The sequence below is a fragment of the Bufo gargarizans genome, chromosome 2 (assembly GCF_014858855.1).
Source record: "Bufo gargarizans isolate SCDJY-AF-19 chromosome 2, ASM1485885v1, whole genome shotgun sequence".
Lineage (NCBI taxonomy): Eukaryota > Metazoa > Chordata > Amphibia > Anura > Bufonidae > Bufo > Bufo gargarizans.
In genome coordinates this window covers 212,303,775-212,375,863 of record NC_058081.1, presented here as the reverse complement: position 1 = coordinate 212,375,863, position 72,089 = coordinate 212,303,775, and the positions used below count along the sequence as shown (strand labels likewise).

Genomic DNA, 72,089 nt, shown 5'->3' with positions numbered 1-72,089 from the left:
TCACTATTGTAGGGTGTTCAGGTGGTATATAGTCAAGGTACGTGGATATGCGATCATCCACCATTGGGATTTTCGCATAGGCTGAGCAGACAGGGAGAGAGCCAGGTCTGATGCAGGGGTCTCCCTTTTGTTCCTTAGTTTTGGATCCAGTGAGTCATATATTTATTTTATATTGTCTTGTTTCCTGTACACCTTCCGTGACACAAGGATATTGTGGCTACTAAGATTGCACCTCAATCAACAATTTATAGGATCATAAAGAACTTCAAGGAAAGAGGTTCATTTCTTGTTAAGAAGGCTTCAGGGCGTCCAAAAAAGTCCAGCAAGCGCCAGAATCGTCTCCTAAAGAGGATTTAGCTGCGGGATCGGAGTGCCACCAGTGCAGAGCTTGCTCAGGAATAGCAGCAGGCAAGTGTGAGTGCATCTGCACGCACAGTGAGGCGAAGACTTTTGGAAGATAGCCTGGTGTCAAGAAGGGCAGCAAAGAAGCCACTTCTCTCCAAAAAAAAAAACATCAGAGACAGATTAATCTTCTGCAGAAAATATGGTGAATGGACTGGAGCAAAGTCATATTCTCCAATGAAACCTCTTTCCGATTGTTTGGGACAACAAGAAAAAGGCTTGTCCGGAGAAGAAAAGGTGAGCGCTACCATCAGTCCTGTGTCATGCCAACAGTAAAGCATCCTGAGACCATTCATGTGTGAGGTTGTTTCTCATCCAAGGGAGTGGGCTCACTTACAATTTTGCCCAAAAACACAGCCATGAATAAAGAATGGTACCAAAACACCCTCCAATAGCAACTTCTCCCAACATCCCAACAACAGTTTGGTGAAGAACAATGCATTTTCCAGCACGATGGAGCACCGTGCCATAAGGCAAAAGTGATAACTAAGTGGCTCGGGGACCAAAACGTTGAAATTTTGGGTCCATGGCCTGGAAACTCCCCAGATCTTAATCCCATTGAGAACTTGTGGTCAATCCTCAAGAGGCGGGTGGACAAACAAAAACCCACTAATTCTGACAAACTCCAAGAAGTGATTATGAAAGAATGGATTGCTATCAGTCAGGAATTGGCCCAGAAGTTGATTGAGAGCATACCCAGTCGAATTGCAGAGGTCCTGAAAAAGAAGGGCCAACACTGCAAATACTGACTCTTTGCATAAATGTCATGTAATTGTCGATAAAAGCCTTTGAAACGTATGCAGTGCGTGTAATTATATTTCACTACATCACAGAAACAACTGAAACAAAGATCTAAAAGCAGTTTAGCAGCAAACTTTATGAAAACTAATATTTGTATCATTCTCAAAACTTTTGGCCACGACTGTACATTATTTCAAATACTGTGCCAATGTAACAGCAGCTGCTGTGCGCCGCTGTTCCCCTGCTTACTGCCGCGGTACTTTTGTTCTGGGATCCGCTCCACAGTTTCCTCTCAGCCCTGGCCACAGCATGCTTGCTGCTTGTTTCTTGCAGTACTTCCATAAAGGGCTTCTGTCACCCCACTAAACCTTTTTTTTTTTTAGGGCGGCTACTTGCTGGTAGCAGCTGCATGCTCCGATCCTAAAGACACCCCCTCCGCATTGGCCGCTCCATCCTTAATGCGCCTGCGCCGGGTGTAGATGTGACGTCATCGGCGCAGGCGCATTGAGGATGGAGTGGCCGAGCGAGATGCCGCCTCTCAGTGCACCTGTGCCGATTGAAGACAGGTACGGCCGCGGCGCAGGCGCCAGATTTTGAATGCAAACAGGCAGGGCCAGCAGAGAACGATTCCGTTCCCTGGCCCTGTCAATCACAATGCGGAGGGGGTGTCTTTAGGATCGGAGGATGCGGCTGCTACCAGCAAGTAGCCGCCCTACTTGCTGGTAGCAAGGTAATTTGCATATTTTAAAAGCATGTTTTTAAAAGGACCAAAATGATTAATTAGATCATGTAGGCATGTAGGCATAAATAGCAGGGTAGGGATTATAATTAAGCAAAAAAAAAAGGTTTAGTGGGGTGACAGAAGCCCTTTAAGGGCCGGCGCGCTTTACTTCCTGGGCTTTATGAGTTAGGTCATGTGACATGGCTGACCAATCCTAGTCCTCCTACACATATATAAGTGGCTCAGCCCCCTTCCCATATGCCTCAGTGTCAAGGTCCTTGTGTCCTGCTAAGATTCCTGATATCCGCTTGTGTGCCTGGATTCTGCTACCCATTTGATCCCTGCCTGCTTGCCTTGACTCTCCTGTTGCCGATCTGGATTGCCTGACCTGCACCTCTGCCGCCTGCCCTGACCTACTGCCTTTTTGAATTTGCCTCTGCCTCATCCTTTGGCCCTGCACTGTTGCCCCTGCTAGCAACTCAGCCTGCTGACAACGCCTGTACCTCTGGTACCTTTCTCAGGTACCTCCTAGTCCACCTGGACCAGCTGCCTCGTGTGCCTATCCTCCTCAAGAGTTAGCAAACTGGTGTTCCCTTCGGGAAAGTCTATCCCCACCATCAGGGGTACTGTGAAGATCGAGGGGTTCACTTGGACAATGCACTTAGAGGAGGTAGGACACGTGGCACAGTGGGTTCCCACCCACTGGTTCGTATCAGATCCCTGAGGCCATCACACCAAGCCTGTCGTTCAGGAATTGTTACATGAAGTTAGGTGTCAGAGCGAATGTAAGGATGTCATGATGCAGTTTATGCAAATTGTTGCTGCTCGTCTGGATGCCATCTCTTCTCCAGCTATTGCAGGGTCGCCAGCCGCTGCTACTCCTGCAATTCCCACACCTGTAAATCTGGATTTGTGTGCCGCTGGTGTGCAACTCCCTATGCCATCACGCTATGGTAGAGATCCAAAAACCCGTTGTGGATTCCTAAACCAGTGTCTGATCCACTTTGAATTGCATGGGCAGAAGTTTCCCACTGAACGGTCCAAGGTTGCCTTCATTGTGTCCCTGCTGTCTGATAAGGCCCTTGCTTAGGCAAATCCTATTTGGGAACATGGATTTCCAGAGACCACTAATCTGCAGTCTTTCCTGGCTACCTTCTGGCTGGTCTTTGAAGAGCCCGGCCGCACGTCCTCCGCTGCATCAGCTCTGCTGCATCTACGACAGGGTTTCTTGTCTGTGGGTCAGTACGCCATCCAGTTTTGTACCCTGGCTGCCAAACTTGCATGGAACAATGAGGCTCAATTGGCAGTGTTCTGGGAGGGCCTTTCTGACCGAATTAAGGATGAATTAGCTGGTCGCGACGTTCGTCTACTCTGAATGACATGATCACATTGGCCACAAGGATAGATATGCGTTTCAGGGAACGTTCTAGGGAAGTCGCAGGCACCAGAAGACCACCCCGTTTGGCTCCATCCTTCCAGAGGCTGGTTATTCCTCTAGTATCCATCCCATCTGAAGAGCCCATGCAAATAGAGCGCCTTAGATTGCCTGACCAGGAACAGTTACTCCGCAAAGCAGAGAACCTGTTTCTGTATTGTAGAGGAAAGGTCCACTTTGTGCGTAATTGTCCACAGAAGCCGGGAAATGCCAATGTCTAGGGTCAGTTGGAGAGGTGGTCCTCTCCGAAACTTTCAGATCCAGTGACTCTCTCATAAGGGAGACACACTGTCTGTGCCTGTATTCTTGGACTCTGGGTCAGCCGGTAACTTCATTCAGCAAGCTCTTTCCGATCAGTACCGGCTTCCTACCATCCATCTAGAAAGGCCTCTGTCAGTGGCTTCCGTAAATGGACTGCCACTTCCCGAACCTGTGCTTTCTGTTACAATGCCCCTTAAGTTGCAAATAGGGGTTCTGTATTCAGAGATGATCTCCTTCTATGTGCTGCCAGAGTCTGTGAATCCAGTTATCCTTGGTCTTCCCTGGCTGCGTCAGCACACTCCAGTTCTGGACTGGCACTATGGTCAGATTCTGTGTTGGGGATCATCCTGGGAGGTCCGACCTGCTTCCTCGCCTACTGTACCTGTAGAACTGCCTGGACTTCCGCAGCAGTATGCTAGTTTTAAGGATGTCTTCAGTAAGAAAGAGGCCGAGACCCTGCCTCCTTATTGTCCTTATGATTGTCCAAATGACCTTCTGCCTGGTGCCACTACTCCTCGTGGTGGAGTCTACCCACTCTGACTTCCTGAGACCCAAACGATGTCTGATTACATCAAGGAGAATCTCGAGAGGGGGGTTATCCGGAAATCTACTTCACCAGCCGCTGCCGGGTTCTTCTTTTTGCAGAAAAAAGATGGATCCTTGCGGCCCTTTATCAACTATCGAGGTCAGTCAAGAATGGATACCCTCTTCTGCTAATCTCCGAACTCTTTGACAGGATCCGGGGAGCTAAGGTCTTTACAAAATTCGACCTGCGCGGCGCATACAACCATATCCCCATTCGAAAGGGCAATGAGTGGAAGACTGCTTTCAAAACACTCGTGATGGACACTACAAGTATCTTGTCATGCCCTTCGGTCTGTGCAATGCTCCCGCAGTATTCCAGGAGTTGGTAAATAATATCTTCCAGGACCTGCTCTATGTCCACGTGATTGTGTACCTGGACGATATACTGATCTATTCTCCAGATTTTACCTCTACTGGAAGCATGTATATTTGGTTTTACAGTGGTTGAGAGAGAATTGACTTTATGTCAAACTCGAGAAATGTATCTTTGAAAAATCTACTGGTACCATTACTCGGATACATAATCTTGGATGCCGGGTTGCAGATCGATCCTGAAAAATTAAATGCAGTAATGGACTGGCCCGCCCACAGTGTCTTTGGGCTATACAGCGCTTCCTTGGATTTGCTAATTTTCTTTCGTCAGTTAACCCCGAATTTTTCATCTCTTTCATCTCCGCTCTTACTAAGAAAGGGGTGAATGCCAGAGTCTGTACTCCTGAAGCAGAGGACTCCTTCGTCCAATTAAAAAGGTACTTTGCTTCTGCACCTGTTCTGCGTCATCCCGATGTATCCTGCCTATTCTTTTCAGAAGTGGACGCCTCCTCCATAGGAGCCGGTGCCGTTTTACTACAGAAAGGTTCCAAGGGCAAGATGTTTACATGTGGATTTTTCTCCAAGCTCTTTTCCCCTGCTGAGAGGAATTACTGTATGGTAGACAGGGAGCTTCTGGCCATAAAACTTGCCTTGGAGGAGTGTCGTTATCTATTGGAGCGGGCACAGCATCCAGTGATAATCTTCACCGACCACAAGAACCTTACATATCTGCAGACAGCCCGGCGTCTGAACTCTCGCCAAGCCAGGTGGGCACTCTTCTTCTCCCGTTTTGATTTTGAACTTCACTTTCACCCGGCCAAGAAGTACATGAAGGTGGATGCTCTGCCTCGGTCATTTGACTTTTCCGAACAGCAGGAGGAGCCCCAGTACATTGTAGATCCTGCTCGCTTGATCACAGTGGCTCCTGTCCTGGTAAAAGACATCCCTCCCGGGAAGACATTCGTGTCATTTGCCAAGAGAAAATGTATTCTAGCTTGCGGGCGCAACTCCAAACTGGCTGGTCACCTAGGAATCTGCAAGACCACAGAACTTTTGTCTCGGCACTATTGGTGGCCCACACTCTCTAAGGATGTGCGTGACTATGTGTCTGCCTGCACCATCTGTGCTCAGAATAAAGTCTCCAGAACCAAACCACCCTGGCTGTTGCTACCTCTTCCTGTTCCTGATGCCCCATGGCAACACATTGCCATGGACTTTGTTACAGATCTGGCCTCCTCTGCCAGATGTACAGCTATCTGGGTGGTCGTTGCCCGGTTCTCCAAGATGGCGCACTTCGTTCCTGTGGCTGGACTGCCCTCGGCTGCTGAACTTGCTAAACTGTTTGCGAGACACATATTCTGCTTGCTTGGTCTACCTTCGCAAATAGTTTCCGTTCGCGGAGTCCAGTTTACCTCTAAGCTTTAGAGAGCTCTTTGCCGGCTGCTCGAAATTGAGCTGGACTTCTCTTTCGGTTATCATCCCCAGACCAACAGGCAAGTAGAGCGGGTCAATCAAATATTAGAGAACTATCTCCAGCATTTTGTTTCAGCCCAACACAACAACTTGAGGACCAAGAAGGAGGAGAAGAAATAACTTGCCGTTCCGAGGTATTCCGGAGACAGACACAACACCGGAGGTACCTGAAATAGTTAAGGCTATGCGGATCTCATGGGTCCATAACCTTAGAAAGAGCCCACCGGGCGCTCAGTCCGAAACCAAGTGCCTCTGATTCCCCCCCCCCCCAGAGATATTATTTGCTGCTTCCTTAATTACCAAGACAAGGAAGCCATCTTGATTAAGTCCCGTAACTCACAAGTGGTGATTCTGAAATACAAAGGGACAGAGGTCAGCATCTTCCAAGATTTGGCTCCGATCAAAGAGCCCTAAAGAGAAGAGCCCTAAAATCACTAACACACTGGCTCAGGAATCACAAGATATTGTACCGATTGCCTTTCCCATTTGGCCTTTTCCTTTTTCTTTCGAGGGTAGATGTGTTTACATCCGGAACCACACAGACCTGGGTCCAATGTTTGATATGCTGGATATCTCCCATCTGGAAATTGAGGATTGGGACCTTATTCAAGACTTAACCCTTCTTCCAGAAGTTCCCAGGAATACTCCCTTTGAAACCCGCTCCACTCCAAAAGCTCTATGCCAGAAGAAAAAGAACTGACTTTTGATCCCAAGTAGCATCGCCTCAGAGGTCTTCTGAAGCAACCACTGGATGTCTTTCCTCTCTGTCTTCTTTCAAACATTATATTGACCACTTAATAGTAGCGAGCCCCTGTTGATCTTGATAGAGGACATTTTGCATAGTATTTCCAAGTATCTCCTCCTTTGATTCATACCACATATCTGTTTTTCTTATTCTCGATCTTATCCTATCCCCCCCCCCCACTTTCATACTACAACCCCCTCCATTTCCCGTTCTCCCTCTCCTCTCTTGTACTACACCCCTCCCTCCCCAGAATTCAAGCTTAAAAGGCTCATTTATGCCCAACTAGGCCCCTGAGATAATGGCATACCTGTGCCCTCTCACCCCGGGCCCTTCCATAGTTGTCGTCAACTGTAGAGTCGTTGTCAATTGACGGTTTCACACCATTTCCCCCTTCTCATGTTGGCGCCCTTTTGTCGCGTCTATATCCATATTTCTTATGTTTGTTTTATCTTCTTGTTATTTAACAGGTCATTGGAATATCTTCTGAAGCGGGTCAGACTATTCAAACATCAGTTCAAATTGATCCAACAAGATCCTCTGAAGGATGAATACCTCTTTTGGATAATGCACATATCACAACACTTTCAGTCCATGTCAGTGCTGATGGTCTCTCTTGATAAACCCAATGATGGCTCTTAGAATTGCCTCATATAATGTACGGGGCTGCATTTCACCTTCCAAAAGAAGCCAAATATTTGGGGTTCTGAAGAGAGATAAGGCCACTGTCGTTTTTCTACAAGAGACACACTTCAAGCTCAACCATTACCCCAACCTCACAGATTCTTGTTTCTCCAAGTGGTTTCACTGCGGTTCACCCTCTTCCAACTCTAGAGTTGGGTGAGAGCACAAAATAGCTGCATTTGCAGATGACATGTTAATAATGGTTAGTAATCCAGATACAGCACTTCCCAAGATTTCTAAACATTTATAAAATGATAGCCTCCATTCTAACTTCAAAGTTAACCACAATAAATCCCTGATAATATGCACTGGCATCTCAAAAACCCACAAACAACATCTGGAACAAGACTCACCTTTTAACTGGTCCTCTCCCCACCTGACTTGTTTAGGGGTGAAGATCAGCACAGATCCTAACCAACTTTTCACTCTAAATTATTCACCTCTCCTAAAGAAGATCGCGGATGAACTTACCAACCTTGATATACCCATACTATTATGGTTCGGTAGAAAAAACATCCTCATGTCACTGGTACTACCTAAACTAACATATCTGCAACCAGCACTACTAATCCCGATCCCATCTTCATTTTATGCAACATTGAGATCCCTTTTTAGGACCTTCATCTGGAATAAGAAAAATGTCTGTATATCTTATAAAGCCCTAGAGAGAAAGGGGGATTTGCCATCCCAGACCCTGAGTTATACGGTAGAGTAGTCCTTCTCTCAAGAGTGGTCGATTGGCTGAGAGCCCCTCCTCATAAATCGTGGGTCCCCATAAAACAAGATATGTTAGGATCCTCGTTTAGAGCCTTCTTATTGGGACAATAAACTCCCTCCTCTCCCAACCTAATACCTCTTCTATCATGAAAACTACCTGTCAAGCTTCAGATAGATTACAGGGTTCACAATACGGGATTCCTCACCCCTCCCCAACATTATTAGTTAGACATGTACTTCATCTAGCCCCTAAGGCCCTTCGCGACAGTCTTCCATCTTTTATCAAGAACTCTGACATCCGGATTATTGACCTATACCGGGACAATCACCTCCTTTCCATAGAAGACATGAGCAATCTACTGGGCACTTCTCCACCTAATATGAATTCACTATATTTTCTCCGGGTGTACATAAACCAACAAGATTAGATCTAATATTACAACAATAATGTAGTATAGTTCCCACTATACATTTTGTGATTTTATGTTATGTTTTGATATGTTTTTTTGTATAGAACTTTTTAAAATACAAGAGATTACCGGCATGTTTTTTGGTCACATGACAGCCTAATTGCAAGCGCAGCTGTGTGGCCGGCTTATATGCTGGAATCAGATGTATCCTCAGTATGTCATGAGTAAGGGCAGACATCACAATAGCCCGAAATTTGGATTGTCAAACTGGATGTTTAATTTTTAACCGCTGAAATAAAGTACTGCTGCACCATCTACGTATTCAGCTGGTATTCTTCCCTTTTTTATTGGATTTCCACATACCTGCATCCAAGTACAGTTGTTCCGTGCTTAAAGTAGATGAAGAGCAGGTGAGAGCTGTTTCATTCTTCTTGCTGTACATTAAACAACAGGTTCATTTGACTAATCTGCTTCGGCCCCTTACTTGGTTTGAAAGCCTGATTAGTCAAGCACAATCTCCTACCAAAACTACAGTGGGATGCGAAAGTTTGGGCAACCTTGTTAATCGTCATGATTTTCCTGTATAAATCGTTGCTTGATACGATAAAAAATGTCAGTTAAATATATCATATAGGAGACACACACAGTGATATTTGAGAAGTGAAATGAAGTTTATTGGATTTACAGAAAGTGTGCTATAATTGTTTAACCCTTTCATGACCAAGGGTCATTGATGCCCCAATGTCCAGGTCAAAATTTACAAATCTGACATGCGTCACTTTATGTGGTAATATCTTTGGAACACTTTTACTTATCCAAGCCATTCTGAGATTGTTTTCTCGTGACACATTGTACTTCATGATAGTCATATATTTGAGTCAATATATTTCACCTTTATTTATGAAAAAATCCCAAATTTACCAAAAATGTGGAAAAATTCACAATTTTCCAAATTTCAATTTCTCTGCTTCTAAAACAGAAAGTCATACCTAATAAAATATTTATTACTTAACATTCCCCATATGTCTACTTTATGTTGGCATCATTTTGGAAATGTCATTTTATTTTTTAGGACGTTAGAAGGCTTAGAAGTTTAGAAGCAATTCTTACAATTTTTACGAAAATTTCCAAAACCCACTTTTTAAGGACCAGTTCAGGTCTGAAGTCACTTTGTGGGGCTTACATAGTGGAAACCCCCATAAATGACCCCATTGTAGAAACTACACCCCTCAAGTTACTCAAAACTGATTTTACAAACTTTGTTAACCCTTTAGGCGTTCCGCAAGAATTAAAGAAACATGTAGATGAAATTTCAAAATTTCACATTTTTGGCCGATTTTCCATTTTATAAAAAAAATGTCTTTAACACATTGAGGGTTAACAGCCAAACAAAACTCAATATTTATTACCCTGATTCCGCGGTTTACAGAAACACCCCACATGTGGTCGCAAACTGCTGTACAGGCACACGGCAGGGCGCAAAAGGAAAGGAATGCCATACGGTTTTTGGAAGGCAGATTGTGCTGGATTGGTTTTCTGAACGCCATATGTTTTTTATTTTTCTGCCGATCGTCTTGTGCAGGGGCTCGTTTTTTGCAGAAAGTGTTGAGGTTTATATTGGTACCATTTTTGGGTACATAGGATTTTTTGATCATTCATTATTACACTTTATGGGGCAAGGTGACGCAAAAATTGGCTGTTTTGGAACAGTTTTCATTTATTTATTTTTACAGCGTTCATCTGAGGAGTTAGGTCATGTGATAGTTTTATAGAGAAGATCGTTACGGTCGTGGCAATACCTAATATGTATACTTTTTCTTATTTATTTTAGTTTTACACAATAATAGCATTTCTGAAACCAAAAAAATGATGTTTTAGTGTCTCTATAGTCTGAGAACCATAGCTTTTTTATTTTTTGGGCGATTGTCTTAAATAGGGTATAATTTTTTGCGGGACGAGGTGGCGGTTTGATTGGTACTATTTTGGGGGTCATACGCCTTTTTGATCGCTTGCTGTTGCACTTTTTGTGATGTAAGGTGACAAAAATGGCTTTTTTTTACACAGTTTTTATTTTATTTTTTTTATGGTGTTTATCGGACGGGGTCTATCATGTGATATCTCTATAGAGACGGTCGTTACGGACGCGGTGATACCTAATATGTGTTGTTTTTTTTTATTTTTATTTTTTTTTTGGAAAAAAAGGCATTTTTTTAATTTTACATTTTTATTTATTTTTTACTTTTATTTTTTTTTCACATTAAATTTTTTTATCAAGTCCCTCTTGGATCATGAAGATCCAGTGGGGCTGATGGCTGTACTATACTTTGCAATGCTCTTGCATTGCAAAGTGTAATACATTCAGATGCCCTGTAGGTGGCAACAGCGGACGCTTTTGCAAAGCGTCCGGTTGCCAGGGCAACCATCGGGGCTGCCATCGCAGCGCAGCAGCCCCGATGGTGGAGAGAGGGAGCCCCCTCCCTCCATTAACCCCATAGATGCCGCTGCCGCGGCATCTCTGGGGTTACAGCAGAGTGTCAGCATAGAGCTGACACTCTGATGATGGCGGCGGTTCAGGAATGGAGCCGCCGCCATCAAGCACAGCATGGGGGCAGACCGAGGGGGGGGGGGGGGTCTGGCAGCGCTGGAAGGGGGGGGGGGCCTTGAAATTGTCACGGCCAGCAGGAGGGGGCACTGGAGGACACACGATGGGGCACTGTGGACATGGAGATGCGGCAAAGATCAGGTGGCGTCTGCACAGATTGGGGGGGGGGGCTGCACGGATGGGGGGGGGGCACGAGGACACTGATTTCAGGCTCTGATCTGCAGAGCGCAGATCAGAGCCTGAAACCGGCATTTTTTCACTGCCGCGATCCGATTGGTTAGTCTGCACAGACTAACCAATCGGATCGATTGCCGGCAAGGGGCCACTCTGATTGGTCCCTTGCCGGCATTACTGCACTGTATGCTGTCCGTGACAGCAGCAGGGCAGGGGCAGAAGCTTTAATCCAAGCGCTTTGCAGCGCTTGGATTAAAGAACTGCCAGAACGTTTATTTACGTGGTAGCTGCACGGGGTATGTGCAGCTATCACGTATATATACAGATTGCGGTCGTGAAGGGGTTAAACAAAATTAGGCAGGTGCATAAATTTGGGCACCACAAAAAAGAAATGAAATCAATATTTAGTAGATCCTCCTTTTGCAGAAATTACAGCCTCTAAACGCTTCCTGTAGGTTCCAATGAGAGTCTGGATTCTGGTTGAAGGTATTTTGGACCATTCCTCTTTACAAAACATCTTTAGTTCATTCAGGTTTGATGGCTTCCGAGCATGGACAGCTCTCTTTAAGTCACACCACAGATTTTCAATTATATTCACGTCTGGGGACTGAGATGGCCATTCCAGAACGTTGTACTTGTTCCTCTGCATAAATGCCTTAGTGGATTTTGAGCAGTGTTTAGGGTCGTTGTCTTGTTGAAAGATCCAGCCCCGGCACAGCTTCAGCTTTGTCACTGATTCCTGGACATTGGTCTCCAGAATCTGCTGATACTGAGTGGAATTCATGTGTCCCTCAACTTTGACAAGATTCCCAGTCCCTGCACTGGCCACACAGCCCCACAGCATGATGGAACCACCACCATATTTTACTGTAGGTAGCAGGTGTTTTTCTTGAAATGCTGGTTTCTTTTTCCTCCATGCATAACACCCCTTGTTATGGCCAAATAACTCAATTTTAGTTTCATCAGTCCACAGCACCTTATTCCAAAATTAAGCTGGCTTGTCCAAATGTGCTGTAGCCCACCTCAATCGGCACTTTTTGTGCTGTGGGCGGAGAAAAGGCTTCCTCTGCATCACTCTCGCATACAGCATCTCCTTGTGTAAAGTGCGCCGAATGGTTGAATGATGTACAGTGACTCCATCTGCAGCAAGATGATGTTGTAGGTCTTTGGTGCTGGTCTGTGGGTTGACTATGACTGTTCTCACCATTCGTCGCTTCTGTCTATCTGAGATTTTTCTTGGTCTGCCACTTCGAGCCTTAACTTGAACTGAGCCTGTGGTCTTCCATTTCCTCAATATGTTCCTAACTGTGGAAACAGACAACTGAAATCTCTGAGACAGCTTTCTGTATCCTTCCCCTAAACCATGATGGTGAACAATCTTTGTCTTCAGGTCATTTGAGAGTTGTTTTGAGACCCCCATGTTGCTACTCTTTAGAGAAAATTAAAAGGAGGGGGGGAACTTACAATTGACCCCCCTTAAATACTGTTTCTCATAATTGGATTCACCTGTGTATGTAGGTCAGGGGTCACTGAGCTTACCAAGCCAATTTGAGTTCCAATAATTAGTTCTAAAGGTTTTGGTATCAATCAAATGACAACAGTGCCCAAATTTATGCACCTGCCTAATTTTGTTTAAACGATTATAGCACACTTTCTGTAAATCCAATAAACTTCATTTCACTTCTCAAATATCACTGTGTGTGTCTGCTATATGATATATTTAACTGACTTTTTTTATTGTAACAACCACCGATTTATACAGGAAAATCATGACGAGTAACAAGGTTGCCCAAACTTTCGCATCCCACTGTATCTCACAGCTTTATAGCAGATTGAGAACCCCAGCTAACTCTACCACTCCAGCTTTTATTAGGCTACCTAAATAAAACTTTCAACAGCCGGGAAGTAGACAATATCTTTATCTCGCCACACAAAACATCCAGATGCGTAAAAATACAGGAGAATGGATATAAAACCATCACAAGATGGTATAAGACCCCAGACAAAACATGCCTATACTCCATGTCGGACTCGGATACATGCTGGAGATGCTCAAGAGCTAGGGGCACTTATTTCCACATCTGGTGGACCTAAAATGGTGGGATGGAATTTTTCCAAATTAGCAACCAAATATGTGGAACAATGTTCCAACCCTCCTGGGAAATAGCCCTTCTAAACTTATACACACGGGGCCAACAAGTATCCAATTTAGGCCTGTTCAGGCATTTAATCAGCACAGCCGGACTTCTCATCCCGAAGCACTGGCTCTCCCCCAACATCCCATCTAGCGAACCTTGGTTACTTAAAGTAGATCAGATATACAGATTGGAAGAAATTTCTTCCTGGGAAAAGAGAGCGATTCACAAAAATCTGGCACAACTGGAAAACTAACAGAGGTATTAGAGTACAGTAAACCTAAAATACGATATTATATCTTTGCTCAACCCCGCATATAAGAGTGATCGCTGGATAACTAATGTCCAACCCACTCCAGAACAGTGATAATTTTTGAATTGCCATATGACCTGCAACTTGCCATTGACTTACTGACATGTTATGTTTTAGTAATAATAATTCCTATTGGAGGTTCGTGATCCTCCACCTGTTGTTAATATCTCTATTCAATTTTTGGGGAGGATTTTGGTTTACACCTCCGATGTATGTATTCTTAAAGCATAAAATTTTTTTTATTTTTTTTTAAATAGGAATCTGTTAATTAAAGCTATTGTACAATAGAATTTCTTCTTTATGGAGTTTAGTTAATGTATAACTTTTTTTTCTGAAATGTGTATGTGATTTGAAATCAGCATGACATGACAGATGCAGAGCGCACTGGTTTATTTAGTAACCCTAGTAAATCAGTAGCAAAATATAGTTGTATGCAATTGGGCTCTCAGGGCAACCTATAGTAACAGTATTTATTTAGACCCTTTCAGAATTTGTTTATATATACAGTATATATACATCTGTGTTACAACTGATGTTAATAAATGTAAAAAATATAAAATAATGGTATAAAGATCAAAAATTCTGGTATATTGTTCACCATTCATAATATGTATTTTTATTTTGACTATGATTTCATTAAATTATGTCATTTATGATTATTATATTTATTCATAATATCTGCAGCAAAAATGAAAATGAATTTTTATAGAGTCTAAGTAAAAACTGTTTTTAATATATAGATTGCCTTGGGAGCTTGATTACATACTACCAGGGGCGTAGCTAAAGGCTCATGGGCCCTGGTGCAAGAATTCAGCTTGGGGCCCCCTTCCCTCAGTGCTTTGTGGCCAGGGGCAGGGAAGCACATAGCCTTCGTTGTGCCTGAGGCAAAAATTTTAATGGAACCCTCCTCATGCCAAATTCTTACCCTAACCCCTTCCCTTCAGCCAGAGTTGAGACCTGCATGCACTTTCTATAATACCAGTGTCTTATTATGTGGCACAAGGGTCTTCTGGCCCCTCAGGCTCCTGGGCCCGGTTGCGACTGCTACCTCTGCACGCCCTATAGCTACGCTCCTGCATACTACTGAAATCTGTATGTCACTATCACTGAGAAAACTGGCCCAAATGTGGCCTTACTGTGTACCGTATGTCAATTACAAAAGCTAACCTATTCGCTGCTAAGAGAAATAATAAGAAAAATGACAAAAAGTGTCCAGTGACAAAGGCAATAATGAATGTATTGCTTTAAAAAAAAGTTAATATGAGTTAATATGGGTGATTTTTTACATGTTCCATAACTGTCATGAGTGCCAGCCAAGTCTCTTCTGCTGTGGGTATGATCTGCTCTGCTGGAAGGATGAAACCATATCTTCCAGTGTCTCTCAACTCAAAGGTGTAGGAATACTTTATGCCATTATTATAAGCCCAGTCAGTTGCTGTACCATCCGCTCGATCTGAAGAAAATGCAATAAAGAAAATGAACATTATTTGCAAAGATATAAGACTCCAACAATGTAATAATATATTCCAATTAAACATTATATAACTGCTTGGTTGTTGCTATGTCAGATGCACACACACATAATAAAAAGTTCTGCAATATATACAGTGATCCCACAAGATACAATGGGCTCAGGATACAATATTTTCATCTTACAATGGTTTCTCTTGAGGCATTGTAAGACTCAACATACAAATCTTTGGACTCAGATCCAACTAATCAACAGTGATTTCTCTGGTAAAACACTTATATTGGGTATATAGAAGCATATCTTTACAGTACAGTGTGGTACTACATGTCCTGTACTGCCCTCTATCTGCACCTTTGGATGTCAGATGAGGGTGGCTCCATTTTACTTTCTGGGTCACTGTGTGCTATACAAGACCCAGAAGAAGCTCCTTAGAGATGAGCGAACTTGTGGAAAATTCGGCTGCTTCGACGAATTTTACAACAAAAATTAGCTTTGTGACAATTACTGTACATCGTCACGAAGCGCTTTTTTTTTTTTAAGTAGCAGTTGCAATGACAGGGAGCTGCAATAGTAACCCTCAGATGCCGCGCTCATACACGATTGCGGCATCTGAGAGTAATAATACAGTTTAAAATTAACAAAAAACTAATTAAATCATACTTGCGCCTCCATTTGCTCGCGACGGGCTGGCCGCTGCCATCTTGCTTGAAGATCTTGCGCAAAATATCACAAGGCCTGAGATGACATTGTCATGCCGGCCAGCGTGGTGACGTCATATGTATTTCGGCTGAGATCTTCAATCAAGATGGAGGCGGCCGGCATGTCGCAAGCAAATGGAGGAAATTTGGCTCCGCAGTGAATCGAATTTATCCTGAAATTCCGAACAAATTAGTTGGATTTGATTCGCTCATCTCTAGTCGTCATCATAGAAAGTGATTACAGCTTCCAGCATCTATTCCTGACTGTTATATGTAAGGACTTGCTTTATGTGGTTTAGTTATCTGCTTATTTTTCATAAATCTTCACAGGATGACATTTATGTCTTTGGATCCACTTACTAGTTTTCCATAGAGTCATGGACTCAAGTTACAATGGTTTCAACTTACAATGGTTGTGCCGGAACCGATTTTATTGTATCTTGAGGGACCATTGTATTGAGTTTCAATTCTTTGTAATTTTCAACAATACATTCAAAGACAACAATCTATCTAATCCTCTGTGAATGAAACAGCTGGGACTATTGGCTGATATGTTTTGTCATCAGTGACTGTAGGACAGAAGAGATATTTAGTGCTTAGAGGATACAATTGTCACATTTTTATCCTAGACCCTACACAATACAATTATTCTTGCATTCAGGTACTTACAAATGGTGGCAATAGTGGTTCCATAGGTATATTGAGTTCCATGTAAAGACGCCAGAGCATTAGCTGTTTGCTTGGCCAATTCCGTCTAAGAACATAATGAAGTTTGTTGAGTAAAGAATCTGTGCTTAGTCAGGTACTGATTAGTGTAGACCAACCTAAAATCCCCATTATGTTCTATATATTTTTTCTGTGACCATTTCCGTACACAGAATGTACAGAAACATAAAAAATGAGATTTGAAGCACATCTTCCATTAAATTATAGTCAAATAAATCTGACTCCATTTTCAGTTATTACAGTTCACAAAGCAGGCACACTAATATAGAATGCAAAATCATAATTTAAAGGGATTCTGTCACCTCCCCTAAGCCAAAAAACGATTTTAAAGCAGCCATGAAGCACAGCTTACCTGGATTAAGCTGTGCTCTTTTATCTTGCAATCCGTCCAGCAGTTACTGCAAAAAACGACTTTGATTGATATGTAAATGTGTCCTGAAGGTGCCCAGAGGGGCGTTTTGTTCATCTTAGAGAGCCCAGTACCGCCCCTCTTACAGTGCCCAGCCCGCCTTCCTTGTACTGTCTAACCGCCGCCCCCAGCCTGCCACAGCCTCTCCTCCCTCTCCCTCACGCCGAACGAACTCTCGCACAGGCGCAGTACCTACTGAGGGCTGCGCCTGTGCGATCAGCAGGAGACTGAGGGCAGCAGCTTCATCCTCGTCACTGGGCATGCGCTGAGCCCAGTGACGTCCGATGCTCGCTCTTCCCTGCTGACTGAGGGAAGAGCGAGCATCGGACGTCACTGGGCTCGGCGCATGCCCAGTGACGAAGATGAAGCTGCTGCCCTCAGTCTCCTGCTGATCGCACTGGCGCAGCCCTCAGTGGGTACTGCGCCTGTGCGAGAGTTCGTTCGGCGTGAGGGAGGGGGAGGAGAGGGAGGAGAGGCTGTGGCAGGCTGGGGGCGGCGGTTAGACAGTACAAGGAAGGCGGGCTGGGCACTGAAAGAGGGGCGGTACTGGGCTCTCTAAGAAGAAAAAAAAACGCCCCTCTGGGCACCTTCAGGACACATTTACATATGTGGGGATGTGCTCGTGGTAGGCTACGGTAGCGGCGGCAGTATTGAGGCAATCATAGACAGTCTTTGTGATACACTGTGACTTTATTCACACCAACGGCATAACAGGCAATGTGCAGACCACACAGGTGCATATCCACATAGTGCATAGAACAAAAGTCCTTCCATAGAAAATAAACAGCAGGTTTGAGTCACCTTATTTTGGACAGACCACAGCAGTTCTGCAGGCTTCTAGGCTATCTGCCTTTGTCTCCCTCAGGCCAGAGCCCCTTTGGCTTGTAGCACCACAGGTCCCAGGGCTATCCTTCAATGTGTGCTGCGCCCAGACTCTCCTTTATCAGCACTCACTCTGTCTGTGGAAATCTCCAGCTCAGCAAGACACACCCCACCCCCATCATCAGCAGGCTGGGTTCTTAAAGGCCCAGCTCCACCAAAAACCTGGGCTGGCCGTGGGGAACAGGCACCCCCCCACTCTTTACCTGTTCCCAGTAAGAACCGGCCCAGACACGCTGCGCCAGCAGCATTCGCCGCTGTAACCGCAATGATCCGGTTCTTACTCCACCGAGGCCAGGACCTCTGGTGGCACGTATCGTCCGTCCATTATTATTCTGGGGACTCTCCTACATATCCCCCCCCTTTGTTCACCCCTGAGGGCTTGAACATACTGTTCAAGCCTGAGGGGGTGAACACATGCACAGCAGTGTACCCGGGACAGGGCATCTGCGTTCCCCTGTAAGCGGCCGGCCCTGTGCTCAACAGTGAACTTAAAGTTCTGGAGGGACAAGAACCACCTGGTAACCCGAGCGCTCCCCTCCTTAGCCCGACTCATCCACTGGAGAGGGGAGTGGTCGGTCACCAGACGGAACCTTCTCCCCAGAAGGTAATATCTGAGAGACTCGAGTGCCCACTTGATGGCGAGGCACTCTCTCTCCACAATGCTATACCGGGTTTCTGCTGGGGTAAGCTTGCGGCTTAGAAAAACCACGGGGTGCTCTTCCCCGTTGAGCTCCTGGGAAAGCACAGCCCCTAGTCCTACTCCCGAGGCATCTGTTTGAACTACAAACTCCCGCTTGAAGTCGGGCGTCACCAGAACTGGGGACTCACATAGGGCCGACTTCAAACGGGAGAACGCCTCCTCCTCCTTCTCCCCCCAGCGAACCATCACCGACTTTCTACCCTTCAAGAGGCCGGTTAACGGGGCTGCCAAGGTGGCAAAATGGGGAATGAACCTCATGTAGTACCCAATCAGGCCCAAAAATGACCGTACTTGCTTGGACGTACGAGGCCTGGGCCAATTCCGGATTGCTTCAACTTTATTTACTTGGGGCCTAATGACTCTGCGTCCAATCACATACCCCAAATAGCGAGCTTCCTCTAGTCCCACCGAGCATTTTTTTGGGTTGGCAGTTAACCCCGCCTTCCTTAGAGAATCTATCACTGCCTGAAGTTTTGACAAATGACCCTCCCAGTCTGGGCTAAACACGACTATATCATCCAGATACGCGGAGGTATACTGGTGATGGGGCTTGAGGACGACATCCATCAGACGCTGGAACGTAGCCGGAGCGCCATGCAACCCAAAAGGCAACACCCTATACTGAAAAAGCCCCTCCGGGGTGACAAAGGCCGTCTTCTCCTTTGCCGCCTCCGTCAGAGGTACCTGCCAGTAGCCCTTCGTGAGATCTAGGATCGAAAAATACCGGGCTTTTCCCAGCCGCTCTATCAACTCGTCTACCCGAGGCATGGGATAGGCGTCAAATTTTGATACCTCATTCAATTTCCTAAAATCATTACAGAACCGTAATGAACCATCCGGTTTGGGAATAAGGACAATCGGGCTAGCCCACTCGCTCTTTGACTCTTCTATGACCCCTAGACGTAGCATCGATCTTACCTCCTGCGAAATGGCCTGTCGCCGAGCCTCCGGTACTCGGTATGGTCTTAGGCGGACTTTCACCCGGGGCTCGGTGACAATGTCATGCTCGATCAAGGTGGTACGTCCAGGAAGGTCAGAGAATACGTCCCTATTCCGACTAACAAATTCTTTCACCTCTTGTGCTTGTTTGGTCGACAGTCCGTCCCCTATCGTCACCCCAGCGGCGTTCTCCGGAACACCTGGTGACCCCGGGTCACTCCCTGACGTCCCGACAGAGGGCGGGCTGTCTGCAAACAAATTCTCTCTGTCTCTCCAAGGTTTTAGTAGATTCACATGATATACCTGTTCGGGCTTCCGCCTCCCTGGCTGGTATATCCTGTAATCAACTGGGCCCACCTTCTCCTTAACTTCATAGGGTCCTTGCCACCGGGCCAAGAATTTACTCTCGACCGTGGGCACGAGTACAAGAACTCGGTCCCCCGGGTGAAATGTCCTTACCCGGGCGGTTCGGTTATATACCCGACTCTGGGCCAGTTGTGCCGCTTCCATGTGCTCACGGACGATCGGCAACACGACCCCTATTCGGTCCTGCATTTTTCCTATGTGCTCTATCACACTTTTATGAGGCGTAGGCTGTTGCTCCCATGCTTCCTTAGCGATATCCAGTAGCCCACGGGGATGTCGCCCATATAACAACTCAAAGGGCGAGAACCCCGTGGACGCCTGGGGCACCTCCCGTACCGCAAACAAAACATAGGGCAACAGTAAGTCCCAATCCCTCCCGTCCTTAGCCACGACTCTTTTTAGCATGGACTTCAGGGTCTTATTAAACCGTTCTACTAACCCATCGGTTTGGGGATGGTAGACGGACGTGTGCAGGTGTTTAATATTTAATAGCTTACACAATTCCTTTGTTATTTTGGACATAAAGGGTGTCCCTTGGTCCGTCAGAATCTCCTTTGGTATCCCCACCCGGGCAAACATACTCATGAGCTCTTTAGCTATTACCTTGGCCGACGTATGGCGCAATGGGACCGCCTCCGGATAGCGAGTGGCATAGTCTAACACTACCAGGATGTGTTGGTGACCTCGGGCTGACTTAATAATGGGGCCTACCAGATCCATGGCGATCCTTTCGAAGGGCACCTCTATAATGGGCATAGGTACCAGTGGACTGCGATAGTGAGGTTGGGGGCTAGTCAGCTGACACACTGGACAGGACTGACAGAACCTCCGGACTTCCTCATATATCCCAGGCCAATAGAACCGTTGTAGAATTCGCTCCAGTGTTTTCTTAACCCCCAGATGACCACCCAACACATGCGCATGCGCTAAATCCAAGACCATTCGCCGGTAAGGCTGGGGCACCACCAGTTGTTCCACCACCTCCTGCCTCACCTTGTCTACCCTATATAACAGGTCCTGGTTATAGGCCAGGTGAGGAAATACGGTATCGGCGCCGGGACGCTGGGCAACACCATTAACCACCGACACACCTTCTCTAGCCCGCAATAACGTCGAATCCTGGAGCTGTGCGGTCCCGAAGGTTTCTCGGGGTACCTCCAGATCCAGGATGGACAAACTTTCTACTGTCTCACCCGCCAATACTTCTAGGGGAAACCGGTCAGGGTTACACTCTACGGTGACCCCTACAGCTGGGGTCCCTGCCTCGGGGTCCTCGGGCTCGGGACCTGGACATTTTCCTTCCCCATAGGTAGGCAACCCGTTCCTCCACAAAGTCCAGAACAGGGGAAAGTCCCTCCCCAATATTGCGGCATAAGGGAGCCGTCTCCCCACCCCGACGACATGTGGTACCTCCTTTCCACACACTGCCAGGGTAACCTTAGTGGTGGGATACTCCCTGCGATCCCCATGTATACAGACAATGGTAAGGGTTCGCCTTTCTGGGAGTTTTTCCGTTACCAGCGACTCATGGACCAGAGTTACCAGGCTCCCAGAGTCCAGCAGGGCCTGCACGGAGTGTCCATTAACAACGACATCACACACCGGAGGGTTGTCCGCCGCCAGCAGGGGGTCAGCTATATACACCGGTTGGGCATAAAAAGAGGACCGGCGAGCGAACCCGCAGTCCATGGGTTCGGATGCCCTAGGGCAGTTGGATGCCACATGTCCCCAGTCCTGACAATGCCAACATCTGATCCTCGCAGCCTCCCTCCTCCCCAGGGTATTCCTCCCACGGACTGGAGATCCACTCCCCTCCTTATGTGGTGGGATCCCTTTTTCAGGATCCCGGGTCGGCAGCGGGGGCTGACGTGACTTCGGTAGTACCGCTGAGTCCCGCCCCAAATCCTGAGTGGCCATATACCTCTCCACCAGGCTAACCAGTTGTTCCAGGTTGCCTGGATCGCCTTGTCCCACCCAGCGCTGTATGGCTCTCGGGAGGGTACGCACGAACCTGTCGACCACGACCCTTTCAACCATCTGAGAAGGGCTCAATATCTCAGGCTGAAGCCATTTTTTTACTAGGTGAAGTAAGTCATAGGCTTGTGACCGGGCGGGTCGGGACTCGGCAAACACCCACTGATACACCCTGTGCGCTCGCACATAGGTGTTTACCCCCAACCTGGCCAACACCTCAGCTTTTAGCCTCTCATAGTCCTTTGCCTCATCGCAGCTGAGGTCAAAATAGGCCTTTTGTGCGTCCCCCACCAGAAAAGGCGCCACCACCTCGGCCCACTGCTCCAACGGCAGCCTCTCTTGCTCCGCGGTTCTTTCAAATACCATCAGGAATGCCTCTATATCATCTCCCGGACCCATTTTCCTCAGGGCGGATCGGACTTTGTCCCTGTCGGTAGACACAGTCGGGGTTGTCGCAGTTAAAACTCCTTGCAGGGATGTTCGCACCGACTCTTGCATGGCTACCAGCTGCTGCATTAGGAGAGTGTTTGTTTGCTGCTGTGCACACATAGCCTCCTCATGTCTTTTTTGCTGTAGCTCATTACTTTCCCTCTGAGCCTGCAATGCCTGTTGCTGCTGTACATTACTCTGAATCAGGTGCTTAATGGCCTCCTCCATCTTGTCAGGAACCATAAAACTTGCAGGCCTGATATATGACATGCAGTCCAACACAACTTTTGCCTCAGGCCTGCCTCACTGCAGGAATGCCCGCTCCAAGCCACCAATTGTGGGGATGTGCTCGTGGTAGGCTACGGTAGCGGCGGCAGTATTGAGGCAATCATAGACAGTCTTTGTGATACACTGTGACTTTATTCACACCAACGGCATAACAGGCAATGTGCAGACCACACAGGTGCATATCCACATAGTGCATAGAACAAAAGTCCTTCCATAGAAAATAAACAGCAGGTTTGAGTCACCTTATTTTGGACAGACCACAGCAGTTCTGCAGGCTTCTAGGCTATCTGCCTTTGTCTCCCTCAGGCCAGAGCCCCTTTGGCTTGTAGCACCACAGGTCCCAGAGCTATCCTTCAATGTGTGCTGCGCCCAGACTCTCCTTTATCAGCACTCACTCTGTCTGTGGAAATCTCCAGCTCAGCAAGACACACCCCACCCCCATCATCAGCAGGCTGGGTTCTTAAAGGCCCAGCTCCACCAACAAACCTGGGCTGGCCGTGGGGAACAGGCACCCCCCCCACTCTTTACCTGTTCCCAGTAAGAACCGGCCCGGACACGCTGCGCCAGCAGCATTCGCCGCTGTAACCGCAATGATCCGGTTCTTACTCCACCGAGGCCAGGACCTCTGGTGGCACGTATCGTCCGTCCATTATTATTCCGGGGACTCTCCTACAATATCAATCAAAGTCGTTTTTTGCAGTAACTGCTGGACGGATTTCAAGATAAAAGAGCACAGCCTAATCCAGGTAAGCTGTGCTTCATGGCTGCTTTAAAATAGTTTTTTGGCTTAGGGGAGGTGACAGAATCCCTTTAATGACTTTTGTATGTGTGTATAATCTATCAAAGTGTGTGTACATGTGTGGCAGGATATGATGGGACCATTTACTTATTACAGTTGGTATACAATCATTATTTATTTTTTACATATATATATATATATATATATATATATATACACATATCCTATATGTGTTTTTTTATTTTCTTCTGTATTTATGCTTGTTGGGTACTCATTTGGTTCTGCTATATTGTATTGCATTACATGTATATCTGACTGGTCCAGGTCTAGCATTAGATTGGGATTGAGGCTTGCATTATAGGTAGTGTGTGCAGCTCACCTTTTTTTAAATGTTTGTATTTTTTGGCTTGAATAATATTCTAATATTTTCATGCATTTCAAGTGTGTGACTTTGTATATGGCCTCTTTTATTTCTGTATTTTGCATAACTATGAAGGGGACTCTGGTGACTCATAGTTAGTAGGAATCTAGGTTTAAGGCCGAGTTCACACGAACGTGTGTGACCCGTGCCCTTGCTGCGGCCGTGATCCGCCCGTTCCGCAAAAAGATAGGACATGTTCTATCTTTTTGCGGAACGGAAGTCCCGGACGCAACGTGCGGCCGTTCCACAATTCCGGGTTTGCGGACCCATTGAAGTGAATGGGTCTGCATCCATGATGTGGAATGCACACGGAACTGTGGCCGTGTATTGCGGCCCACAATACGGCCACGGATCACACACGTTCGTGTGAACTAGGCCTAAATCTAGCCAGGAGCACCATCTGCATGGAGTTCGTATGGTCTCCCTGTGCTGGATTACCCAGGTACTCCAGTTTTCTATCAAGTCCACATAACCCTACTGATAAGTTAATTGGCCTCTTTTAAGATTTAGCTACAGTCCTGCTAAATGTTGTTAAAATCCTACAATATTTTGCCCAAGTATATGTGAAATAAGAAATCTATGAGCCCCACGGGGGAGAGGAATTCACAAAGACAATTTCTGTATAGCATAGTAGAATATGGTTTAAGCCACATTTGCAAAGGGAAATAAATAAGCTACAGAAGGCAGAAGTTATAGCTTCCGTATCATGATCATCTTAACTCCAATCCTGTGATATCCCAATCCCATATCTTGACATTTTTGTCTTTGGCAGGACTACCATGATGCTATGCACTTACCAATTGCGTGAACTACTATATGATATTATAGGGGTTGTCACACTTCAGCAAATGACATTTATCATGTAGAGAAAGATAATACAAGGTACTTACTAATGTATTGTGATTGTCCATATTGCTTCTTTTGCTGGCTGGATTAATTTTTCCATCACATTATACACTGCTCGTTTCCATGGTTACAGACCACCCTGCAATTCATCAGTGGTGGTCGTGCTTGTACACTATAGGAAAAAGCACTGGCCTCTCTGGTGGCCGAGACCTTGGGAGGGCACATAGACACGCATGTGCAGCAGCTCACGTACCAGCAGCCTCGTATCTGCGCTGCAGCTGTAGCCGTAACCCATGGAAACAAGCAGTGTATAATGTGATGGAAAAATGAATCCAGCCAGCAAAGGAAGCAATATGGATAATAACAATATATTAGTAAGTGGCTTGTATTAACTTTCTGTACATGATAAATGCCATATGCTATAGTGGGACAACCCCAAGGATGCAAATAATAGTTTACATTATATTCATAGTAGGGAACCTAGATAAATGTGTCTCTTGTGTTAAATCTGTCATTTCTACCCATACTTATCAGTGCTCTCGAAGATTTTTATTTTTTATGCGTTAAGTCTGATGTGTATTTCAGTCTTACCAACTCCTCGTGGTCAGGTGCAAGATCATTAGTGTAGCCATAAGGGAAAAGAAGCATCTGCGAGTAGCTGTGTATGCTAAGCATAGCCTTCACATTGCCATGAGCCAAAATAAAATCCACAACAGAGTAAACTTCGGGCTCAGAGTGGGGATGTGCTCCATGGTATGTCTCAGAACATGGATTACTGCTGGAACCAGGGCCTGCAACCAGAATACCACATGTCTGATGGTTATCTTATGCACTATTCTGTAGCCACTGTAAGGCCTCATGCACACGACAGTTTTTTTTCACGGTCCGCAAAAACGGGGTCCGTGGGTCCGTGATCCGTGACCTTTTTTTCGTCCGTGGGTCTTCCTTGATTTTTGGAGGATCCACGGACATGAAAAAAAAGTCGTTTTGGTGTCCGCCTGGCCGTGCGGAGCCAAACGGATCCGTTTGATGTTGACACAATATGGTGCCATTTCAAACGGATCCGTCCCCATTGACTTTCAATGTAAAGTCTGGAGTTCTTTTATACCATGGGATTGGAGTTTTCTCCAATCCAATGGTATATTTTAACTTGAAGCGTCCCCATCACCATGGGAACGCCTCTATGTTAGAATATACTGTCGGATATGAGCTACATCGTGAACCTCAGATCCGACAGTATATTCTAACACAGAGGCGTTCCCATGGTGATGGGGACGCTTCAGGTTAGAATACACTACAAACTTTGTACAAGACTGCCCCCTGCTGCCTGGCAGCACCCGATCTCTTACTGGGGGATATGATAGCACAATTAACCCCTTTAGGTGCGGCACCTAAAGGGGTTAATTGTACTATCATATTCCCCTGTAAGAGATCAGGGCTGCCAGGCAGCAGGGGGCAGCCCCCCCCCTCCCCAGTTTGAATATCGTTGGTGGCACAGTGTGCCCCCACCATCGCCCCCCCCCTCCCTCCCTCTATTGTATTAAATCGTTGGTGGCACAGTGTGCCAACCACCATCGGCCCCCCTCCCTCCCTCTATTGTATTAAATCGTTGGTGGCACAGTGTGCCAACCACCATCGGCCCCCCCTCCCTCCCTCTATTGTATTAAATCGTTGGTGGCACAGTGTGCCAACCACCATCGGCCCCCCTCCCTCCCTCTATTGTATTAAATCGTTGGTGGCACAGTGTGCCAACCACCATCGGCCCCCCTCCCTCCCTCTATTGTATTAAATCGTTGGTGGCACAGTGTGCCAACCACCATCGCCCCCCCCTCCCTCTATAGCAGTAACATTGGTGGCAGTGTGCGGTCTCAACAGTAGAAGATTCATACTTACCTGCTTGCTGCTGCGATGTCTGTGTCCGGCCGGGAGCTCCTCCTACCGGTAATTGAAAGGTCTGTGCGGCGCATTGCTAAAGAACTGTCACTTACCAGTAGGAGGAGCTCCCGGCCGGTCACAGACATCACAGCAGCAAGCAGGTAAGTATGAATCTTCTACTGTTGAGACCGCACACTGCCACCAATGTTACTGCTATAGAGGGGGGGGGGGGCGATGGTGGTTGGCACACTGTGCCACCAACGATTTAATACAATAGAGGGAGGGAGGGGGCCGATGGTGGTTGGCACACTGTGCCACCAACGATTTAATACAATAGAGGGAGGGGGGCCGATGGTGGTTGGCACACTGTGCCACCAACGATTTAATACAATAGAGGGAGGGAGGGGGGCCGATGGTGGTTGGCACACTGTGCCACCAACGATTTAATACAATAGAGGGAGGGAGGGGGGGCGATGGTGGGGGCACACTGTGCCACCAACGATATTCAAACTGGGGAGGGGGGGGGTCTGCCCCCTGCTGCCTGGCAGCCCTGATCTCTTACAGGGGAATATGATAGTACAATTAACCCCTTTAGGTGCCGCACCTGAAGGGGTTAATTGTGCTATCATATCCCCCTGTAAGAGATCGGGTGCTGCCAGGCAGCAGGGGGCAGTCTTGTACAAAGTTTGCAGTGTATTCTAACTAGAAGCGTCCCCATCACCATGGGAACGCTTCTGTGTTAGAATATACTGTCGGAAATGAGTTTTCACGAAGTGAAAACTTAGATCAGAAAAAGCTTTTATGCAGACGGATCTTCGGATCCGTCTGTATGAAAGCAACCTACGGCCACGGATCACGGACACGGATGCCAATCTTGTGTGCATCCGTGTTCTTTCACGGACCCATTGACTTGAATGGGTCCGTGAACCGTTGTCCGTCAAAAAAATAGGACAGGTCATATTTTTTTGACGGACAGGATACACGGATCACGGCCTCGGCTGCAAAACAGTGCATTTTCCGATTTTTCCACGGACCCATTGAAAGTCAATGGGTCCGTGAAAAAAAACGGAAAACGGCACAACGGTCACGGATGCACACAACGGTCGTGTGCATGAGGCCTAAGACTGTTACAATCCCAAAAACTGTGTGATTGAATTATTCAATAAGAACCATAGGACCTTGGTGCTGATGACCAGTGCTTTGATGTATTTTGAAAGTATTTTTCCATGGTTTAGATCAGGGGGGACTGGTAACTTAAAGTGGCCCTGGAAAAAATACTAAAAGTGGCCCCGTTTTGTAGTCGGGTCCAAATTGATGAAAGGCAGGGCCATCAATACCATACTGTGGCACATTATACCACCCCAACAGAGCCAAATACCACAGTCGAGCACAAAATACTGCCAGCAGCACAAAATACATCCCCAAAAACTTCCACTGGCCGGCCGTTGGTAGGGCACAGGCACCCACCTGGGCATCGGCCCACCAGGAAATTTCCCTGTAAGGTCTATGGCCAATCTGCCCCTGGTTTAGATACAGATTTGCTTCAGTTACTGTGCACTTGAAATATACTGTCATAAAGCTTCATCAAGATACTTCTATTCTGTCTTCTATTTCATTAATATGCATGTTAAAAGGGGTTGTTTCATCTCAACATTTATGGTATATCAATAGGATACAAACCATAAATGTCCAACAGGCGTGGGCCCCACCTCTGGGACCTGTTCCTTTCTCAAGAACAGGCTCACACCATGAATGGAAAGGATACCACACATGCACATCTTTCTTCATTCACTGCTGTGGGACTTGGAAAATATCCAAGTGAGAACATTCAGCTATTTTCAGAAATCCCTACATAATAGCAGGAATCACTCTGCCCATGTGCAAGAGGATCCAGGTGGCTGACTGAGCAAATGACCATGTCTAACCATCAGCACTGGGTCCAATGAGTGGACATTCTGAGAGAGAGTAGGAAGAACACCACTGTGTGCCACAATAGCTGGACCCCGAAGCATTATTTTTAGTTAAAGAAGCACTCTAGCAAAAAAATGTTTATTCTCTGGCCTATTTACAAGGTAGATGATGTAAATTGTAGTGAAGGTAATCTTCTTACTAGTGCCTGTATTTGTAAGTTATCCACTATCTTCTGGTCCTCAGTTGTGTCATGTAACCTACAGTATGACTTTCCAATTGACAAGGCGTCCTATGTGTTGACAGGAAGGCAGTTTCTCTATTCGTTCCTATAATACTTACATCGAGGCTGTCATAGGAATAATAATAATAGAGAAACTGACTTCCTGTCCACACATAAGACATTGGGGGAGATTCGCATGATTGAGGGGGCATGACCCCCGAAACGTCGCACATCATGGGGTAGCAATCAGTTTCTCTCAGGATTACTATGCATTATAGCGATTTAGGTATTCAAATAAAAGGACTGAAAAATACAAGTAAAGCTTCAAAAGAGTGAGTATTATTTATACCTCATGAATAACCTTTTGAATAAGACTAAAACGACTGAGGCGCTTTGCACTGCCCATCGGATTTACCATAACTTATGCCAGAAACTGACGTCAGTTTCAGCTGAAGTCTGCACCTACCTCTGGATGGTGTAGACTTCAGTTTCTTGTGCACTGCAGGGCAGAGGTGCACTTCATTTATTAAGATGGGTATGCCAGGGTACGCCAGTCTTGATAAATCTCCCCCACTGTGTCAGTTGGAAAGTCAGTGTCATCACATGACACAGCTGACTACAATATATACCAGTGGTGGTAAACCTAGGGCATGGGCACTCAGAGCCCTCTCTGTGGCACCCACACCCTGGAAAAAGTCTATGGTGTACCAATATGCCTCAGACTTTTCCTGCCATTCATCAGCGCAGGGTGCACTGTGAACGGCACAGGCAGCGCACTGAATGTAGGCAGGCTATTATATCTAAATGATAAAGTACATGGAAGATATACTATATTGGACTGTAGTATGCAGATTAAATGGCCGTGTTGGCACTTTGCGATAAATAAGTGGGTTTTGGGTTTGGGCACTTGGTCTCTAAAAGGTTCGCCATCACTGATCTAGACCTTCTGCCTTTCTAATAGGCCAGAGAATTAAATTATTTGTTGGAGTGCTTCTTTAAGTATTCTAATTCAAAAATTATGTTTTGTAAGATTGTTTTACAATCCCTTTAGTGTAATGTACCATATAGCGAAGTTTAGTACCTCCAAAACCGGCATTCCAATTCCTGTTGGGGTCCACACCAACACAAGTAGAGCCAGCATTGATTGACCTCGTCTTCCTCCACATGCGATTCTAAAGTAACCATACAGTAAATCAATTCAATAATCCATGAAAATTAAATATGCAACTATCTGCCTGTAAAAATATTGTTTCTGGAAAAAGTAGCTAAAAATAATGGTGTAGTGGAAAACTAGTGACTACAGGCCAGTGGAGGAGGGCGTTAGTAGAGGATTCCTGCTCATTCTGGGCTTTGAAGACAAGGAGACGGTCCTATCAGAGATTGACATCCTCCCCTCTATGACTGTGTATACAGAGGTAGCTGTCAGTCACTGATAGGAACATCTCATAGACTTCAATACCCAGAACGAGCAGGAATTTAAATGAATGAAATACAACTAATACTGAATCTTTTCCTATAAAACTATACATCAGTCTGCTCAGCTCCTCCTGCTCTATAACATGCGGTCTGCAGCTCAGACATCATGTTCAATGAGACAGGTTCCCTTTAAAGGAAGGCAGTTACAAAATTGTGCATTCTTGGAGCAAGTGATAGTATTGCAATATGTCAGCTTGCCAGGGACAATCTTACCGTACTATGGGTGTATGCATAACCATCAGGGTTAGTAACAATCTCCAGAATTATGTCCAGGTTGTCCAGGATATCAGTAAGTGATGAGTCAACACCATAGCTACTTGCAATCTATAAATACAAAAGGAATATGCTATTGTTAGAAAACCGCCATTGCAAATACTCTAGAAGTACCGTAGATGGATTACAGTGGATATCTATTATTAAACATGTTTGCCATTCATCACAACCTTTTTAGCTGTCCATACACCTGTGGCCTGGGTAATCCACTCGCGAGAATGAATTCCTGTGTCGATCCATATTGCTGGTTTGTTTCCACCTGTACTGAACTATAACAAAAAACAAAAAAGTATGTGAAATATTTCAAAATGTATTCAAATGTTATCTCGTTGACCAATGTTGCAAGCCATTAACAAACTGCCTCATATTACAGCTCAAACTGGTGGAAATTCTCTCTGTGTGCCCCAGGAGATAAGCTATTTCTTGTTCCTCCTCACAATCCTGTGTCTGGGTATAAGACAGCTGGGTGTGGAAGGGGCCTTCTCCTGTTGCTCTTTTGGTATTAGAGGACCAGGAACAATATCCATGTGCCAGAAGAAAATGTACGAGATTAGGAGGAATCTAAAGGGGTCAATGAGATTTTTATCTGCTCATTGTAATTGGGATAATGAGGGAATAACACACAGTTGGCCATGGAACAGCTGAGACGCCAATTGTCCCATTACTTTTGGTCCCTTAACAAGTGGGAGGCACATATGCAAACTGTTGTAATTCCTACACCGTTCACCTGATTTGGATGTAAATACCCTCAAATTAAAGCTGACAGTCTGCAGTTAAAGCACATCTTGTTAGTTTTATTTCAAATCCATTGTGGTGGTGTATAGATCAAAAAATGTTAGTATTGTGTTGATGTCCCAATATTTATGGACCTGACTGTATTTGTATTTTCGAATATTCTAGATTCTTTTTTTCAGCTGAACCCATGATCCTTCCCTGCTTCTTGCTTGTGGGCCAGTGAGAAGGAAGCAGTGTCTTTGTCTGAGCTTAGCAACATCCCTAGCAACCAATAAGAAAGTTGCCTACCCCTTACTATATAAGAACCTCCCCAGCAGCCATTTTCTACAGTTTTTTAAAGTTCGGAGAGAGACAGCAGTGTCATTGCTGGGCTCTGTGCTTTCCACTCATTACATTAGATAGATAGTTAGATAGCTTATATATATAATACAGATAGTTAGTGGGAGATAGTCAGTGTAGGTTATACCCTGATATAGTGGAGCTGATCCAGTGCAGGGTGTTAGGTAGTGTGATAGGTTCTGCTGTCCATACATACATGCTGCAGACATAGTGCTGTGATGTCACAGCAATCATTAGTGTCTATTAGCGCAATCACGAATATATTGAAGCATTCTATCTGCATTTAAAGCCATTTTTAATGTTCTGCCGTGCCATTTTCTCCAGTCTCAGGAAACTTCTAGCAGCTTGAAAAATGTAGCAAAAGTGACCCACGCCTGTATTGCGCGTGCCTTGCGCGAATATTTAACATTGCCGATTTTTGCAATCAAGAAAATAATAATATATGACAATTATCCTACAAAATATTTGTGAAATATTGCGAATTTGAATATTGCCCCTGCCGCTCATCACTACCGGTCGCAAAGGTGCATAAATATACAAATAGTTCCTGGTTCCTATCTTTACCTTCAAAGCATATATTGGACGACCCTCATAGCTCTGACCAATATCAATCCTGCTGACCAGTTTTGGATACTCCAGCAGTAAACCGTCTATCCAGCTGTAAATCTGAAAAGTAAAGGAAATAGATTACTTTTTGTGTGATTTCTTTCAGTACATACTGTGGTGATGTGTACAGTAAAAGTCCTGGAAGGGGTGTATATCTCACCCAGGTTCCTCAACTGGGTGAGATAAGTAAAATCCAGGAAGATGGCGCTGGCTTCAGCAAACATAGTTGCTAAAGCTATTTTGTTTGTTAAGTACAAGGGCTGGAATTTATTTGGAATGGGAAGGTAGGTTTGGTAGTGGGACCTTCCCAGTCCACCCCCATTCCAGGGCATGTATTTCCTCTAACCTGAGGTCATCGCAGATGAGGCCTGCTATAATCAAGGAGGAATAAAACCAACCCTCTGTGTATCAGTCTGGGAAGAGAAAACTTGGAAACAGAGGCTTTGTGTTGTCTCAGCCAGGAAGGCAGAGGGGCCACGAGGCTTTGTAAAGGCTGCACTTTGGGGGGCTCAGCGATGCCTACAGAAAGAGGGTCGGACGGTCAGAGTCGGGGGGACTTCTGGACCATCTTCCCCCCCAAGGGTGCTGGTGTGGTCACAGCAAAATAAATGACCATTTTTGGACTTCAAATCTGCTGTCTGACAAGACGTCTGTGATTGCAACCCCCTGAGAGAGAGCGATCCCTTACAAGTTTATTCTTGAAGTTTATATACTGTAATATTCTCAAATATTTTAAAGCTTTCAGTTTACTGTCTTTGGTGACAGATCTTAAAGTTAGGGCTTAGACAGTGACATGTGCTGTGTGACAGCAAGATGCAGAAAAGTCACGTAACAGAATGTGTGACTTTGTTTGCAGCTGTCACAGCCAAGTCATAGAAAAGTGACATGCGAGTTGCATGTCACATGCAATTTACATTAAAGTCAATGGAGTAAAGCTGGGAGCTACATGGAGATTTTGGCTATGACAACTGTGCGTCACCAAGGATTGTTGTGTAGCCATGCAACTCACAAGCTGACATGATCGCAACCCCAGAATTGCAAAAATTCCAACGCCAATGGATTTTTACCGCGCAATTCTGGGGTTGCAGTTGCGGCAACTTGTGAGTTGCAGCCAAGATCACTATTTAGCTCCAGCCTAAACGCTATTTGTTACTTGCAGACTGTGAAGTAAAATCCATCAAGTCTAGATTTTGTGCAACTGTTGCATTGCACTTGCAGCATGTCATGTTTTGCACTAACACTTTTTAGATCCACAGTCGCTCTACTTTTATGCCACCATATAGCAATCAGTGAAAAGTTCCATATAGTCTTTAAGTAACAAAACCATATCTGTCACCAGTTTATGCTGCCTGATCGGAGATCATCATATAGTAGTGACAGCAAACTTGATAAAAATACTGCAAACTGCAAATTAAAGTACTTGCAACCTGTTCTTGTTATGTAATGTTATTTCATATGTTAATGCCTTGTAATGTACCAGCATGTCTCTGTATAGATAAGTAAGGGTTATTAATCCTGACTCTGTCCCTGTGGATAGTTAGGTGTTGGACTTAGGTCCACCTCTAGCTCAGTCAGTGCTCACTCCTCAGAACACTAGGCCTGTACGCCTTTCTCTGAGAGATCCACAGAGAGAAAACCATCTCTACTCTACAGTAGTCCAGGAAAAGAGAAAGGAAAAAACTAGAAGGTCCACGATCTGCATGGCTGAGCATTGGAGTCAATCAGTAAGGTATTTGCTGTTTAAGGCCTCTTTCACACGACCGTATGGCTTTTTCAGTGTTTTGCGGTCCGTTTTAAACGGATCCGTTGTTCTGTTTTTTGTTTCCGTTTCGTTTTTCCGTATGGCATATACAGTATACAGTAATTTCATAGAAACAATTGGGCTGGGCATAACATTTTCAATAGATGGGTCCGCAAAAAACGGAACGGATACGGAAGACATACGGATGCATTTCCGTATGTGTTCCTTTTTTTGCGGATCCATTGACTTGAATGGAGCCATGGAACATGATTTGCGGTCAATAATAGGACATGTTCTATCTTTCAACGGAACGGAGAAACGGAAATACGGAAACGGAATGCACACGAAGTACATTCCGTTTTTTTTGCGGAACCATTGAAATGAATGGTTCCGTATACGGACCGTATACGGACCGCAAAAAACGGCCCGCAAAATGGAAGAAAAAAAAAACGGTCGTGTGAAAGAGGCCTAAGGCTGATAGAGACTTTACTGCGGTGACAGGGAAATTGCTAAAACATCTTTCTCTCTTGTACATGGTCTGGTCAATCTTAATACTGTACCCTTCATCGACAAATTACAGCCACCACTGCAAAAATAATACTGCCAGCCTTAGGTTCTGCAGAAAGGGAGACTTTGGAGAGATAGAAGGAAGGAGTACTACAATCCCTATTCTGGCCCATATTCATACATCTGGGAAGATTTGCACCAAGAATTGTTTTTTTATACCATTGGACGAACTACAATTCTCATTCTGCACCTTAGTAAAAAGACACGTTTATCTTCTACAACTGGCCTAGTGACTGACTCCAGCACCATTCCTCAATCACTGCACCTACAGCTCCGGGCTTGCACTTGCACCAAACCCACAACATCAAGGGCACCCCAACTACCATAAGGCAGGAGTCCCAACATTAGGGTGTGCCCCGAGAGAACAAAGGGTGCACCCGCCTATCAATACCCTGACCCTAGGGAGCATCAGTGTGAGGATTGCCATTTTGAATGATTATTGCAGCCACTACCACTCCCATACTCCACTCCTTTGAGGCTAACAGATGAACAATAGTTATAAAGAATCCAATTGCAGATAAAATAACTAAGAGCATGTTCATTTCTACATCAAAAAGAATGTATGATAACAAGGAGTAGACGGCAGATAGTACTCTCCACGATCAGAGTACAGGGAGTTTGTTTGTAGTCTGAGGCTAACCATGGAGAAACATAGCACTGCCTAGGAGCTGTAGACATAAAGCAGTAGGTTATTTTTAATGAAGACTGTGTGATGTGTTTCATTTTAGATGTTGGGTGAGTAAAAAAATGTTTAAAATGTACAGACCCTTCTAAATGAATATCTTGTATTCTGTCTATTCTATTTTCAAGTCTATTCTCTCTTCTATGCTATTCTATATATTGAATATAATAGTGTAAGTAGAATAGAGCTTCTCCTAGTTCCATCTATTTTAGCTGCCGAAGGACAGAATATACTTGGCTGTTCATGGACAATCATTTCCTTGCCAGATAATCAATTCAGCCAACAATCATATACAGTAAGAAGACGCTGATGAAGAATGCAGTAATGGACAGACTACAAATCTCAGTGTATTTGCCTAACACAATTATTCAGTATAGTCGTCTTTCCCAGAGGTGTACACAGATCTCATAGGGCCCCATAGCAAAACTTAGTATAAGTGCATCAATCACTCCCAGGCAACACAGAATGCAAAGTGCAACACTACAGATTTCTGATTAATTTTAAGTTGTTTTTTTCTTATTAAGAGAGCAAAATTTTTATTAAAAAGTTGTAATAATAAGTCACCCTTGGACCTACCCACTTTATCCAACTTTTGTGTCAGTAAAGTGGAAAATATGGCACTCATCCTGACCGCCATATTTCTCAATGTATTCAGAGCAGACAATACATAGCATAAATACATTGATAAATCTTCCCATCTATTACAAATCCGCTGCCTGCAGAGACCACTGGGGGAGCACAATATATATGATTTATGCAGTTACAATTAACTGAAAGGGAAGCTGTAATCATCTGAGAAAGAGAAAGAGTTCAAAGCCTGCCCCCCCCCCCCTCTTTCTCCAGGCCCTGTAGTAGTCAGATGGTCTGGCTCCATTGTAGGTACTCCACTGTTCTTTCTCTAAGAAATACTTGCTGCCAATAGCAAAACTTAGTATGGAGCAACCCCACCCAGTTTAGTCTCAGGCAATGCACTCAAAGCCCAACTCCCCACATTTATATCAAATTTACAATGTTTATTATAGTTTTTTTTTTTATTTAGAAAATTGCAATAAAAAAAAAATCACCCTCCACCTCACCCCACTTAATTCAACTTGTATGTTGGAGAAATTGGAACAGGTGCTTTAAAAATATATGGCACCATAAATATGGCATAATTCACTGATAAACCTCCCCATACAGAGTCTACTTTATTCCTTCAGTATGATAAAATTGTGTCACGGGGCGCTGGCGATGCGCTCCGCAGCGCAGACAGCGCCCCGCCTCTGTACAGGAGCGAGGACTCATGCAGCATCCTCGTCTCCCAGGTGATGGGAGGCGGGATGGACCCGGCCGCGCACGTCTTCTCAGCGTGGCCGGCGTCCTCGGTCCCCCCAGCAACCAAATGAAGCCTGAGCACCGAGCTCGGCACTCGGTGCTCAGCCTTTTGCAGCAGGGGGAGTCATTTGACGCTGGTCACGTCACATGACCCCTGTTACTCAGTATTTAAACAGGCAGCCTGCTGGCCACAGGTTGCCTGTTATTTAGGGTCCTGCTGTGAATTTGTATTACCTGGCGTACTTACCTTCGACTATTTCCTGACAATCCTCTGCCTGCTCCTTGTGTACTTTGCTGCTCTCCTGGTATTCTGACCCCGGCTTCCTCCTGACGATCCTCTGCTGACCCCTTTGGTACTTCTCGACTCTCCTGGTATTTATGACCCCGGCTTCTCCTGACTATTCTCTGCTTGCTCCATTTGTACTTCGTTGCTCTCCTGGTATTGACTTGGTCCATTTACGTTCTGTTGTTTGTCTGGTCTGTCCTCCCAGCACTTATTCCAAGCTAGGGATTGCCGTCTAGTTGTCCCCTGTCATTAGGGCTTGCGAGGCAAGTAAGCAGGGCCAAGGGTGAGGGTGGAGCGCAGTGGTCACTTTCCTCCCCCCTGTGTGTGTGTACGCGACCGTTACAAACTGGCTGCCTGCAGTCACCACTAGTAGGAGCTCAGTGCATAGGAATAATGGTGACTTCATGTAGTTGCTCTGGATTAATACTGGGAGCAGAAGGAGTCACAGCACCAGGCCGCCTCCTCCCCCCAGGCTCCATACAAGTGGCGTGGTCTGCCACCATGGTAGGTAACACCACTGGGTCACATCCAATCTGCCAGAGCCATATAATCCCATATATGGGAAAATAAATTTATGTGAAAGTGTCACCAGACACCGGAAGTAACAAAACACAATGTCTATCATCACCTTTAGTCTGACATTATCAAAGAATGTAACTCATAAGAATGAAATGTATTAACCTCCTCTATAGTGTGGTAGGTAGAATAACTAAAGCTGCCAGTAATTCTCTCACGGAGCGTCGCAGACTGTATATCCTGATGCTCCTGGTCCAGTAATTCCTGGAAGAAATGGAACATAAGGATAAATGATAACACAACAGCAACATATATTTACATGGTAACATTATCAGATACTGTCATTCTTGTCCTCTCCTTAGAGAAATAATTCATGAAGGGGCTGACCATTTGGGATGGACTCACACATTGCGTATCTGTTGTGGAATTCCAATACCCAATTCATTTACAGCAATTTAGCAATATACAAGGTTATTTCAGTCTTGAGTAATCAGACTAATGTGAAAAATGAGGCTACAATAACACTTTCTGAGGGTACCAAATCTAATATATAAAGCTGAGCGTATGTGTGTGTGTATGTCCGCTAAAGGAATCCGCACCGTCGCATTTACAATCACGAAATTTGGCACACAGGTACATCATGTGTCCGGGAAGGTTTTAGACCAGATCTCAGCTCTCTAGCACCGTTCCTGAGATATTCCCAAAAAAATGCATTGGCCAATAGAAGCCTGGTCACATGACCCTTATCAGCCAATAGAAGCTCGCAGACCCTTAGTCTTCACATATACACAGTTTTACACCAGGTTTCAATAACAATCCAGCCATTTTTCTTCACTGCTGTAGGTGAGCTTTAAACGGAAAGGGCGCTGTGGATGACACTGTTAAGGGAGCGAGTGCTGTGGAGGTCACAGTTCAGGGGGCAGGTAGGGTGGCCTGACTTAAAAACTACTCCCCCAGGTCCTGATAAGCCAGGCCCCCTATCACTACGCAGCCGGTGGGGATTGATAAAATGAAGGTAGAAATCAACTTCTGTCAGCTGCAGGGGTGGGAGGGAGGGTGACTTTCTCCCTGCAGCTCACACTCAGACAGCACAGTGCTGCAGTCTGAGAGTGAGCTGTTCAAAAAGACATCCCTATGTCCATCCAGGCCCTGCGCTGGACGAAGGACAGGAAGTTTAAAAGATGGACTGTCCGCCCTAAAATCGGACCTCTGGCGACCCTAGGGGCAGGCTGCTGTGGAGGTCACAGTTAAGGGAACGGTCCACTATGGAGGTCAGTGTTAAGCGTCAGATTGCTGTAGAGGCCACTGTTAAGGGCTAGGGGGTGTTGTGCAAATCACTGTTAAGGAGATGGGGTACTGTGGAGGTCACTAATAAAGGGGCGGCTGCTATGGAGGTCACTGTTAAAGGGGAGGTTGCTGTGGAGGTCCCTGTTAAGGGGGTTAGATGCTGTGGAGGTCACTGTTAAAGGGGTGGGCTGCTGGGAGGTCACTATTAAGCGGGCGGGATGCTGTGGAGGTCACTGTTAAGGGGGGAAGGGAACGGTGGAGGTCACAGTTAAGGGGACGGTCCGCTATGGAGGTCAGTGTTAAGGTGCAGGGTGCTGTAGAGGTCACTGTTAAGGGGGTGGGGTGTTGTGGAGATCATATTTTAAGGGAATGGAGCTCTGTGGAGGTCACTGTTAAGGGGGCGGGTTTTTTTGGAAATCACTGTTAACAAGACGGGGTACTGTGGAGGTCACTAATAAAGGGGTGGCCACTGTGGAGGTCACTGTTAGGGTACTTACGGCAGAGAGATCCGGCAAGCAGTTCCGTCGCCGGAACTGCCTGCCGGATCAGGCAAAACGTATGCAAACTGATGGCATTTGTAAGACTGATCAGGATCCTGATCAGTCTTAAAAATGCCTGATCAGTCGAAAAAATGCATTGAAATGCCGGATCCGTCTTTTATTTTTTTAATCTGCTCTAGCGCAGACCGGTAGGACGGATCCGGCATTCTGGTATTCTGAATGCCGGATCCAGCACTAATACATTCCTATAGGAAATAAAATTATGGATGCGGCATTCAGGCAAGTCTTCAGTTTTTTTCGCCGGAGAGAAAACCATAGCATGCTGCGGTTTTCTCTTTTGCCTGATCAGTCAAAATGACTGAACTGAATATGCAAACTGAACGGATTACTCTCCATTCAGAATGCATGGGGATATGCCTGATCAGTTCTTTTCCGGTATAGAGCCCCTGTGACGGAACTCTATGCCGGAAAAGAAAAACGCAAGTGTGAAAGTACCCTTAAAGGGAGGGAGCTGTGGATGTTACTGTTAAGGGAGCAGGCTGCTGTGGAGGTCACTGTCAAAGTGATGGCATTTGTAAGGGTACTTTCACACTAGCGTTTTTCTTTTCCGGCGCTGAGTTCCGTCCTAGGGGCTCAAATCCGGAAAAGAACTGATCAGTTTTATCCCCATGCATTCTGAATGGAGAGTAATCCGTTCAGGATGCATCAGGATGTCTTCTGTTCAGTCTTTTTGACTGATCAGGCTTTTCAGAAAAACGTAGCATGCAGTATTTTTTACCTCCGGCCAAAAATCCTGAACACTTTGACTGAACGCCGAATCCGGCCTTTTTCCCATTGACTTGCATTAACGCCGGATCCGGCGCCGTGTGTTCAGTCAAAACGGATCCGGCTTTTGCATGTTAAACCCGAAAAATAGGGAAAAAAGTTAAAGTCCATAAATGGCGGATCCGTTTTTTCCAATGCATTTTTCCATTGTGATCGAAAGCCTGATCAGGATTCAAATGTAATCAGTTTTCACACGTTTTTCCGGATCCGGCGGGCAGTTCCGGTGACGGAATTGAATGCCGGATTCAAACAACGCTAGTGTGAAAGTAGCCTTAGACTGATCAGGATCCTGATCAGTCTTAAAAATGCCTGATCAGTCGAAAAAAATGCATTGAAATGCCGGATCCGTCTTTCCGGTGTCATGTTACTGTGGCAGGATACTGTAGATGTCACTGTTATAGTGGATTCTGTCGATATCTTTTAACGACACACACAAACATTAAATGAAATAGATGAAATATGCCCGTGCGAAGCCGGGTCCTTCTGCTAGTATATATATACTGTATCAATTCAATACCCCCTTACATGATGACTTTTTTTCTTCTTTCTTGCACGTGTCCACAGGATGTCCATCAATAAATAAAAGGGGATTTGGTACATTTTAAAGTTACCTGAACATCCTCTATCATGATGGAATAGTCAATGCTGTTAGATTCCAGAAACACCTTCACTTGCTGTAAAACGGCATTGGGAACTCTTATATCCACAGGCAGATTAGGCCTTGAAGGACCGCGCCAGAAATCGACCTGAACAAAAAGTTACTTCATGTTAATTTCATTGAACCTAGAAGTTGCAGAACGTTATCCTGGAGAATGTAAATGGGGTCCTCACATTTAACTTACTGACATGCTCTATGACAGGAAGCCGTATCATCGAATGTGCTTTTTTAGCATAAATATTCTCTCCCAATGTCTAGGATAGTGCGTAGAGTTTGGGGAATTGTCTAGACTATTATGATGAATTATGTCATGACACATTTACAGCTAAGGCTACATTAATGAGCCTCCAGCGCAGATTCTGTCAAAAATTATTTTGTCTGGTGATAGATACCCTGACAGTAGCCCCAACAGACCCCTCATTATACTGTAGTCAGCGGGGCCTGTCCAGCATTGTTTTACAGATTATCTGACAGATTTTCTGACCAATCATTAGTCAGATGGACTATTACACACACAGATCTTTTGTTATACACACCAGCTATTGGTCTGATTGGACAGAAATTGGTCAGATAATCTGTTGGTATAATGCAGGCCTAGTTTCCGTTATGTCCCTGATCCGATTATTTTCATTGTTCTGCTCCTATAATAGAACAGAACAATGGAAACAACAACTTTGGTGTGAAGTTAACTTTACCTTATAATCAGTTAATCGGTTAAGAGGATCTGCCATATGAATATGTCCTGCGTATGGGCTGAATATTATAAGGACAGGCCTGCTCTCCTATGTAGCTAAAATGAACAAAAAAAATATTGCATACACATGAATAGACAGCAGCCCAAGCACTCACCTCATGAATACAGCATAACTATGCGTCCAATGTCATCTTTGATCCTATCAGACACACACTTTTGTGCAGTTTTGGCAGCAGGTATGTGGAACTTCTGTTTTAATGTGTTTAATAGGATTAATACTATTTTTTGCATTAGCCATAAGTGACCAGGTTACTAGAATTCAGTCATTTTTCTCAAGTGCTTTTTTTAATGATATACAGTATATGATGTCATCGCTACTGAACCAGCAGGGACCACCGGAGTGGTGGGGCTGGAGCAGGAGTGCATATAATGAGTGAGCAATGGTTTGTTAACATTTCTTCTTGATATTAACAAAATTTCTTAAAATCCTGAACAAACCCTTTAGGTTCACACGACCCTGAGTGTTTTGCGGTCTGCAAATGGCCAGCCGTGTGTGTTCTGAATTATGCGGACCGCACATGACCGACACTATATTGTAAATGCCTATTCTTGTTCATGATTGCGGACAACAATAGGACATGCTCTATATTTTTCCGGGGCCGCGGAACAGAATAACGGATGCAAACAGCACACAGTGCGCTGTCCACAGCATCTTTTGTGGCCCCATTGAAATAAATGAGTCCACACCGGTTTCACAAAATTGTGGAACGGATGCGGACCCATTTATACGGTCGTGTGAATGCACCCTCAGGCCTCTTGCACACGACCAAATGGCTTTTTCAGTATTTTGCAGTCCGCAAAAAACGGATCTGCAAAAAATATGGATGACGTCCGTGTGCATTCCGTTTTGTGCAGAACGGAACATCTGGCCCCTAATAGAACAGTACTATCATTGTCAGTTATGCGGACAATAATAGGAATTACCGAAACGAAAGGCATACAAAGTACCTTCCGTTTTTTTTGCGGATCCATTGAAATGAATGGTTCCGTATACAGTCTATATACGGAACTCAAAAACAGAACGGAAACGAAAGCGTCGCAGGTGCGGGCCAGATGCGTTCCTTGTGCATTGCGGGAAACCCGCGCGAGTAGGCACGCAATTTCAGTCAGTTTTTTCTGCGATTGCGTTCGTTGTTCAGTTCTTTCCGCACGAATTCAATTAGTTTTGCACGCGCGTGAGAAAAAACTGAATGTGGCACCCAGACCCGAACCCAGACTTCTTCACTGAAGTTCAGGTCTGAGTTCGGTATTCTGTAGATTTTATTATTTTCCTTCATAACATGGTTATAATGGAAAATAATAGCATTCTTTAATACAGAATGCAAAGTCCAATGTCAATTGAGGGTTAAAAAATTATAAAAACATTACTTCTTAAAGGACCTTCACTGACGCCATCATGCTCACCACGTGGTCCTTCTATCTTCATTCAGCAGCACCAGCGAAGGTCCTTTTGCAGGTCTTTCAAGAAGATCAAAGAAGAGGATCCCGGCGGCGCGATCAAGTGGATGAGGTGAGTAATGTTTTTATAATTTTTTAACCCTCAATTGACATTGGACTTTGCATTCTATATTAAAGAATGCTATTATTTTCCATTATAAACATGTTATAATGGAAAATAATAAAGTAAATGGGCTCCCGGGTCGCTCATCCCTCGTCTCCTTAGCAACCATGCATTAAAATTGCATGTTCTAAATTCTAAACATGATGCGTGAAAAACATCGTTCATGTACACAGACACATTGAAATTAATGGGTCAGGATTCAGTGCGGGTGCTATGCGTTCACCTCACGCATTGCACCCGTGAGGAATACTCGCCCCATGTGAAAGCAGCCTTAGGGTAAGGCTACATCAAATGGATATCACAGTGTAGCGATGATCCCAAGTTAAATGGTTAAAAGTTAATGGGGTCAAAGTGCAAGTTCCATGTGTGCTGCGACTGCAACCCCTAAATCTCAAAAAATCCAACTGCTGGATTTTTTACATTTCAGTGGTTGTAGTCATGGCACACATGCGACACATGCGTCCCCATATAGCGGTACCCTTAATGTGGCAGTAGACCCCTTACCTATAACAGCTGTTCAAGTTGTAAATATGGTATGTCAGCCGCTGACACTGATCAATACATTACTCTCTCCAGTTTTAATGAGTGGATAGGAAAGTGGCACGGTTATATATTTTAATTCATTTCACTCCAAATTTATCACTGGGAAGTTGCGAAAAAAGTTGCAAACTCACTCCAGTAGGGGGATGAGGTAAAAACTGGAGTACCATTTGTAGACAGAAGTGTTAGGTTTAAAGGTGTTCCAAAATGAAGAATTTGTAACATTTGGTAAGAGTAGCACAAAGTACATCAATGCAGACTCAAGCAAAACTGACTTCAGATGTTACCCTCATGATAAATTCCCCCAAAAGTATTTGGAAAAATTAAGAAACACTGGACTGACATCTGCTGGTCATTACTGGTATTGCACCACATAGAACATAACTAACCCAGTTAGGATATTTTGGATAAAAAGAGCTCTATATTGCTTGTGGTTAGGATAGCAGTTGGTACCTGTAAATGTTTCATGGCTTCCAGTTCTCTTAATACATCCAACTGTGCATTGTCTTTGGCATGAGCACGCAGAACCTGATCTCTATAGTCACAGAAAATAAAAAATATGTAGTGTTTAAGTTGCGCGTTACATTACTGCAGGTAAGGCTGAGTTCACATTTCAGTTTCCATCAGTAATTGTGAGCCAAAACCAGGAGTAAAGCCTACTCAGAGATCAGGCATAATGGAAAGATCTTCTCCTGTTCCGTGTTTTTCACCCGCAACTGGTTTTGGCCTCATGCACACGACCGTTGTGTGCATCCGTGGCCGTTGTGCCGTTTTCCGTTTTTTTTCGCGGACCCATTGACTTTCAATGGGTCCGTGGAAAAATCGGAAAATGCACCGTTTTGCAGCCGAGGCCGTGATCCGTGTATCCTGTCCGTCAAAAAAATATGACCTGTCCTATTTTTTTGACGGACAACGGTTCACGGACCCATTCAAGTCAATGGGTCCGTGAAAGAACACGGATGCACACAAGATTGGCATCCGTGTCTGTGATCCGTGGCCGTAGGTTGCTTTCATACAGACGGATCCGAAGATCCGTCTGCATAAAAGCTTTTTCTGATCTAAGTTTTCACTCCGTGAAAACTCATTTCCGACAGTATATTCTAACACAGAAGCGTTCCCATGGTGATGGGGACGCTTCTAGTTAGAATACACTGCAAACTTGGTACAAGACTGCCCCCTGCTGCCTGGCAGCACCCGATCTCTTACAGGGGGATATGATAGCACAATTAACCCCTTCAGGTGCGGCATCATATCCCCCTGTAAGAGATCAGGGCTGCCAGGCAGCAGGGGGCAGACCCCCCCCCCCTCCCCAGTTTGAATATCGTTGGTGGCACAGTGTGCCCCCACCATCGCCCCCCCTCCCTCCCTCTATTGTATTAAATCGTTGGTGGCACAGTGTGCCAACCACCATCGGCCCCCCTCCCTCCCTCTATTGTATTAAAACGTTGGTGGCACAGTGTGCCAACCACCATCGGCCCCCCTCCCTCCCTCTATTGTATTAAATCGTTGGTGGCACAGTGTGCCAACCACCATCGCCCCCCCCCCTCTATAGCAGTAACATTGGTGGCAGTGTGCGGTCTCAACAGTAGAAGATTCATACTTACCTGCTTCTTGCTGCTGCGATGTCTGTGTCCGGCCGGGAGCTCCTCCTACTGGTAAGTGACAGTTCTTTAGCAATGCGCCGCACAGACCTTTCACTTACCAGTAGGAGGAGCTCCCGGCCGGACACAGACGTCGCAGCAGCAAGAAGCAGGTAAGTATGAATCTTCTACTGTTGAGACCGCGCACTGCCACCAATGTTACTGCTGTAGAGGGAGGGAGGGGGGGGGGGGCGATGGTGGTTGGCACACTGTGCCACCAACGTTTTAATACAATAGAGGGAGGGAGGGGGGCCGATGGTGGTTGGCACACTGTGCCACCAACGATTTAATACAATAGAGGGAGGGAGGGGGGGCGATGTTGGGGGCACACTGTGCCACCAACGATATTCAAACTGGGGAGGGGGGGGGGCTGCCCCCTGCTGCCTGGCAGCCCTTATCTCTTACAGGGGAATATGATAGTACAATTAACCCCTTTAGGTGCCGCACTTAAAGGGGTTAATTGTGCTATCATATCCCCCAGTAAGAGATCGGGTGCTGCCAGGCAGCAGGGGGCAGTCTTGTACAAAGTTTGTAGTGTATTCTAACCTGAAGCGTCCCCATTACCATGGGAACGCCTCTGTGTTAGAATATACTGTCGGATTTGAGGTTCACGAAGTAGCTCATATCCGACAGTATATTCTAACATAGAGGCGTTCCCATGGTGATGGGGACGCTTCAAGTTAAAATATACCATCGGATTGGAGAAAACTCCAATCCGATGGTATAAAAGAACTCCAGACTTTACATTGAAAGTCAATGGGGACGGATCCGTTTGAAATGGCACCATATTGTGTCAACATCAAACGGATCCGTCCCCATTGACTTGTATTGTAATTCAGGACGGATCCGTTTGGCTCCGCACGGCCAGGCGGACACCAAAACGACTTTTTTTTCATGTCCGTGGATCCTCCAAAAATCAAGGAAGACCCACGGACGAAAAAACGGTCACGGATCACGGACCCACGGACCCCGTTTTTGCGGGCCGTGAAAAAAAACTGTCGTGTGCATGAGGCCTTTGGCTCACAATCACTGATGGAAATAACTGACCAAGTAACTAAAGTGTGAACTCATCCTAAGGCCTCATGCACACGACAGTTTTTTTTCACGGCCCGCAAAAACGGGGTCCGTGGGTCCGTGATCCGTGACCGTTTTTTCGTCCGTGGGTCTTCCTTGATTTTTGGAGGATCCACGGACATGAAAAAAAAGTCGTTTTGGTGTCCGCCTGGCCGTGCGGAGCCAAACGGATCCGTCCTGAATTACAATACAAGTCAATGGGGACGGATCCGTTTGATGTTGACACAATATGGTGCCATTTCAAACGGATCCGTCCCCATTGACTTTCAATGTAAAGTCTGGAGTTCTTTTATACCATCGGATTGGAGTTTTCTCCAATCCGATGGTATATTTTAACTTGAAGCGTCCCCATCACCATGGGAACGCCTCTATGTTAGAATATACTGTCGGATATGAGCTACTTCGTGAACCTCAAATCCGACAGTATATTCTAACACAGAGGCGTTCCCATGGTGATGGGGACGCTTCAGGTTAGAATACACTACAAACTTTGTACAAGACTGCCCCCTGCTGCCTGGCAGCACCCGATCTCTTACTGGGGGATATGATAGCACAATTAACCCCTTTAAGTGCGGCACCTAAAGGGGTTAATTGTACTATCATATTCCCCTGTAAGAGATAAGGGCTGCCAGGCAGCAGGGGGCAGCCCCCCCCCTCCCCAGTTTGAATATCGTTGGTGGCACAGTGTGCCCCCAACATCGCCCCCCCTCCCTCCCTCTATTGTATTAAATCGTTGGTGGCACAGTGTGCCAACCACCATCGGCCCCCCTCCCTCCCTCTATTGTATTAAAACGTTGGTGGCACAGTGTGCCAACCACCATCGCCCCCCCCTCCCTCCCTCTACAGCAGTAACATTGGTGGCAGTGCGCGGTCTCAACAGTAGAAGATTCATACTTACCTGCTTCTTGCTGCTGCGACGTCTGTGTCCGGCCGGGAGCTCCTCCTACTGGTAAGTGAAAGGTCTGTGCGGCGCATTGCTAAAGAACTGTCACTTACCAGTAGGAGGAGCTCCCGGCCGGACACAGACATCGCAGCAGCAAGAAGCAGGTAAGTATGAATCTTCTACTGTTGAGACCGCACACTGCCACCAATGTTACTGCTATAGAGGGGGGGGGGGCGATGGTGGTTGGCACACTGTGCCACCAACGATTTAATACAATAGAGGGAGGGAGGGGGGCCGATGGTGGTTGGCACACTGTGCCACCAACGTTTTAATACAATAGAGGGAGGGAGGGGGGCCGATGGTGGTTGGCACACTGTGCCACCAACGATTTAATACAATAGAGGGAGGGGGGGCGATGGTGGGGGAACACTGTGCCACCAACGATATTCAAACTGGGGAGGGGGGGGGGGGTCTGCCCCCTGCTGCCTGGCAGCCCTGATCTCTTACAGGGGGATATGATGCCGCACCTGAAGGGGTTAATTGTGCTATCATATCCCCCTGTAAGAGATCGGGTGCTGCCAGGCAGCAGGGGGCAGTCTTGTACCAAGTTTGCAGTGTATTCTAACTAGAAGCGTCCCCATCACCATGGGAACGCTTCTGTGTTAGAATATACTGTCGGAAATGAGTTTTCACGGAGTGAAAACTTAGATCAGAAAAAGCTTTTATGCAGACGGATCTTCGGATCCGTCTGTATGAAAGCAACCTACGGCCACGGATCACGGACACGGATGCCAATCTTGTGTGCATCCGTGTTCTTTCACGGACCCATTGACTTGAATGGGTCCGTGAACCGTTGTCCGTCAAAAAAATAGGACAGGTCATATTTTTTTGACGGACAGGATACACGGATCACGGCCTCGGCTGCAAAACGGTGCATTTTCCGATTTTTCCACGGACCCATTGAAAGTCAATGGGTCCGCGAAAAAAAACGGAAAACGGCACAACGGCCACGGATGCACACAACGGTCGTGTGCATGAGGCCTAAGGGCTCATGCACATGACTGTATGTATTTTGTGGTCCCCAAAAAAAGGATCCGCAAAAACTACAGATGACATCCGTGTGCATTCTGTATTTTGTGGAAGGGAACAGGTGGCCCTTCATAGAACAGTCCTATCCTTGTCCGTAATGCGGACAATAATAGAACATGTTCTTTTTTTTTGCAGAATGGAAATACGGACATACGGAATTGGAATTCACATGGAGTAACTTCCGTTTTTTTTGCGGACCCGTTGAAGTGAATGGTTCCGCATACGGTCCGCAAAAAAACCCGGAACGGACACAGAACGAAAATACATTCGTGTGCATGAGCCCTAACACGAGACATGGATCATATGCTATTGTATTGCAATAATATATCCTAGCATCACATGCTGATCAGTAGATGATGTTCCCTTTTGCCTCTTTACGAAACTTCGTGCAGCACTAGAATAAAAAGGCTGAATGATCTGGCATCAAAACCGTAGCTACAGATAACACAATGGTACTAATGCTTGGCATTGTTCAGGTTCCCTTGCTCCTGATTTACAATAGCTTGTTCACATTCTGGTTCTTATCTCCTTTAGGGTGCATTCGCATCACTGTTTAGCTTTCCGTTCTTCTGATCCGTCAGAAGAAGAGAGAGAGAGAAAAAAAAAAAACATGACCCTGTAAAAAAAACGGATCCTGTTGCATCAGTTGTCATCCTTTTGAGCCATTTCCGTCTGAGATCCATTTTTTTAGACGGAAACAAAAGTACAACATGCAGGATCTGAGACGGAAATGGCTCAAACGGTGACAACTGATGCAACAGGATCCGTTTTTTTACAGGGTCGTGGTTTTTTTTTCTCTCTCTCTCTTCTTCTGACAGATCAGAAGAACGGAAAGCTAAACGGTGATGTGAATGCACCCTTATAAGCTGATTAGTATCATCAGTATATGGTAATATATGAATATGGGGGGTCCCTGCAGCAACTTTGAGAAGGTAGGTCCTGGGCAGAAGAGGACAGTGGTGGCTTTCCTCTATACCTAGAAGTCATCTCAGCGCTGAACATGTCTATAATAATAAACTGGGAAGTTTATTTAATAATTTATGAAGTTTTTATATAACACAGGCTGGTGGAGGTGCTGTATTTTTTTGAATATATGTATGTAGTGCAGTAAGTCTACCGTGTTATGTGCCACTTGTGCAGGGGGTGGGAGACTAGGGGCCCACCGGGGGATTCACCTGTATCCCTATGGGTCAATCAGAGCCTGTGGGTAATGCCTCTTGCACACAAATGTATTTTCATTCCGTGTTCGTTCAGTTTTTTTGCGGACCGTATAGCGGAACCATTAATTTAAATGGGTCCCCCCAAAAAACTGAAGTTACTCCGTGTGCATTCCATTTCCGCATGTCCGTATTTCCATTTTGCAAAAAAATAGAACATGTGCTGTTATTTTCCGCATTACGGACAAGGATATGACTGTTCTATGAAGGGCCAGCTGTTCCGTTCCGCAAAATACGAAATGCACAAGGGTATCGTCCGTATTTTTGGCGAATCCGTTTTTTGCGAACCGCCAAATACATACGGTTTTTGGCCTTGCAGGATATATTTTCTTGATTGATTTATTATATTTTAATATATGTGCAAATCTGCAGATCATGTACAATTAAGCAATCAGCACTGTATTAACACTTTATCATTGGGGTAATATAGTGATTATTATTTATATTACTTTATGACACTATGAATTGTGATGAAAGAGAATCATGTTATGTTTATTCATTTATATATTCCTGAATTGCACCCATAACCGCCATCCTTTAGTGGAAGTGCTGCTGTTGTTTCTTTTGTAGTTTTATGATTAGTTAGAGATCTGACAGGAAAAACTGAATTTCTGCTCAGTACTCTTAATAAACCATCTAGATGCAGGTAGTGTAATTACAAATCTTTTCATTAAATATTTCTGCTCAGGTGGAAATAAAACATGTTGTGATTGACCTGAAAAGTCAGCATTTTATATGTAAAATGATTATTGAGGTGCAGTATAATATGTGATTAGGATATTTTATGAGGCTTTGCACACCCGTCAAATTGTATTGTATTGAGCTATAATAGGGTACCCATGGACTTCTGCCAGAAAAAAATATGGGGTACTCCATTGGATGCCATATTAGGGAGACATTGCAGGGACTCTGTATGCCTCCATCTAGCCGTCGTGCATGAGACCCTACAAGCACCAATGGAGAAAACGTAAGTCTCTACAATGTGAATGGTTAAATGCCGCAGTGACAATTTAGTAATATTGTGTTAACTTCCAGCAGCCCATGGATGTACATGTCTACTGCCCAGTATACTGTAAATGGATCCAATGGGGTTTCAATACAAAATTTAATTACATCTGAGACAATGAGACTTTATTGAAAAAGAAGTGTACTTACCCAACAAAAGTCTTTTGGCTGCATGCCGCTGCCAAGAAGATAGTGAACACTATCCAGATCTTCATTTCTTCTATCATTTGGACAAACCGAGCTAAGTACAGGAGATTGTGGTCATTTATATTGCTCAGTGCAAGCCTTAACCAAGGCCTTTTTATATCAAAAGCCATTAATTATGTCCTGGCATCAGCCGTGCTGCACATGATAGATAATGCTGTTGTTCACAGAAGGCACCTGCACTTCACACATACAGATTTGTAGATAGGCCATGTTGGTCAAAGGAACTATTTGTCAAATGTATTTTAGTTAAAGGGGTTATCCAGGAATGTAATATTGATGGTCTATCCTCGGATAGGTCATCAATATCAGATCAGCTTTCCAGATCAGATATTGCAGCTCCTCCTCAGTTGCTTTCATTTTCATTTTCAAGACTCTCTCTAGAAGCATTTTCTGAGGACGACTGTCAAGTTATTACTGCTATGTTAATGCTTGTTTTGTGTGTTGTATTTCCTACCACACAATGTTCTCTATGTACACAGGGGTGCACCCAGGGGCGTAGCTAAATGCTCATGGGCCCTTGTGCAAGTGTAGTGTCCCACCAGGTAAAGGTGGGCACTGCACAGGTTAATGTGTTTAATGTCATGTGCATGTTTTCCCTGTATTATCTGGGTGTCAGGCCTGTCAGGGTGTAGTTTAGCCTCCCAGACGTTAGAGGGAGCTGGAGAGCCCTAGCTACATATAGGAAGGCCCAGACAGGCAAGTGTTAGTTCATTCCAGGGGACTAGAGGAGTCAGCTCGTCCACCTGAAGCTCCTGAAGCTAGGATCAGCTCAGTAGAGATACCCCAGTTGAAGGATCCAACCTCCTGGGAGAAACCTAAAGTTATCCACCTGATAGGAGTGACCCTGAAGGGCAGAGAATCTTTATACAGTGCAGCAAGCAGTATAATACCTGAGGAAGAAAGTAACCAAGGATATAAGCCACCCTTTTAGGCATCCGGGCCTTGGGAAATATAAAGCCAGAGCAGGAGTTCTATAAAGGACAGTGTACAGTGATTCTGTGAAAAGTACAACCTGCTGCTGAGTGCTTGTGGAATTTACCCTCAGTGTAACTTGCATGACTATTGCCTGCCATATTGTGAATGAGCCCCTTTTGTGGAACTGTAATACAAAGACTGTGCTACACCTGCTGTACAAAGTTGGATTGTCCAGTAAAGTTTACGTTTGGTTCACTGCATACTTGTGTACCTTCATCATTCCAACCACCAACCGGCGTGCCACCGTCCAAAGGCACTGGCGTCACGAATACCACAGGGACCTTGCCCCAGGCACACAAAATACCTGTAACATCCAGGGCACCTCAACTACCATCCGGCCTGGTCCCTCTCTACAGAGCGTGCCCCAGAGGAACTGTGTCTACCTCTCCTTCACTGCCACGCGCCTGCCCAGGGTTCTTCAAATATAGTGAGTACCCTCGATTTCCCATAACTGTGACCTCACTTCGTCATACCCTGCAGGTCTGGCGTGTTGCATAAATTGGCGTCACGAACAGGATACGAATATTCCTGCGCCATTGCGGATACAAAAACTGTGTGCTGAAAATTATCTTAAAGTGACATGCCCCAATTGTTTTATTGAAAATTGCTGGGCCAAAGTGAACTGTAATAATTGCGGTGTAAAGATTGCATTGTATGGACTATTTTCTGCCGATTTGAGTCACCGCTTGCTGTCAGTGAATAGACAGCCATATTGCCCATTTAACCTGATCGGATTACAAGTGCGCCTCGTGGAGCTGTTTGGCGCAAAAAAGAGGACTTTGCCGCGAAAAGAATCAGGCGGTGCCATCGCCCAACCAACCAGGAAGAAGAACCCCGCCTACCTGAGTCCCGGAGCTGCGCGAGGCCGCGCCCACCTGCTGACGCGGTACACAGGACGTCCCGACACCCGGAACTGCGCATCTCGCGAGACTTGGAGCGAGCACCACCGGAGTGAGTACCAACTTTAAAAACTTTTACCGGCTTCTCCGCTTACCTGTCCGGAAGCTCCCCGACCCCTGCCAAGGCACCGGAGGGATCCCCGCTAGTCGTGAAAGACTTGTCTGAAAAAAAAAAAGGTTAAAGCTACTGCCATAGCCGCTCCGGTCCGCTCCGCTACATTTAAAGGGCCATACCCACCTAGCAACGTCATGTCCGCGGTCGAGGAAATCGCACAGGCAGCCCCAGTCGTGCCTGCTGAAGTACCCGCAGCCGACTCTGGGCCCCCTGCCGCCGCGGCACCGCCAAGCCTGATGCCGCTAACCATGCCGTACTATTTCGGGGCCCCTGGTTCCCACGTTATTCAGGGGAAGCCCACAAGTTAAAAGACTTTAGGGAACAGATACTGGCTCTGTTCCGGCTTTATCCCATCAATGCTGAGCAGCAAATGGAGATCCTCTTAGCTCAGTTAGAAGGGGCCGCCCGCAGGGAAGTAATGTCATGGCCCCGTTCTGAGAAAAATAGCCTGGAACAGATCTTTGAACGTTTGGGCACCACATTTGAAGCCAGAACGGTGTCAGAAGTAAAAATGCGTTTCTTCAGCAGAAAACAGCAGCCTGGAGAGTCGCTCCGTGATTTTGCCCTGTCCTTACAGGAGACGCTGAGAGCTGTAGTCCAAGTGGATCCTAAAGAAGCTGAGGACCAGGACCGGACTCTTAGAGAGCAATTCATTGCAGGCATAAGTACTGAACATTTAAAGGGCCAGCTGCGGATGTTGTCAGCTCAACACCCTCACTGTACATTCTTGGATTTTAAAGCATTAGCCATCAGCATACTGGGCCAGAACCCTGCTCCAGGGCCAGCAACCTTCCCTGAACCCCAGGCTTGTCAGCCAAAGACTATTAATGTGGGGTCTGCAGGAGTCAGTCAAGCCACCCAAGCTCCAGTCACGGATGTAGTGGCAGCATTAATGGAGCAAGTGAACTATCTTACTCTAAGTCTAGAGAAGGTGTGCAAAAAGATAGAGGAGTGGGAGAGACCATTGTTACTAGAAGATAAGGATCCTCTTCCTCCCAGGCTCCCACCTGCATATGGAGATGTGTATCCAAAAGAGCCTGATGGGCGACTGAAGTACCGGCCCAGAAGTAGAAAACAGCCTGTCTGCCAGCATTGCAAGAAATATGGACATACCGAATCTATGTTCTGGCAGTTAAACGACTAACCCCTGAGGCAGAGGACCGCCCCTCGGGAGGTAGAACAGAAGGTCCAAAGGATCCAAACTGGATGCCTAAGTATGTCGGGTCCCGTCCGAAAATTAACATATGTATCAACGGGATACCCTTTGAAGCCCTGTTGGACACCGGGTCACAGGTCACCACCATTCAACGGCCTGCCTTTGACAAGTTCTGGGATCCAAGTCTCCTCACCCAGCCACCAGAGTCCTGGCTAGATATTATCGCTAGCAACGGTAAGCCAGTGAAAGTGCATGGGTATTGGGAACCTACTCTTCAGGTGGGAGAAGCCACCCTGCCACAGCAAGGCGTGATTGTGGTACAAGCCGGAGGTAAAGGAGGACACCCCGTGATCTTAGGGACTAATGTTCTTAAAAATTGTTACTCCGAAGTGCTTGAAGCATTGAACCAAACCATATCATCCGCCTCACCTGCTTCAGAAAGAGTTATTCAGAAAACTATTAGCGTGCTGTGCGCTCAACAAAGGTTCGCCAACAAGAAAGGAGAAATTTGCACTGTCCGGATCCGGGATAACCGGCCGGTGGTTTTGCCTCCAAATTCCCAGATCATCCTGTGGTGCCGTGCTGTATTAGGGATCCAGGGCCAGGACTATCAAGCCCTAGTGGAACCTATTCCTATTAAGGATCATCCTTTCGTACGGACAGCCAAGAGCATGGTGACCGTGTCCCAAGGTAAAGTGCCTGTTCGTTTAATCAACTTTGGTGATCATCCCGTTACCCTCTTTAAACATTGCCCCGTTGCTCAGCTTTTACAGGTGTCTTTCCAGGATGTGATCCGTCTGCCTGCCGCGGAGGCGTTCCAGACCGCGCAGAACAGCAGCACCCCTACGGCATCCTGGTGGGAAGAACTACATGTGGGGAACGAATCCACCCCAAAGGAGCAAATAGAGGGGGTCCTGAAGCTGGTGAAGGAGCACCACCAGGCTTTCAGCAAACACTCCACAGACTATGGAGAGGTCAGTGTGATCAAACATACCATACCCACTGGCTCTCACCCTCCTATTAAGGAGAGGCACAGACCCATACCACCTACTACCTATCAGTCTGTGAAAGAGATGATACAAGAGATGAAAGACTCTAATATAATCCGGGACAGCCATAGTCCCTGGGCTGCGCCCTAGTACTTGTTCGAAAAAAAGATGGCGGCATAAGGTTCTGCGTGGATTACAGGAAAATTAATCAAATCACCCACAAGGATGCATATCCATTGCCACGCATTGAGGAGTCCTTGACTGCCCTGGGGTCATCAGCCTATTTCTCCACCTTGGACTTAACCAGAAGATCGAGAAAAGACTGCTTTCACTACACCTATGGGCCTGTTTGAATTTAATTATATGCCATTTGGACTGTGTAATGCTCCAGGAACGTTCCAGAGGCTGATGGAACGTTGTTTAGGCCATAGGAATTTTGAGACGGTGCTATTATACCTGGATGACGTCATTATATACTCCAAGACGTATGAGGACCATCTAAAGCACCTGGGTGAGGTGTTTCAAGTTCTTTCTAAATATGGCCTCAAAATCAAGCCATCCAAGTGCCACCTGCTGAAACCAGCCGTCAGATATCTCGGGCACATTGTCAGTGCCGAAGGGGTACAGCCTGACCCTGACAAACTTGCTGCTGTCCGTAACTGGCCTACTCCTATGACCGTGAAAGAGGTGAGAAGCTTTCTCAGTTTTGCAGGGTACTATAGGCGATTCATCCCGCATTTCGCACAAATTGCGGATCCCATCCAGGAACTCTTGAGGGGGCATCCAAAAAAGAGCCCAAAGACTCCTATCCCTGTTGAATGGAATGAAGAGCGGGAAATTGCCTTCCAACTCCTAAAGAAGAAGTTGACTGAACCCCCTGTTCTGGGTTACCCAGATTATCAGAAGCCATTCCACCTCTACACAGATGCCAGTAAAAGAGGCCTGGGGGCCGTGTTGGCTCAAGTGCAAGATAACAAAGAAAGGGTGATTGCCTATGCCAGCAGATCCCTGAAGGGAGCTGAGAAGAACGACCAGAATTACAGTTCTTTCAAGCTGGAGTTTCTTGCCTTAGTGTGGGCTGTGACCGAAAAGTTTAAGGACTATCTCGCTGCCACACCGTTTGTTGCCTTCACAGATAATAATCCCCTGGCACATCTGAATACAGCCAAATTAGGGGCACTGGAGCAAAGATGGGCCTCCCGTCTGGCCAACTATGATTTCACTGTGAAGTACCGGGCAGGCCGCTCCAATGATAACGCTGATGCTCTGTCACGACTCCCCACTACAGAAGCCCCAGATGAACCGAAAGATGCCTGGGAAGAGGTGGAGATGCCAGCGTTTTATAACAAATTTACCCAGCAGGATAATATGCGTACTGAAGATTCCCCTGCTGCTGATCCTTCCTCATCAGATGGTCCTGAGTCCAGAGGCGATCAAGAAAGATGGATTAAGCTCCAGTCCGAAAGTAGAGTCCTCGGTGAACTGCTCGACTTCCTTACCAGTGGAAAAGTCCCTGAGAGGATCCGCAGGAAGAGTGCAGACCCAGAGCTAGTGAGACTGTGGAGACATCGCCATCAACTATTCCTTCAAAAGGGCCTGTTGCTCAGAAGGAGTCTGGATCCAGTGTCCTATGATAGAGTGTATCAAATTCTCCTGCCACGTCGGGATGCCAGCCTGGTGCTGGATATGTACCACAACCAGTCCGGACACTTCGGTGTGCAAAAGACTGAGGCCACCATTCGCAGAAGATTCTATTGGATCGGGATGAGAGAAGATATCGAGAAATGGTGCCGAGAATGCACTGCCTGTGCTGTGGGGCGAACTGAACGCCATGACCAGAGGGCGCCTCTCCATCCCATCGTAAGTAAGGCTCCTTTAGAACTTGTTGCCATTGATCATGTAAAGTTAGAGCCGAGTCGCTCAGGGTATACATATGCCATGACTATAATTGATCACTTCACTAAGTTTGTCGTAGCAGTGCCTGTGAAAGACCTGACAGCAAAGACCACAGCGGAGACGTTCTGGAAGCATTTCCTGCTGCCCTACGGTTGCCCAGAAAGGATCCTCACCGATCAAGGGTCCCCATTTGAGTCACAGCTGTTCCATGAGATGTGCCTGCTACACAACTGCCAGAAGGTCCGGACCACCGCCTATCATCCGCAAGGTAACGGACTCTGTGAGAAAATGAATAAGACTCTCATTGAAATGCTGATAGCAGTACCCCCTGAGACGAGGGGAGATTGGCCTACTTTGTTGCCGCAGCTTATCTACACTTACAACAACACCATCCACTGTTTCACCGGTTACACCCCGTTCTATTTGATGTTCGGCCGACAAGGGAGATTGCCTGCAGACCACTCCCTAGGGGTACAAGTGCCGGATGAGATCAACCCACTGCCCAAGACTGACTGGGTAGTGGAGCACCAAAGGCGTCTTCTTAATGCTAAGGAGATTGTCCGAGAAAGGCAGCAGAGAGACTTTGACCAGACTGCCCATGCGGGACCCCTGGCTCTGGGAGACAAGGTATGGTTGAAAAACAACCATCGGACCAGTAAGTTGGACAGCAAATGGGAAAGGATTCCCTACCTTATCACTGCCATACCTAATGCTGCGGCCCATATTTACCAGATCTCCAGGGAAGGAAAAGGTCCCCAAGTTGTTCACAGGAACCGCCTCAAGCCCTGTATAGAAGGAGAACCAGCGGCGGAGGAGATGGAACCTGAGCCTACTGAGGAAGAGTTACCGGCTCCACCTATGGACCCTATGCAGGCTGTGGAGAACTTAATCCATTATAAAGAGCCGCTCCACTGGGCCCTCACGCCTTGGTTGAATCTATTGGTTCCTGCTCCTGTTCCTGTTAGCCATCAGCCTCCTGAAGAAGCTCCAGAGGCAATGGGCTCTTCTGACGTTCCTGAAGCCAGGCAGGAAGAATCCTTGCCAGTAAGGAGGTCTACCCGTTCTACCAGGGGGCATCGTCCCGTGAGGTTTGTGGACTACATTATGGGCCCAGGTAGCCCCTCACGGGAAACCCCTGTTTAATCATTGCAAGCCTGGGTACGGACTCATGTTGTTCTTTGAGCCTCCAAGGACTTATGTTTACCTACATTTTATATGGACTATCCTGGTTTATTGATACGCTGTGCCAGGTCAGCGCCCCTGTTCCTTCACCTTATCCTGAGAGAAGAGAACGACGCCCCTTGTCATCACTCCTTTCAGTGCATTTAATAACTGTTACCTTGTTAATGTGGTGAATATTGCATATGTATGTTCTCTGCTATCTTTCAGGTTGCCGTTCCAGATGGGCGGACCCTCCATGTTGCGCCGAGGACGGGCAACGTTATAGCGTGGGGGTATGTAGTGTCCCACCAGGTAAAGGTGGGCACTGCACAGGTTAATGTGTTTAATGTCATGTGCATGTTTTCCCTGTATTATCTGGGTGTCAGGCCTGTCAGGGTGTAGTTTAGCCTCCCAGACGTTAGAGGGAGCTGGAGAGCCCTAGCTACATATAGGAAGGCCCAGACAGGGAAGTGTTAGTTCATTCCAGGGGACTAGAGGAGTCAGCTCGTCCACCTGAAGCTCCTGAAGCTAGGATCAGCTCAGTAGAGATACCCCAGTTGAAGGATCCAACCTCCTGGGAGAAACCTACAGTTATCCACCTGATAGGAGGAGGCGACCCAGGGTAAGCAAAGTGACCCTGAAGGGCAGAGAATCTTTATACAGTGCAGCAAGCAGTATAATACCTGAGGAAGAAAGTAACCAAGGATATAAGCCACCCTTTTAGGCATCCGGGCCTTGGGAGATATAAAGCCAGAGCAGGAGTTCTAGAAGGGACAGTGTACAGTGATTCTAGGAAAAGTACAACCTGCTGCTGAGTGCTTGTGGAATTTACCCTCAGTGTAACTTGCATGACTATTGCCTGCCATATTTGTGAATAAGCCCCTTTTGTGGAACTGTAATACAAAGACTGTGCTACACCTGCTGTACAAAGTTGGATTGCCCAGTAAAGTTTACGTTTGGTTCACTGCATACTTGTGTACCTTCATCATTCCAACCACCAACCGGCGTGCCACCGTCCAAAGGCACTGGCGTCACGAATACCACAGGGACCTTGCCCCAGGCACACAAAATACCTGTAACATCCAGGGCACCTCAACTACCATCCGGCCTGGTCCCTCTCTACAGAGCGTGCCCCAGAGGAACTGTGTCTACCTCTCCTTCACTGCCACGCGCCTGCCCAGGGTTCTTCAAATATAGTGAGTACCCTCGATTGCCCATAACTGTGACCTCACTTCGTCATACCCTGCAGGTCTGGCGTGTTGCACAAGAGTTCAGCTTGGGCCCCCCTTCCCAGTGCTTTGTGGCCAGAGGCAGGGGAGCACAAACCCTTTGTGCTGCCTAAGTCAAAAGATGAAAGGGCATCCCCCCATTACAAATTCTTGACCTAACCCCTTCCCTCCAGCCAGAGGTGTAACTTGACCAGCATGCACTTTCTATAATACCGGTGTCTTCTTATGTGGCACAAGGGTCTTTGGGCCCCCTCAGGCTCCTGGGCCCAGTAGCGACTGCTACCTCTGCACCCCCTATAGCTACGCCCCTGGGTGCACCTAGCCTTTCTGCTGCCAGAGGCGAAAACTGAAACGGCGTCCTTCATCCCTACCCATGCTAATTTCTTAACCTAATCCCTTTGCCAGAATGAAAGCGCTCATTGCCCATGGCCCTTCCGCTGCCCCTCTCTTGTCCCTACCTGGTGGTGCCTGAGGCGGTCACCTCACCTGGCCTCATTGGGGGTGCACCCCAGTATGTACAGTATCAAGGACAATTAAAGAATCACGGCTTTGGCAATTGATTTTGTACAGACTTAAAGAGGACCTTTCACCAATTATCACACTGTGAACTAAGTATACAGACATGTAGAGCGGCGCCCGGGGATCTCACTGCACTTACTATTATCCCTGGGTGCCGCTCCGTTCTCCTGCTATGCCCTCCGGTATCTCCGCTCACTAAGTTATAGTAGGCGGAGTCTGCCCCTGTTCTTCTGTAGCGCTGGCCAATCGCATTGCAGAGCTCACAGCCTGGGAGAAAATAACCTCCCAGGCTGTGAGCTCTGCACTGCGATTGGCCAGCGCTAGAGCAGAACAAGGGCAGACTCCGCCTACCATAACTTAGTGACTGAAATCTCCGCCTACTATAACTTAGTGGCCGGAGATACCGGAGGGCATAGTAGGAGATCGGAGCGGCGCCCAGGGATAATAGTAAGTGCAGTGAGATCCCCGGGCGCCGCTCTACATGTCTGCATACTTAGTTCACATTGTAATAATCGGTATTGCGAACCCGGAAGTGCGGATCCGCAATTCCGGATCCGGGCAGCACATTGTGTGGCCCCATAGAAATGAATGGGTCCGCAATTCCGTTCTGCAAAATGCGGAACGGAATTGCGGACGTGTAAATTGGACATCTATTGTCTGCCACATACAATGCTGTCTTGACACCTTTTTCTGGGGACTGGAGCGACCATCAGCGAAGTTTACTGAGATGACCATCATGGGGGGGGGGGGAGATGGGTGATAAGTCTGGATAGATAGTAGGGGATCCGAGCCAAATGCAATACGGAATTGAACAGGGAGTCCGTGAACTCCCCTAAAATAGCCTAGACTGCGCACTAGTGTGTTTCTGTCTGTCCAATGTGATATAATATCTGTTATGTTGGCAGATCGTGCATTGTTGTACTCGGATTTAGCACTGTTAAATTTTATTTTAATTTTGCACTGTAAGAAAAAATTTAATAAAAAAATAAAATAAATAATAAGAATAAGAATAAAAGAAGGTGTCCTGGTGGTCTAATCTCCAAATGAAGACATTGAGGAAAGTCTACATGACAGGAGATGTCACTGGATGTAAGAGGTATGTTCTGCTGTAGTCTCCTGTATATTTCGTAGCAATGTATGTAATGTCCATCCAAATATCTGTTTCACGGTAGGGTGGGGGGGAGGGGGTATATAGAATTTGTCCCACACTGCCTCAGCCCAGCCCAAGACTTCAGGTCACACTGTGTGTGTTCTGAATTCTGGGGCCTCACACCCATCTACTACATTATCTGTACTCAGAGTTATCACTGTGTTATCTGTGGTGTTACATAGGACTGCTAGTGACATCTACTACATTATCTGTAAAAGGGGCATGGTCACAAGTGGGGGACGCAATACTTGGCTTGCCCCGGGTGCTGGCAACACACGCTATGCCACTGAGTGACACTATTTTGAGCATTTTGATGTCACAGGTATTTTGCAGAAACTAATGTTCATTGGGCCGTGCAAAATGAAAATTTTAATTTTTAACATATATGGCAGTTCAGTTGTTGTTGGCATCAGATACAGTACTTACACCCTCTAAGTTGTTAGGCAGGTTCTACTGGGTATGGAAATTCCATAAATATACATGGAAACTGCTGTATGGGTACATGGCAGGGCTCAGAAGGGAAGGAGTGCCAATTGGCTTTTGGAGCTTGGATTTAAGGCTACTTTCACACTTGTGTTCGGGGCTCCGCTTGTGAGTTCCATTTGAAGGCTCTCACAAGCGGCCCCGAACGGATCCGAACAGCCCCAATGCATTCTGAGTGGATGCGGAGCCGCTCAGAATGCCTCAGTTTGGCACCGTTTGGCCTCCGTTCCGTTCAGCAGGCGGACACCCGAACGCAGCTTGCAGCGTTCGGGTGTCCGCCTGGCCGTGCGGAGCCAAACGGATCCGTCCAGACTTACAATGCAAGTCAATAGGGACGGATCCGTTTGACGTTGACACAATATGGTGCAATTGCAAACGGACCCGTCCCCCATTGACTTTCAATGTAAAGTCAGGAGTCCCTATTAATATAGTTACCCAAACAATGAAAACCCCAATAAAATCAATGCACTTGTGTGCACTCTGCTGCATTAGCACCCCCCCCCCCCCATCACTCTGTTCTCTCAGGCATTTTAACTTTGTTTATTCCTACTAACTGAACATGTATGTAGGATCGATTCATGACAGGCCGAACACCCAGGAGACCTGAGGCAGCTCATTAGCTAACTACTCTGAAGCAACCTGTCCTGCTGTGAGATTTTAATGTGTTAATAGGGCAGCGGACATTTTATTTCCCCTGATGATTATCCGCTAGCAAAAACAAGCAATTATAATTATTAAATGCTATTTGGAAAAATGTTTATATTAAAGTAATATTTAGGTATTTTCAGTAATTTTATTTGAATAATTCCTGTAGAATCGCTTTAAGCACAGAAAAATTATGTCTTTCCAGTATGGCGGGTTTGGTGTTCAAATCCCAACTAGAGGCCTGTACGTTTCTTCCTTTAGTAAAAGTCTATCTGCTGGGAATAGGCCCCTTCCCCAAACTACCGTATATCTCACACCTTCATTAACCTCTTCAGGACCAGGCCATTTTCCATTTTATTTTTGTTTTTCACTCTCAGCTTTCCCAGAGCCATAATTTTAAAAATTTTTCAATTCACATAGCCATATGAGGGCTTATTTTTTGCAGGACAAGTTGTAGTTTCTAATGGCACCATTTACTGTTGCATACCATATAGTGGGATGGAATTATAAAAAAAAAAAAAAGAATTCCGAGACAGTTTTATGTTTTTTGTTATTACATCATTGGAGCCTAAGAGAATTTCACTGTGTTCCTATAGGAACCTGTCTGCAGCAGCCTCAGATCATTCAGGAGGACTGAGGTTGCCCCATACACCATTTGGCTCCCCCCAATCCCTGCTAGGGAGAGCCATTGCATGCCCAGGAGAGTGCTGTCTAGAGTTTTTGAGCTCCCAAATGCCGTGGTCACATTAAATGTGTGCGATCGATGGTATTGTCAATCACAGACAGTTAGGTCCAGAAATATTTGGACAGTGACACAGGTTTTGGCAGTTTAGCTGTTTACCAAAGCATATTAAAGATATAGTTATATAATCAATATGGACTCTCAGCTTTAATTTGAGGGTATTCACATCCTAATTAAAGGAAGAGGTTAGGAGTTACAGCTCGTTAATATGTAGGTGACACTTTTTCAAGGGACCAAAAGTAATTGGACAATTATCTCCAAAGCCATTTATTGGGCTGCTTGGGCTATTCTCTCATTAATCCATCATCAATTAAGCAGGTAAAAGATCTGGAGTTGATTACAGGTGTGCCATTTGCATTTGGAAGCTGTTAATGTTAACCCACAACATGCGGCAAAGGAGCTTTCAGCGAAAAAGATTATAATTAGGCTGAAAAAAGAAAAAATCCATCAGAGAGATAGCAGAAATGTTAGGAGTGGCCAAATCAACAGTTTGGTACATTCTGGTAAACTAAAAAAGAAAGAGCTCACTGGTGAGCTCGAGAACTCAAAAAGGCATGGATATCCACGGAAAACAACAGTGGTGAATGATCGCAGAATTTTTTCCATGGTGAAGAAAAACCTTTTTACAACATCAACTCAAGTGAAAAACACTCTCCAGGAAGTAAGTGTATCAGTATGTAAAGTCTACCATAAAGAGAAGACTTTATGAGAGTAAATACAGTGGGTTCACAACACGGTGCAAACCATTAATCAGCCTCAAATATAGAAAGGTCAGATGAGACTTTGCCAAAAACTTCTAAAGAAGCCAGCTGCCATGGTGTAAGGGGAGGAACACCAGAATGACAACAGAAGGAAAATGACCAGGAACTAGGCCTCAAGGCTAGGGAAAGGGAAACAGTAACCACCTATGAAAACCCTAAACCTACCCCTGACTCCTGTCAGTATAAATAGACCCTGAAGGTGGGAATATTCATATACCGTAAACCTAGGCCCTAGTAACCCTGAATAGCCCTAGGAGTAGTGACAGGGTCCGAGACTACTGGTTCCTTCCCAGATGAACGAACCAGCGTTTCCAGGGGCGTACATAGAAATCACTGGGCCCCATAGCAAGAATCTGAATTGGGCCCCCCAACCCCGCCCACTACCCATCCCTGGCCCATCCCACCTTCTGTTCTGGCCCCTCCCCCACCACACCCCCATTTGCCAATAAAGAAATGTATACATACGTTCGTACGTATTCGTACTGACCCAGAGAATGAAGGGCACATGTCAATTTTGCGGCAAAGGGAATGCCGTAGGAACAAAGCCCTGTGGTATCTGAATCTATGGGACTCCTGTGGATATTCCATAAAAGTTTTATCTGCAGTCCTATGTAACACCACAAATAACACAGTGATAGCTCTCTGAATACAGATAACAAAGTGATGGCTCTCTCTGATTACCGAAAATGTAGTAGTGTTACCTGCAGCCAGGGCCGTATTTAATATTGATTGGACCCTGGGCAAGAATTTACTTGGGCCCCCTGGATCCCGCCTTCACACACCCTAGCATGCAATCACGCCCTCCACCACAACACACAGTGAATGGGTCCGCATCCGAGCCGCCAAAACGGTGGGTCGGATGCGGACCCAAACAACGGCCTTGTGCATGAGGCCTAAGCACATGCAGTCTCAGGAGTGGTCCACACCACACCCCTGCCTTGCAGCCTCACAGGAGTAGTATCTGCACACGTATGTATGGCATAATTGGGATGCACATCACACATGACATGACACAGGTCTTTACCAGGCTGCAGGCCAGCAGACACATTATTATTGCCACATGTGTCACATGCCACTACTGACTGTACAGCCGTTCACACAGTTCACAGTTCCGCTTCCTTCAGTAAAGTGAGCCTGCCGCGCACTCCAGCGACTTACAGATATAGAGGCAGTGGCGTTGCTATGGCTGGTGTCACCCTTTGCTCAGGGGGGGGGCTTCATGGTGTGGTGTGGAGTGGTCATTTTTGCTAAGGAATATAGTTTAACCATTTATGTGCAAAAGAGAAAATAAGAAGTCATTAAGTCAGCTCCAATCAGATATCTGCTCATAGGCCCAGAGTCTTGGTCTATGTGCATATATCTGATTGGAGCTGACTTCTTATTTTCTCTTTTGCACATAAATGGTTAAACTATATTCCTTAGTAAAAATGACCAGTCCAGTCCACACCATGAGGGCCCCCCTGAGCAAAGATTAGTAAATGTGGCTGGTGGTGGCCCCAGCCCCCAGGCCACAGTTTAGCAGCAGACAGAGAGAACCCAACCCAACCCCTTATGTCTCCTGGGGCCGTCTGTCTCTATAATAATCCCCCACTAATTTATGAACGGATCTGGGGTTAATTATTATTTTGGTGACCTGACAGGTCTAAATTTCTAATATAAAATAAAGCTTTTTGCTTTACCTACCGAGTCCTCCCCTCCTGGCGCGGCACTGGCAGGTCTGGTCTGGCTGTGTAAGGTGAGTGAGTCACTGGTGGTCTGGTCACATGAGGCTGTGACTCACCACCCAATCCCTTTAGCTCTGGACCGGTCCGGAGGCGGAGACTTAGTCCCTGCTGCTGGCTGCTCCTGGGGGCCCAAGGGAGCTCCGTTTCCAGAGTCCCGACTTGCGACTCCCATCCATTCACAAATTTTATGCAGCAAGCAGCAAGCAGCAGTCTTCAGAACAACTTACAACTGCGCTGCTAAGTTGGCAAGCACAGCGTGCTTTCCTCCTACTCCCCCCCCCCCCCCCGGATTTTGGGGGAATGGGGGGGCTTTAGGGGTTGGGGGGCTCATAGAGGACTCCGGGGGGGGGGGGGGCTCATAGAGGACAGTGTGCTTTCCTCCTACCCCTCCCCCCCGGGCATTTTGGGGGACATTAGGGGTTGGGGGGCTCATAGAGGACAGTGTGTTATCCTCCTATTCCCCCCCCTGGGCATTTTGGGGGGCATTAGGGGTTAGCGGAGACTCATAAAGGACTCAGGGGGGAGGCTCATAAAGGACAGAGTAGACGGAAAGCAGACTATCCTCTATGAGCCCTCCACTCCCTATCCGTTCAGGAGCGGACAGCGGTCCTTTAGTCTGGGCTGGGGGCTGCACTTACTAGTGCCACTGCACTTGCTGTCGGCAGGGCAGATGACCAGTCTTCAGCCAGGCGGGGCGGCAAGGAAGGATAATACGCTCCCTGTGTGTAGTTTGCAGCGCCCGCTCCTGCTGCCTATGCCATCCCAGCAATACACTGGCCAATCAGCAGCTGCCTCTTTGCGCTGTCTTGCGCTGATTGGCCAGTGTGAAATGCAGCACGCCTGCAGCCCGGAGTCCCGATCCTTCAATGATTGGCCAGTAGCTCTGACGGGGGGGGGGGGAGGCAGTTCGGAAGAACACACAAGAGCCGCTGAGCCGCATATTAACTCATTAACTAAGTGTGCAGAGCAAACGGAGGGGGTGGGTCCTTCCGTGCGCTCCGGGCCCCCCTGTGCCGCGGGCCCCATAGCAACGGCGTGGTCTGCCTATATTGGCGGTACGCCACTCAGCGTTTCCCTGAGGCCTAGTAAACAACGAGCAAATGGGAACAACACAATACAAAGAGAAGTACACTTATCTTCAATAGAAAATGGATGAGTAGGAACTTAGATGAGGACCAAACACCAGCTCTTCCAACTCCAGGCAGAGAATATCAAGAGCATGGTAGTCCAGACTAAATAGAGGAGCAGTAATGACTACAAACTACACCCGAGACAAGAGGTGTGGTCATTACCAACAACAACACTGCAACAAGTGAAAACAGAGAGACTGTCAGATAACCTCACGTGCAGCCAGTCTCTCAGATCTTCTAACCTCTGTCATGGGAGGGACCGTGACACCAGCCCAGTTCTGAAACAGCATTCTTTGGACAGATGAAACTAAGGTCAAACTGTGCCTTACTATGTATGCTGGTTCTGTGATGCATGCTGGCTGCGGCCTTGTGTGTGAACAGGGTCTGAGTTTGGATGCATGTCTGTTTGTATGACAGTGCGGTTCTGTTACTCCTTGTTGCTGTGTAGGCTGGCTGCCTGTAACCTCGTACTGGCTACAGTTTATCCTGTGTATCCTGGTCATTTGGACAGGGCCATCTTTAACGCAGTGCAAAAGGGGCAGCTGTCCCGGGCCCAGTTGCCCCTGGAGGCCCAAAGCAGCTGCCTCTTGAGCCCCGCTGGCCACTGGTGAAGTGGGGGGCGGCGGCAGGGCACAGGGAGATGAGAGCTTTCATTGTGGAAGCGCTCATCTCCATAGTCATCTGTATCGCAGTCCTCAGGACAGTGATACAGATGGAAGTGCTGCAGCGGGGCAGGGGAGGGAGAGGCGTCTCCCTTCCCCGTTACTCTGATAGGCTGCAGGCACTAGGCCTGCAGCCTATCAGAAGCCGCTGCAGGTGGCACGATTAAATCATCGTGCCGCCTGAGCCATACAGCGCGGGACACAGGCCGTAGGAGGCCTGCATCGCATCACTGCCAGCCTGATGGAGGTAAGTATAAGTGTTTATTTTATTTTTTATGGTAATACTACTGACACATAATTGGGGGCATCTATGGGGGCACCTGTTACTGGCACATGGTTGGGGGCATCTATGGGGCAACTGTTACTGGCACATGATTGGGGGGGCATCTATTGGGGCACTTGTTACTGGCACATGATTGGGGTGCATTTATGGGGCACTTGTTACTGGCACATGATTGGGGGGCATCTATGGGGCACTTGTTACTAGCACATCATTGGGGGGCATCTATGGGGGCACCTGTTACTAGCACATGCTTGGGGGGCATCTATGGGGGTACTTGTTACTGGCACATGATTGGGGGGGCATCTATGGGGGCACTTGTTACTGGCACATTATTGGGGGGCATCTATGGGGGCACATCTTACTGGCACATTATTGGTGGGAACTGTGGGGGCATCTATGGGGGCACTTCTTACTGGCACATTATTGTTGGCACTTTTACTGACACATTATTGGGTCAGGTGGCACTATGGGGGCATCTATAGAGGCACTTCTTACTGGCACATTATTGGGGGCACTATGGGGGCATCTACTGAGTCCACAAAGAAGGGGTATTTTATATGTGGGAAGAGGGGGAGAGGAACACTATGGGGGCTCCTACTGAGGCCACAAAGAAGGGGTATTTGATATGGGGGGCTCTGTATAGGGGTATTTTATACTGGGGCACATTATGGTGGGTACTATGGGGAAGGAGAGAGAGAAGTACTATGGGATCATCTATGGGGGGCACTAAGAAGGGGTATTTTATACTTGGAAATGATGGGGTACACTGAGGGCATCTACTGGGGTACTATATACAGTATGGGGCATTTTATACTGGTACATTATGGAGGCACTAGGAAGTAGGGGGAGAAGAGCACTATGGAGCATTTACTGGGGGCACTATATAGGGGTATTTTATACTGGCACATTATGGGGGCACTATTGGGACATTAGCTCAACTGGGGGCATTAAAAGGGAGTATTTTTTGCACTGTCACATTATAAGGAGAATTATTACTACTGGTAGGGAACTATTATGGGCTTTATTATTACTGGGGGGTCTATGGGGAACATGATTACAAGTATGGGCACTATGGGAGCATTATTACTTCTGGGGCACAGTGGGGACATGTTGGTGGCAACTGTAGGAGCACTATTACTACCATGTGTGCTCTAGCAGAGAATTATTCCTATTGGTGGGACTTTTGGGAGCAGTATTACTGTGGGGGCACCTTGGCAGGTAGCTTACCACAATTATTTTTGGGGGACGTTATGTTTACACTATTAGTGTCAGGGGCACTATTTGCTGGGTACAGTTATTTTAGGGCACTGTGTGCCAATAATTATTGAAGGGCACTATCTGCATGGTACTACTATTATCAGGGGGTTTATCTGTTTCTGCAGTATAGTATTGGGAAGCACAGCGGCACAGTATTAGGCCCCCTGCACACGGCCGTGTTTCACAGCCGTGTGCGGGCCGTGGAACCGCGGCCTGGATCCCTCCTGAGAGCTGGAGCGCACGGCGTCACTGGTTGCTATGACGCCGTGCGCTCCCTGCTGCCGGCACAGTACAGTAATACACTGGTATAGATCATACCAGTGTATTACTGTATTGCGGCGGCAGCAGGGAGCGCACGGCGTCATAGCAACCAGTGACGCCGTGCGCTCCAGCTCTCAGGAGGGATCCAGGCCGCGGTTCCACGGCCCGCACACGGCTGTGAAACACGGCCGTGTGCAGGGGGCCTTAGGGGTGGTAGGATGATTTGTCCAGAAGATGGGGGGATTATGGAAAAGTAGTAAACTAAGATTTTGTTTGTCAAACTGCAGAGACGAGAAATGGCAAAAAAATGGTGGTCTGGTCTGAAGGTCTGAAAGGAGAAGATGAGGAAAAAGAACATCTACATCAAAGAGACGTCACTGGATGTAAGAGGTATGTGGCGCTGTATTACCCTGTATGCAGGGGTGGATGGGGGGGTTAGTAGTACAGTACTATCTGCACATTGTAAAAAAAAAATTTAAATTTTTAGAATAATGATACAGCTATTTTATTTTATATATTTGTGCCGATTCTTTTTTTTCTTCTCTATATTAAGGGACACTATAGTCACCAGAACCACAACAGCTGAACGTAGTAGTTCTGGTGTCTATAGCATGTCTCTGCAAGCTTTTTAATGAAAACACTGTTTTTTCAGAAAAAAAGTCAGTATTTACATTACTGCCAAGGAACACCTCTAGTGGCCACTCATCATTATTAAAGTTTACTACTCTACGAAGTGTGTGGATTTTTTGTGTGTGTGTGTTGTGGTGGAGGGCGGTGATTGCATGCTAAGGTGTGGGAAGGCGGGATCCAGGGGGCCCAAGTAAATTCTTGCCCAGGGTCTAATCAATATTAAAGACGGCCCTACGTTTGGGGCATACTGGCTGCAGTATTCTGTGACTGGTGTGAACTGACACTTGTATTGTTTGTTCTATAGTTCTTGTTACGCCTGGTTCTTGTGGGGTTAACATTCCCTGGCCTGTTCCTGGGTGTGGCTTATCAGGTGCCCTTGCTATTGCAGCTATTTATATCTGTTGCTGCTGACCCAGGGGGTTTTGCCATCTGCCCTTCGATATGGTGTCGCCTGGTAAAGTGTTGTTGTTGTTGTATCCTGTCTGCTCCATGTATTGCCTGGCAGTGCCCAACTGCTTCTGATCCTGTCTGTTCCATGTATAGCTTGGCAGTGCTAAACTGCTTCTGATCCAGTCTGTTTCATGTCTTGCCTGCAGTGCCTTACTGCTTCTGCTCCCATCCTGCGTATGTCCTGCCTTCGTGAGAGGGCTCCTGGGTTCTCCAGAGGGAGGACATCTAGTCTGTGTGCAGCTTTGCCTGTGACAGCCATGCTTCCGTCCCGTATGGGGTCCAGGCATCTGCTTGTGTGCTGGTTCCCGCTTGTTGTCTGATCCATGTCTTGAGTTTGTTTGGGTTCCAGTCCAGTCCAGTCTGTGGTTCTCTGCAGGTAGCGGCCAAGTGTACCGGAACCTTCCTGGAGGTGCAACCAGTGAGCCCTCAGCCAAGTTCATCCCCCACCACCAGGGGCTCTGTGAAGAACGGGGCTCGCTGGCTCTCCCTCTGGGTTTGGCCTCCTGCCTTGCCGGTGCACTTGGTTCAGTGGTAGTTCTACCACTATTGCCTAACCTGCTTTACCTTACTGTCATGTTCATTTATTACATGTGTAATAAAGTATTCTGTTGGTTCCTGGTCTGTAATCTACCTGTCTTGTCCTGTTTGCATGACGTTCCAGGGGTCTGCCTGGTCCTCCGGAACGTGAGACCCAGGTGTTTTATATAGCAAAAAGTGGAATATTCTGCAGTGACCGAGTCACTCACCAGATCTGAACCCGATCGAGCATGCATTTTACTTGCTTAAGACAAAACCTAAGGCAGAAAGTGCTACAAACAAGCAACAATTGAAGACAGCTGCAGCAAAGGCCTGGCAAAGCATCACAAAGGAGGAAACCCAGTGTTTGGTGATGTCTATGGCTTCCAGACTTCAGACAGTCATTGCCTTCGAAGGATAATCTAAAAAGCATTAAAAATGAACATTTTATTTATGGTAATGTTAATTTGTCCAATTACTTTTGAGCCCCTGAAATGAAGATGCTTTGTATAAAATTGGTTGCAATTCCTAAGACCCCTTTCACACGGGTGAGTTTTCCACGTGGGTGCAATGCGTGAGGTGAACGCATTGCACCCGCACTGAATCCGGACCCATTCACTTCAATGGAGCTGTGCAGATGAGCGGTGATTTTCACGCATCACTTGTTCATTGCGTGAAAATTGCAGCATGTTCTATATTCTGCATTTTTCACGCAACGCAGGCCCCATAGAAATTAATGGGTCTGCGTGAAAATTGCAAGCATCCGCAAGCAAGTGCGGTGCAATTTTCACGCACAGTTGCTAGGAGACGATGGGGATGGGGACCCGATCATTATTATTTTCCCTTATAAAATGGTTATAAGGGAAAATAATAGCATTCTGAATACAGAATGCGTAGTACAATAGGGCTGGAGGGGTTAAAAAATAAATAAATCATATAACTCGCCTTAATCCACTTGATCGCGCAGCCCGGCTTCTCTTCTGTCTTCTTCTTTGCTGTGCACAGGAAAAGGACCTTTGATGACATCACTGCGCTCATCACATGGTCCGTCACATGATCCATCGCCATGGTAAAAGATCATGTGGTGGACCATGTGATGAGCGCATTGACGTCATCAAAGGTCCTATTCCTCAAAGAAGAAGACAGAAGAGAAGCCGGGCTTAAGGTGAGTTAAATTATTATTATTATATTTTAACCCCTCCAGCCCTATTGTACTATGCATTCTGTATTAAGAATGCTATTATTTAGCATAACACCTAACCCAAACCCAAACTTCGGAAAAAAAAGCAAACATGGGACGCAATCGCTGTGAAGACTGACTTGTTTTAATGTCAAAATCGCACCATTTTCTCTGAACGCACACTGAACCCATCCGGCCCCAATCCCGTGTGAAAGGGACCTAAATCTTCAACAGCAGGTTTCTTCAGCCTCTGGACACAGTTCTTCTCAGCGTTCATTCTCCATTAGTCACACCACTCCATGGAAGTAGGAAATAGTGTTGTGTCTTATGAAATCTGAACACTGAGAAGATCTGTGTCCTGTCTGTTGAGTCCCTAATATGGATGGAGAAGAGATGAGGAAATATTGTGGACAATCCAGAGTTATTGTACTGTGTAAGCAGTTTAGCTTTTTTTAACAAAAAATAAAAAAGTAACTGGTTCTGGACACTGTTTTCTATTTCTGTGACTGTTATTTTCTCTATATCAGAAATGTATATTATTTTATAGCTATAGTTTGTTATCTATTCACTACATTATTACAAAACCTGGTAAGTATCCATTCTAACCATGCTGAGGCTAATATCCATTAGATGCACTATATCTGGCCATAAACAAGAGACAGCTGTCAGCTGACACAGGTTTATATACCAAAGAAATAAATTATTGGGTTTGTGGATACTAAACATTCTTGATCCTTCTTTCCAAGGACATCTGTCATTAGAGGAGAGTCAGGAAGTTCCTATGCTCATTAGATAATCAGCATCAATTAATTTGACTGAATTTATCTAGTGTATGCGGTAAATCTAGAAATGAATAATAAATGGTACATAACTGTAAATTTGTCCCCATTGGTTGACAGT

General features: G+C 46.2%; 1 protein-coding gene across 1 annotated transcript; it reads right to left on the bottom strand.

Moving 5' to 3' along the window:
- Nucleotides 1–14,972: 14,972 nt before the first annotated feature.
- Nucleotides 14,973–50,384, bottom strand: LOC122925373 (carboxypeptidase A1-like). Its single transcript, XM_044276726.1, has 11 exons — nucleotides 50,320–50,384; nucleotides 43,715–43,796; nucleotides 40,360–40,494; nucleotides 37,302–37,400; nucleotides 31,989–32,090; nucleotides 30,521–30,619; nucleotides 30,291–30,401; nucleotides 29,683–29,773; nucleotides 25,187–25,386; nucleotides 16,546–16,630; nucleotides 14,973–15,160 (listed from the first exon to the last, which is right to left on the bottom strand). Exons 1-11 carry the CDS (start codon nucleotides 50,382–50,384, stop codon nucleotides 14,973–14,975), a joined length of 1,257 nt encoding a protein of 418 aa, XP_044132661.1.
- Between the last annotated feature and the right edge of the window lie 21,705 nt (nucleotides 50,385–72,089).

Excerpts from the sequence above, each read along its gene's own strand:
- LOC122925373 (XM_044276726.1), bottom strand. The coding sequence starts at position 50,384 with ATGAAGATCTGGATAGTGTTCACTATCTTCTTGGCAGCGGCATGCAGC. Across the intron at positions 30,402-30,520 it reads GTGTATGGACAGCTAAAAAG|ATTGCAAGTAGCTATGGTGT; the intron begins GTTGTGATGAAT and ends TTGTATTTATAG. Across the intron at positions 15,161-16,545 it reads AACCACTATTGCCACCATTT|ATCGAGCGGATGGTACAGCA; the intron begins GTAAGTACCTGA and ends CATTTTCTTCAG.